The 60,948-nt window shown below is 42.1% G+C and overlaps 1 protein-coding gene across 1 annotated transcript; it reads left to right on the forward strand.

Moving 5' to 3' along the window:
• The first annotated feature begins 22,289 nt into the window (after positions 1 to 22,289).
• ccdc135 (coiled-coil domain containing 135) lies at positions 22,290 to 36,293 on the forward strand. Its single transcript, XM_084553693.1, has 17 exons — positions 22,290 to 22,472; positions 24,253 to 24,391; positions 24,478 to 24,603; positions 25,652 to 25,846; positions 25,948 to 26,091; positions 26,362 to 26,610; positions 26,829 to 26,969; positions 27,319 to 27,394; positions 29,374 to 29,502; positions 29,586 to 29,714; positions 30,425 to 30,648; positions 30,915 to 31,130; positions 32,427 to 32,537; positions 32,916 to 33,014; positions 33,513 to 33,710; positions 34,000 to 34,139; positions 35,295 to 36,293. Exons 1-17 carry the CDS (start codon positions 22,357 to 22,359, stop codon positions 35,386 to 35,388), a joined length of 2,526 nt encoding a protein of 841 aa, XP_084409819.1. The 5' UTR covers positions 22,290 to 22,356; the 3' UTR covers positions 35,389 to 36,293.
• The last annotated feature ends 24,655 nt before the right edge of the window (positions 36,294 to 60,948 follow it).

The raw sequence follows: 60,948 nt of genomic DNA on the forward strand, positions 1-60,948 counted from the left end.
ACGAAAAGGTTGAAAAGTACCAAGGGTTGAAAGAGCGTGGTCCCTGTGGTATTAGGAGCACTCGGGGCAGTGACCCCCAAACTGAAGGGAGTGGCTCCAACAGATCCCAGGAACAACATCAGAAGCCTCAGTCCAGAAGAGCGCAGTCCGAGGAACAGCTAAGATACTGCGCAGAACCCTCAAACTCCCAGGCCTCTGGTAGAGGACCCAAGCTTGAGGATGACACAGATACCACCCCAAGAGGGTGAGAGGGACGTTTATATATATATATATATGTATATATAACAAAAAGCAACTGGACTTGTTTGACCCTCGTTGAACATGTTTCACTATTCATAATAAAACCATCAAAAAAAAAAAAATCTTCTCTTGATCTGCTGTGATGATGGACCTGGTTGTCAAGGGTAACTCAACATTCATTTTTCTCGTTAATTCTATTTTTAAATTGATAGGCATCAATTTGTCACGCAAATAAACCACAGTTGTTTTTCTGTTTCATTCAAATCCATGAAAATTTGGTTTGCAAATGAAATTGAGCTAAAAAGAGAAGTACGATACAGGACTTCTTTCTTTAAACAACACAGCTGAACAGACTCAACATTAAGTGAGTATGAAAATCTTTCGTTTTAAAAAGTTCCATATACTGTGTGACACAGACAACCACTGTCCAACACCAGACAGTGTCAGAGGGAAGGTGCTTCTGAAACTATCTGAGCATCCAAGTTAGAGAAGTTATTTCAGCAACTGAATATCTACAGTCACAGACTAAAGGAGAAAAACAGGGAACAGACAGAGATGGAGACGTTTCTTCTCTACATCATAGCTGCATCAGGCAAGTGTTTTATAAAGAGAGTTGATTTATTTCTCATTCATTCTTTAAGTGTATTAATTGTGGTGTCCCATCAAGTACTTGTACAGTAGTAGTTATGATAATGATAGTAAAGTTATTTTACCTCCAAAACAAGACATTATAAAGCTGCTTTTTGTGATGAATAATATTTTTTATTCCAGGTCTAATCTGTATTCTTGTCTGTCGCTGCAGGTCTGTGTGCTGTCTCCTCTAAACCTGAACGTCGTTACCACTTTGTTTATGAACAGAAGAACTGGACTGAAGCTCTGAGTTACTGCAGAGATAAATACACTGACCTGGCCTCTATAGACGACATGGACGATGTGAACGTCTTGATGGATTTAAGCAAACACAAGAAACGCGGCCATGTAAGTTCAGTCTTCTTGTTTGAGAATTACAGTGTGTCAGCCACATGTGGCAGTAAATAATGGAAATTATTGAAATGAGATCAGTTAAAATACAAACAATACCCAACACAAGTTATGGTTATAAAACATGTTTCAAGATAACATGGTTGGTATGTGTACACCAAGAAGAAAATATGTGTCCAGACCTCTTCAGGAAATGCTTTGGTTATAGCCTACCAACAGTTCATCACATTATAACATTAAATAACAACTATTAAACCTTGAGTCTGATCCTGCATTGGGAAGAATCTGCTGCTGTTGAGTTGAGACTTGAGTAGGATGTTTGAGGATGAATCCATCAGTCATTTATCTGCAGATTAACACAAGTCTATTAACCAGCTAGAAGACAGGTTTAGTCCATGTAGGAGCTGCTTGGTGTTCGTGGTAATGAGGCGTATTTCTGGTTGTTATTTTCCAGCTAGTCTGGATCGGGTTGTACGATGATGTGAACAGCTGGAGGTGGTCGTTGTCGGACAGAGATTTCTACAGTGATGGCCAGGCTGAGTTCAGGAACTGGGCGTCTTCACAGCCAAGCAATTCAGATGGTGTTGAACATTGTGGAGAGATATATAGTAATGGAATATGGAACGATGATAATTGTATCACACCTGTAAAGGCAATCTGCTCTGAAGTCAAAGGTGAGGATCTAAAATTTAAAACAAACACTTTATGTTCTTGACCTGAGTTCTGTTTTTGTTTGATAATCATAAGTAAGACACAAAAGAACGTAGAAGCCAGGCTGAAGAGAATCTTAGGACATCATATATTGTATATTACACTGTACACATGGAGGCTTCTTAAGAAAAACATCTATCAAAATGACATTTTCTTTGGTCTTTCAAAAATCTTTCATGACACAATTTCTGGATGTCGAGGTGAATTATATGGTTCTTCACAGCGCTTCACTCTGGTCTGTTTCAGGGTCTGATGTCACTTTTATCTTAACCAACACATTAATGACATGGACTGAGGCCCAGACCTACTGCAGAACACATCACACAGACCTGGCCAGTGTGAGAAACATCACAGAAAACCAGAAGGTGATAGCAAAGTTACCTCCTGGAGGTATTGTCTGGATCGGTCTCTTCAGAGACACCTGGAAGTGGACAGATGGACGTGACTCCTCATTTAAGTACTGGTCCACAGGAGAGCCTAATAACGATAAAGGGAATGAGACCTGTGCACTAGCAAACTTTGGAAACTCTGGACAATGGGAGGACTGGCCCTGTGATTTTAAGACAGCATTTATTTGCTACAGTGGTAAGCTATGTTTCAGTTAGCCTTTAAGTTTAGCATTTAGCTTTGTTTTGGAGAAATAACCTATGCTAACAGCTCCATGAGACTTGTGCTTAAACACAGCATAAAGTAACTGTATCGTCCATAACATTGATGAGACTGTTGATGTGCAGTAGAGATCAGTGGGTTGGTCTTGGTAGACCGATGCTGCTCACGTCCATGCTAAGCTAAGCTAAGATTTTCTCTAACCATGTGATGTCCATTTTCTTTTCTATCTTTTATTTTAAAGCTCCAACTTCGAAGCAGGTGGTGAAAGTGAGGCTGGTGAAAAACCCTTCTCTGGATCTGAATGACCCTGCTGTGATGGAACACATGCTGCAGCAGGTAATTTATTCCAGCCATCAATCTACAGATTCAGCCTTCTGATCCCAGTTAGTTTGACAGTGGATACAGAGACTAGGTCCTACACTTCAGCTGCTGTTGTCATAAACCGTTTGCTTCTTTCTGATTAGCACTACCAGTGATTATTGGTGTCTACTTTAAATTATTGGGTCTAGTCTGAACCTTTAATGTACACCCCATCTCTTGGAGCAATTTTACATTCACACACAAATGAAACACATGACTCCTGCTAATGATTATGAATGCGTTCAATTACTATTAGTAACTAGATCAAGGTGATTTCATGGTCATGGCTTTCTAGCTGCAAGAATATAGCATGTTGATCTTATAACGTGATATTTGTGTGATGCAACATGCTCCTACAAACTATATGTTAAATGAAAATGATATAGCTGAAAGAGGCGTTTTTGTGTCTCAGATCAAACAGAAGCTGAAGGACCAGGGAGTGAATGGAGACGTCAAACTGAGCTGGAGGAAGCAGTCAGATGGAAAGGTCTTCCACAAGGATGAGGAGGAGACAAAGAAGAGCAACTCCAAAAATACTGAGCTGTAAATATTGTTAGGAAGTCTTATCCTATAAAAGATTTGCTTCTCCTTTATCTTTTTAAAATGAAAAACTGTTTTGCTGTTGTCTTCATATTCAGTCATTTGTGTGGTTGAGTTAAATAAGAAATTATGGTATGCACATTCACTGAAACCATACACCCTTAGTCTTTTAATCAGTAATAATTAATAGATGTATCTGATTATCATGTCTCATTTATTCACCTGTAATTAGCTTCATTTATCCAGTAGTTTGTGCTAATGTGTTCAGAAATAAAATAACTTCTTTATCTCTAGTGGTGACCTTGCATATTCATTAAAGGCAGAAGACTGAGAATTTACTATTTCTATTACTATTGAACTTTGTGATTTACGAGAAGTGGAGAATGAATCACATTTTCTTTTATACTGTCCCTTTTATGATGAAGTAAGAGTATCTGTTGTAAATGAACTGTTTCCTCAAAACCCTGAAATTGGATGTAATGTTTGTTTACTTTTAATGTTCTTAAGTTCTAAGCCTCTTTTGTTACTAAAGCCTGGATGAAACATCAGGATAGTTTATATCGTTAATGTTAGTATTGTTTAGCATCTACTTTTGGTTTTTGGTCTGTCTATGTTTTATAATGGTGTCTTGTAAGCCCTTTTGGGCTGGGCATGCTAATGCATGACACAATAATAAAATAATAAAAAAAATAAATAAAAAAAAAAAAATTATTTACTATTTAATTGAATGTATTCTTCTAATGGTGCTTCATTGACCCCACCGTGAAAAGGACAGTGAATCACAATGAACCATTTGGACCAGCGACGACTCTAGACATTTTGGTGCTGCCCCTCCCCCCCCCCCCCCCCCCAACTTAGCTAGTCTCTAGTTAGTACAAATGGAAAGTCAAAGAGCATTTTTAATGTTAGAAAAGACAACATATCTCTACACTGAGACTACTCTTACACTTCTTCTTTCTTCTGCTTTCTGAAAGCTGCATCTGAGGGCTAGGACGGCCTTTTCATGACGACAATATCTTCTCCTTTTCCTTGTTGACGTCTGTGTTATGACTGTGAGTCATGTATTTGTATAAATGCCCTCCCTGCCTGTAGGGGGTTCTGTTTTTCCATTTTTCCTCTTTTCAGCTTCCTGTGAGCCGGGCCGTGATTGGAGGAGGCTGGTTGAACCAACTTTTAAAAGGCCTTTGTTGGAGAAGCCAAGGCCCTCTCCTCTCTTCCTGCGACCTGAGCCAGAGCTGAACCACACGACACATAAAATGATCCAGTACTGTTCAGATTATTGTGTTTATTGCAGTTTGGCCGAGTAGGGGTGAGAAGCCTGTTTTTGTTTAAACTCTTTTTCTCATGTTTTGGAGTTAGGTAAGAACTCCTGTATTTTATTTCATTGATTGTGTTTGGTAGTTAGTTAGATTTTATGTTGGTTAGTTGTTTTGTTTGTTATTTTGGGCATTGCTCACCCTGAAGATAACAACGGCAAGAATAAATTCATTATGAACTGCAAACTTTCGTGGACCACTGGTTCTTCTGTGGGAGCAGGGAGAAGGGGAGAGTCATTGTTAGTGTTATGTACTGGTTTTCCCTAGGCCAGTCGTAACAGTCTGTCAGTAGGAACGCTACCCAACATGTGCTCTGATAGCTCACCCCATCCCCCTCTTCCACAATGCATGGTGCAGGACAGGTTCAGTGTCAGGTCATAGTTGTTTATATATATATATATATATATTTTTTTTTTTAATTTATTATCAAGACAGAGCGCGAGGAAAGGTCAGCATGCAAATTATTACTGTTTATTTATTTATTCATTTATTTTTTTGAGGGCTATATCACCTATGTTAGAATTGGCTCTAAGTTGGACTTCAACGCTGCCGACCACAACATTTGAATGAGCAGAGTTTTTGCATTCCATGTTTTGAATCCTGAACAACTGTATACTCAAAAAGCTTTAACATGAGTTTAAACAGGAATTATAAACCAGTTAGCCTCTAGAACAAGCCTCTGTGTAGCTGTTCTAGAGGCTATAAGAACTGAGTCTGGTTATTCAAGGCTATATCACCATAACACCAGCTACTGCAACACACAGCAAGCTAGTGGAGCTAGCTGTGAGCTAGTTAACGCTGAATGTAACTTTGACCCAAATGTGTTGTTTTTAATCAGCCTTCTCATAAATGTGGACACATGGATTAGACCCAGGCTACACCAGGCTGAAGTAGTCTAGGCTCCTCAAGTCAGCAGAAATTACCAACGCAGATGTTATATTTTCTTTGCCAACAACAAAAACCAAGGCTAAACCCATGACAGTGTGTATACACCAATCAGCCACAACATTATGACCACTGACAGGAGAACTAAATAACATTGACCATCTTGTGACAGTTCAGTGTTCTGCTGGGAAGCTTCTGGACCTGGCATTCATTGGTGTGGATGTTACTTAGACATGTAGCACCCACCTAGACCAGACCAGGCACCCCCACCCCATAGCAATGACACTCCTTGATGGCAGGAGCCATCCCCAGCAGGATGCAGCCTGACACAGACACACACACAAAAACACTTTAGGAACAACTAAAAAAAAAACAAACAAACAAAAAAAAAAACATGAAGAACAGCATAAGGTGTTGACCTGGCCTCCAGATTCACTAGATCCCAAACTGATCAAGTATCTGTGGGATGATCCACAGAGGACCCTCCCCTCAAAGGCCCTAGGACCCATTGTCCATTCTCTGATGAGTCACCAGTGATTTAGAGGCACAAGAGAGACCTCCACAATATTAGGCAGGTGGTCATAATGTTATGTCTGATCAGTGTGTGTATGTATGTGCACACCATACCTATGATAATGGTGAATTGTGTCCCTACATGACATATCCTGATTTTTATTGTGTTTTTATATTTGTATTTGATGTTTATTTTCATGCATCTTCTTTGGTAAAACACTTGCTGTGAAGCACACTGTGTTTCCATCTGGATCAACTATGCTTTAACAATAAAGTTTTGCTTTGCTCCTTAAAACACACGTGTAAATAAAATGAGCATATTTACACGCCTGCAACAGAGTCATTGAAAGCATCATGTGCATCAAGACTTGACTATATTAGGATCAACATCAGGGACATGAAGCCAAATAAAGAGCAGCTTTGAGTTAGATAAGGCTCTAATGTGACAGTATTACTTTGTCTGAATCTGCAGATTCAGCTGATAAATCTGACCAAGGGACAAACTGTTGCTCAGTATTAGCAACGCTACCTATCATTCAATCTGATTATTTGCCTACTAGGTAAATAATTCTTGCCTGTGACATATTTGTATCCATTCAAATGATACTATAGGTTCTGAGCAGTTTTTCCTTTATGTAAAACGTGAGCCCAAAAATATAACAAGAACGCCAAACAGTGATGGACATCATTCTTCTTCTCATTATGGCTGCATCAAGCCAGGACTGCATATGTTGTATTTCTAATTTATTTTCAGGCAAATTTATCAGTTAATTGTTGTGACTTTCAAAGACACACAAACTCTATATGACTTACCTCAGCATAATGATTGATGTACAAAAGAAAACAAGATTTATTTATATTTTCTTCATGACACTTGGCTGAGTTACGACCTTCATTTCAGGTCTCAATACCTCCTCCACCTGAACAACCAGTTGCACTGAAATGTTTTGTTCGCATTTAGTTTGATCACCTGACTATTAATGGTTAAATAATAACTTTAAAACAGAAAAAAAAAAGCTTAAATGAGACTTTTCCTGTTTTAAATTTTTATGAAATATTGGATAGTTTGAGCAGTTACTGAAATGCAGCCATGTGAGACTTTTAGTTGGGGAGACTTCTGCAGTAAATAAAAATGAAATAAATAAATATAAAATAAAATCATATTTTACAAATGACCTAGTGAATAAATGTGTTAAAAACACATTAAAAGTGTATTGCAATATAAAATGGAAATACATACATGTGCACTTTAGCACAGTACTGTTATTAATGTACTGTCAGTGCTCTAATTCTCCACTTTGTTCATGGCCGGAAGAACTGGACTGAATCACTGAGTTACTGTAGAGATAAATCCACTGACCTGGCCTCTACACACAACGTGTTTGTTAAACCAAAATGGTCTACTGAAGACAGCTATGTAAAATCATTTTTCCCACCACTTTGTTTTCATATTTAAACTACTATGATGTAACTGATATATTTGAGACTGAGACAACTCTGTAGATAATTGTTTGTTCTCAGTTTAAACATCTTTAGAGGGTTTTAAATTAAAGTCATCCTCTGATTTCAGCAGATTTACAGCAACATATCAGTTAAACCATAAAGCACTTATGCACATCTACATGTATGAATTTCCAAATAAGTACAGTGTTGCTTTTCTTGTAAATGCTATGTGAGTTTTTTGAAATGTCTTGCAGTGTGTTCAGCTGCTCAGCAAACATATTCCAACCTTCACTTAGTTGTAGATTTAATTCTAAACTGATATAAATGTCCAGTGTCATTTAAATGTCAAAATGTTTTTTCATTCTGGATTCAGACTGTTTGGTTTTGCACTAACTGTGTTCAGGTGCCTCCTGTTTGCTTGGATTATTCTTGAGTTGTGCTCAGACTTTGACTGGATTCCACCTGTGGAATGACTTGGACATATTAGGAAAGCTCACAGTTTGTGTTTTACCACCACCATCTGACCATGGAAGCACATCACACTCACAAGTTTAAAAAGGATGGAAAGTTTCAACGCCTGGTATAACTCATTGTGTCCATAGCAACATGACACTTCCTGTTTCTGGTTAAAGTTGACATCACTTCTAATTTTTTGGGGCTTTGAACAAGACATTTTCCAAAATACCTTGATATTGATATTCAAGCTCATATTCAAAGGTGTAGCCATTATTGATGAGCACTGTTCTGTAATAATAATAATAATCTTTCCTGATAATAATAGGAAATTATAATCACTGTCAGTCATGGAAATAAATAGATGGTTAGTTTATTGATCTTGAAGAAAATTCAGCATCCAGTAACTTCAGAACAGCAACAGTGAAAAACACAAATCAGCATTAATGTACCAGTATGAGATTTAAAGTACAACAAAGTATAAAAACATAGACTATACAAAAGGCTCTGGATTTTGTCAAGCCTCTTCAGACAATGTGGATTGTTACCGATGCTGAATAAATAAGACTGAGACTTAAATGAGCAGTGCAGTTGCACATGTCAGGGCAACCGAAATACAGTAAAATCTTAAGGACATGATTTGAAACAACAAAACCCATTTCAAAATTTCTTCAAGTCATCAGTCAATAACATGAATTAATTATCACAGGTAATGACCCCTCATGTGCTAATAGCCCCCCCCCCCCCCCCCCACCCCACATTGTTCATTCAAAATTAACATTAAGCGTTCCTCCAACGCAACCAGTCCTTAAATCAAACATCCCCGTCGAAAAATCAAATAAAATATTCCAAAACAAAATACCAACCCAAAGTTCAGTATTGCTGTGTAATGTTTGTATCAAATAAGGTAAGGGTATTTGAGAAAGATAATGTGAAGAATAAGGAGAAGAAGAGATGGTAATGGGAGAACTTGCAGCTTGGAGAGCTGTTGTCAGGAACAGGAGGTTAACAATGCTCAGACTGGAGGGTAGTCCTGGTATCAGAAGACTTCAGTACCCCGCATGCAGAAGATTTCACTGTAGCTGCTTTAGGATTTCAGTGTTCCATATATAGGTTACCGGTTCCGGGTCGGGAAGCGGGCCAGGAAAATCACCACAGACCCCTCACACCCTGGTCACAACCTGTTTAGACTCCTCCCCTCAGGCCGGCGTTACAGAGCACTGTACGCCAAAACCACCCGTGACAAGGACAGTTTCTTCCCCCGGGCTGTCGCTCTGATGAACTCTGAGCAGTCACAGAGTGTGAGTCCATCCACATGAACAATAATCAATAACTCTGCACTGTTGTATATACTCACTGTACAATAACCCTGGTTTGGTGTATATATTATCCTAAATTTTTATGTGTACAGATTGAGATTTATTTTATTTTTATCTTATTTTATTTTATTTTATTTCACTTATTTAAGTTGCTTCTGTACTAGAGAGAAAAGTTGCCGGAGTCAAATTCCTTGTATGTGTACATACTTGGCCATTAAAGCTGATTCTGATTCTGATTCTGATACATCTGTCATAGATACATACATCTGACTAAAGCATACATGTAGAAGCTGATGATTGTAAGGGCCCTCCTGTCCTAACAATCTCTCCTCCCTCTCTGGAAAGTAAATTTAAGAAGTTGCCCTGCGGAAGAACCTTCTTATCAGGCCAATCTTTACACCTTAGCAGTAAAGGTACCAGTCTCTGATGCTGAATGGACCCATGCTAAGGGGCCTCTCTGAACGCTGAGGACGTCAACTGAACGAAAAAGTCAGACTTATAATCCTGTGGAATTTCGCACTCTCTTTTTCTGATCTAATTAGTCCCGAATTGAAATAACATCAACAGGATCTCTGGAACTAAAAAGAACAGATGAGAGGAGTTACCTCTCCTACCCATATGGACAGAATCTAGAAACCTTAATGTTATACTCCATAATGTTTTAAATCCGTGATTCATTAATTCTTCCTTTTCAGGGATACACACATACAAACAAATTGAGTTGCAGACCACGCAGCGAATACCTGTCTACCGGTCCCAGTGGGACCTGCTCCAGCTGTGCCGTTTCGTTACCACCTCGTCACACCGGAGCACGCCGACCCTTCACTGTCATCGTCCTCTGTGGGAAGTCTCTACAAAAGTAGGCTGGATCTTTCTGCTGCTGTTACCCGCTTAAGATCAACAGTCGGTGTCATTAACTTTGAAACTCCCCATTAATATCTTTCAGAGAAGTATTCATCTCCATCCTCCTCCATCGCTCCGCAAACACTCCTAATCTGTTATTTCAGGTCTCATCATATCCATTCTTTTTGATTTTTGTCACAGTTTTGTTTTCTTTCTGTTGTCTTGTGACTTCCTGTTTTATTTTGAAAAGTAACTCCTCTCGTTTCAGGCCACTTGCCCTTCCTCATGTGTCACTGGTCTGATAGTCTTCCCTGATTCCTGATTGTTTCCACCTGTTTCCCATGACCCTGGTGTATATATGGTCTGCATCTTCCCTTGTCTTGTGCCAGAGTGTTTCGTCTTTTCGTGCATCCCAGCCGGATATCTTGACCAAGCCATAGTTCATTCATTCATTCATCTTCTGTAACCACTTGTTCCTGTGAAGGGTTGTGGGGTCTGCTGGAGCCTATCCCAGCTGTCATCAGGCAAGAGGCGGGGTCCACCCTGGACAGGTCGCCAGTCCATCGCAGGGCTAACACAGAGAGACAGACAACCATTCACACCTACAGCCCATTTAGAATCACCAATGATGCTAATGAGCATGTCTTTGGACAGTGGGAGGAAGCCGGTCAACCCGGAGGGGGGAAAGAAGTAGTGGGACATTTTACTATGTGTGAAAAACATGGAGTTCAGATTTAAGTTACAACTAAGGTGCTCTCAAAGTGTAAAAAGCTTAACAGAGTACTGCAGTAACCCGTAATCCGGTGATCTAAAGAAGGTTGCGATTATAGCCTTTGGTCAAGAGAAACTTAAACTGAGGCTGCCACCCAACTCATTAATGTTAACTTGGGTTAATACTCAGTAGGGTGGTGAGCCAAGTCTGTTGGTTATTGTAACTCCTTCAACCAATGAACCGTTGTGGTTGAACTATGTCAAATATCTTAAAAGCTACTTGTTAGAGAATAATTTTTTCTTCCCTATGGAAAGTTTGTGTGATTACTGCTGGCGTCAGTTATCTGCCCTATTTTCTCTTTGAGGAACATGCCAAGGCCATGGTCCCTTTGGTGTCTTCAGTCTCACTGTCTGGCTGTCTACAGGCACAGCTGTAGAGTTAGATGATAATGCCCTCCGTCACTGTCTGACAATTTGTATTTCCTAGCTGGTGTGAATCCTTATCTTCATGTTTATGTATAATGGCCAATAGGATATGTACACATCTCCCCTTTGCTGCCTCGGCCCACCTTTCTAGTATAAGAATCTGAGCTTACTGTTTGTCCCTTAGAACTGAGGTGGACTCATGCACTTATATTGTGATGACGAATCTTCTGTTCTCCTCGATTGAGCCTAAATAAACTCCTTCAGCCTAAGACATACAGGACTCTGGTACTTCTTCTTCTTCATCGGCATCACCACAAATTCCTCCCTAACACTACTGCCTCCATGAGCTCTGAAAGTCTGGTCTAAAGAGGATAAACAACATATCTAGTAAAGAAAACATGTGTGAGGAAACTCATTAGAAGAAAAGGAGGCCAGGAAAAATAGAAGTGAGGACACACAGAAGTAAATGTTGTTCTGTAAGAAACTCCACCAACCATAGTCAGCTGTACTCCAGCAGCCAGAGATAATCTGAAACTACTGGCTAAGGATGAACTTAAATAAGTTCAGGTGTCTAATTCATTGGAGGTAATGAGCACATTTATTTAGATCTGAGGCTTGGATTGTTAATATGGAATGGCTGTGTAACCTTGTCAAAACTATGTCACGTGCCAAAGAATAAGAACTAGCTTTAAGATGTGATTTAAAAACAGGAGGTGTGCTTGGGCCAGCCTAACATACAGACTACTGTTCCATCTCTCCTGTGGTTTAAACTTGATACTGGAACAAACATAAGCAAATAATCTGTCTGATCGCACGGTCAATAAAATTCTCAGTTATCCAGGTTATGTTATAAATATATATTATATATTATATTTATAACAAAAAGCAACTGGACTTGTTTGACCTTCCTTGAACACGTTTCCCCCGCGATGCTTAACAGGAATAAGCAGGTACAGACGATGAATGAATGAATGAATGACCACGTTTCACTATTCATGTGTAAAACCATCAAAATGGCTTCTTCAGAGCTGAAGAAGAAGCTGAAAAACATCTTCTCTTGATCTGCTGTGATGATGGACCTGGTTGTCAAGGGTAACTCAACATTAATGTTTCTCATTAATTCTATTTTTAAATTGTTAGGCATCAATCTTTCACGCAAATAAACCACAGTTGTTTTTCTGTTTCATTCAAATCCATGAAAATTTGATTTGCAAATGAAATTGAGCTAAAAAGAGAAGTACGATACAGGACTTCTTTATTTAAACAACACAGCTGAACAGACTCAACATTAAGTGAGTATGAAAATCTTTCATTTTAAAAAGTTCCAGATACTGTGTGACACAGACAACCACTGTCCAACACCAGACAGTGTTAGAGGGAAGGTGCTTCTGAAACTATCTGAGCATCTAAGTTAGAGAAGTTATTTCAGCAACTGAATATCTACAGTCACAGACTAAAGGAGAAAAACAGGGAACAGACAGAGATGGAGACGTTTCTTCTCTACATCATAGCTGCATCAGGCAAGTGTTTTATAAAGAGAGTTGATTTATTTCTCATTCATTCTTTAAGTGTATTAATTGTGGTGTCCCATCAAGTACTTGTACAGTAGTAGTTATGATCATGATAGTAAAGTTATTTTACCTCCAAAACAAGACATTATAAAGCTGCTTTTTGTGATGAATAATATTTTTTATTCCAGGTCTAATCTGTATTCTTGTCTGTCGCTGCAGGTCTGTGTGCTGTCTCCTCTAAACCTGAACGTCGTTACCACTTTGTTTATGAACAGAAGACCTGGACTGAAGCTCTGAGTTACTGCAGAGATAAATACACTGACCTGGCCTCTATAGACGACATGGACGATGTGAACGTCTTGACAGGCATGGCGGATTTAAGCAAAATGAGCTACTCTGGTTATAGCCATGTAAGTTCAGTCTTCTTGTTTGAGAATTACAGTGTGTCAGCCACATGTGGCAGTAAATAATGGAAATTATTGAAATGAGATCAGTTAAAATCCAAACAATACCCAACACAAGTTATCATTATAAAACATGTTTCAAGATAACATGGTTGGTATGTGTACACCAAGAAGAAAATATGTGTCCAGACCTCTTCAGGAAATGCTTTGGTTATAGCCTACCAACAGTTCATCACATTATAACATTAAATAACAACTATTAAACCTTGAGTCTGATCCTGCATTGGGAAGAATCTGCTGCTGTTCAGTTGAGACTTGAGTAGGATGTTTGAGGATGAATCCATCAGTCATTTATCTGCAGATTAACACAAGTCTATTAACCAGCTAGAAGACAGGTTTAGTCCATGTAGGAGCTGCTTGGTGTTCGTGGTAATGAGGTGTATTTCTGGTTGTTATTTTCCAGCTAGCCTGGATCGGGTTGTACGATGATTTGAACAGCTGGAGGTGGTCGTTGTCGGACAGAGATTTCTACAGTGATGGCCAGGCTGAGTTCAGGAACTGGGCGTCTTCACAGCCAAGCAATGAACATGTTGAACATTGTGGAGAGATATATAGTGATGGATTATGGCACGATGCAAATTGTATCACACCTCTAAAGGCAATCTGCTCTGAAGTCCAAGGTGAGGATCTAAAATTTAAAACAAACAGTTTATGTTCTTGACCTGAGTTCTGTTTCTGTTTGACATTTTTCTTCAAATCAAATTAAAATGGTAACATGTACTAATACTGAAACACGTGAAACATAACACCAGAATCTAACAGATTTTATATTTAAGCATAAACATTGGTAAGACACAAAAAAAACATAAAAGCCAGGCTGAAAAGAATCTACAATATACACTATATTACCAAAAGTATTCGCTCACCTGCCTTTACTCATTCTATGAACTGAAGTGCCATCCCATTCCTAACTCATAGAATCCAATATGATGTCGGTCCACCTTTTGCAGCTATTACAGCTTCAACTCTTCTGGGAAGACTGTCCACAAGGTTGAGGAGAGTGTTTATAGGAATTTTTGACCATTCTTCCAAAAGCGCATTGGTGAGGTCACACACTGATGTTGGTCGAGAAGGCCTGGCTCTCAGTCTCCGCTCTAATTCATCCCAAAGGTGTTCTATCGGGTTCAGGTCAGGACTCTGTGCAGGCCAGTCAAGTTCATCCACACCAGACTCTGTCATCCACGTCTTTATGGACCTTGCTTTGTGCACTGGTGCACAGTCATGTTGGAAGAGGAAGGGGCCCGCTCCAAACTGTTCCCACAAGGTTGGGAGCATGGAATTGTCCAAAATGTTTTGGTATCCTGAAGCATTCAATGTTCCTTTCACTGGAACTAAGGGGCCAAGCCCAGCTCCTGAAAAACAACCCCATACCATAATTCCTCCTCCACCAAATTTCACAGTTGGCACAATGCAATCTGAAATGTACCGTTCTCCTGGCAACCTCCAAACCCAGACTCGTCCATCAGATTGCCAGATGGAAAAGCGTGATTCATCACTCCAGAGAACGCGTCTCCACTGCTCTAGAGGCCAGTGGCGGCGTGCTTTACACCATTGCATCCGACGCCTTGCATTGCACTTGGTGATGTGTGGCTTGGCTGCAGCTGCTCGGCCATGGAAACCCATTCCATGAAGCTCTCTGCGTACTGTACTTGGGCTAATCTGAAGGTCACATGAAGTTTGTAGCTCTGTAGCAATTGACTGTGCAGAAAGTCGGCGACCTCTTTGCACTATGCGCTTCAGCATCCGCTGACCCCTCTCCGTCACTTTACGTGGCCTACCACTTCGTGGCTGAGTTGCTGTTTTTCCCAAACGCTTCCATTTTGTTATAATAGAGCTGACAGTTGACTGTGGAATATTTAGGAGCGAGGAAATTTCACGACTGGATTTGTTGCACAAGTGGCATCCTATGACAGTTCCACGCTGGAATTCACTGAGCTCCTGAGAGCGGCCCATTCTTTCACAAATGTCTTGTTTCACAGTCTGCATGCCTGAGTGCTTGAATTTATACACCTGGGGCCAGGCCAAGTGATTAGAACACCTGATTCTGATCATTTGAATGGGTGAGCGAATACTTTTGGTAATATAGTGTATATTGTATATTACACTGTACACGTGGAGGCTTCTTAAGAACAACATCTATCAAAATGACATTTTCTTTGGTCTTTCAAGAATCTTTCATGACACAATTTCTGGATGTTGAGGTGAATTATATGGTTCTTCACAGCGCTTCACTCTGGTCTGTTTCAGGGTCTAATGTCACTTTTATCTTAACCAACACATTAATGACATGGACTGAGGCCCAGACCTACTGCAGAACACATCACACAGACCTGGCCAGTGTGAGAAATATCACAGAACACCAGAAGGTGATTGCAAAGGTACCTCCTTATGGTATAATCTGGATCGGTCTCTTCAGAGACACCTGGAAGTGGACAGATGGACGTGACTCCTCATTTAAGTACTGGTCCACAGGAGAGCCTGATAACGTTGCTAGGAATGAGTACTGTGCAGTAGCAAACTTTGGGAACTCTGGACAATGGAAGGACTGGCCCTGTGATTATAAGACAGCATTTATTTGCTACAGTGGTAAGCTATGTTTCAGTTAGCCTTTAGGTTTAGCATTTAGCTTTGTTTTGGAGAAATAACCTATGCTAACAGCTCCATGAGACTTGTGCTTAAACACAGCATAAAGTAACTGTATCGTCCATAACACTGATGAGACTGTTGATGTGCAGTAGAGGTCAGTGGGTTGGTCTTGGTGGACCGATGCTGCTCATGTCCATGCTAAGCTAAGCTAAGACTTTCTCTAAACATGTGATGTCCATTTTTCTTTCCGTCTTTTATTTTAAAGATGTAACTTTGAAGCAGGTGGTGAAAGTGAGGCTGGTGAAAAACCCTTCTCTGGATCTGAATGACCCTGCTGTGATGGAACACATGCTGCAGCAGGTAATTTATTCCAGCCATCAATCTACAGATTCAACCTTCTGATCCCAGTTAGTTTGACAGTGGATACAGAGACTACGTCCTACACTTCAGCTGCTGTTGTCATAAACCGTTTTCTTCTTTCTGATTAGCACGACCAGTGATTATTGGCGTCTACTTTAAATTCTTGGGTCTAGTCTGAACCTTTAATGTACACCCCATCTCTCTGGGCAATTTTACATTCACACACAAATGAAACACATGACTCCTGCTAATGATTATGAATGCGTTAAATTACTATTAGTAACTAGATCAAGGTGATTTCATGATCATGGCTTTCTAGCTGCAAGAATATAGCATGTTGATCTTATAACGTGATATTTGTGTGATGCAACATGCTCCTATAAACTATATGTTAAATGAAAATGATATAGCTGATAGAGACATTTTTGTGTCTCAGATCAAACAGAAGCTGAAGGACCAGGGAGCGAATGGAGATATCAAACTGAGCTGGAGGAAGCAGTCAGATGGAAAGGTCTTCCACAAGGATGAGGAGGAGACAAAGAAGAGCAACTCCAAAAATACTGAGCTGTAAATATTGTTAGGAAGTCTTATCCTATAAAAGATTTGCTTCTCCTTTGTCTTTTTAAAATGAAAAACAGTTTTGCTGTTGTCTTCATATTCAGTCATTTGTGTGGTTGAGTTAAATAAGAAATTATGGTATGCACATTCACTGAAACCATACACCCTTAGTCTTTTAATCAGTAATAATTAATAGATGTATCTGATTATCATGTCTCATTTATTCACCTGTAATTAGCTTCATTTATCCAGTAGTTTGTGCTAATGTGTTCAGAAATAAAATAACTTCTTTATCTCTAGTGGTGACCTTGCATATTCGTTAAAGGCAGAAGACTGATAATTTACTATTTCTATTACTATTTACTATTTAATTGAATGTATTCCTCTAATGGTGCTTCATTGACCCCACCGTGAAAAGGACAGTGAATCACAATGAATCAGTTGGACCAGAGACGACTCCAGACATTTTGGTGCTGCCCCCCCCCCCCCACCTTAGCTAGCCTCTAGTTAGTACAAATTAAAAGTCAAAGAGCATTTTTAATGTTAGAAAAGATGACATATCTCTACACTGAGACATCTCTTCCACCTCTTTTTTCTTCCGCTTTTCTGAAAGCTGCATCTGAGGGCTAGGACGGCCTTTTCATGACGACAATATCTTCTCCTTTTCCTTGTTGACGTCTGTCAGTAGGAACGCTACCCAACATGTGCTCTGAGAGCTCACCCCATCCCCCTCTTCCACAATGCATGGTGCAGGACAGGTTCAGTGTCAGGTCATAGTTGTTTATATATATTTTTTTATTTTATTGTCAAGATGGAGTGCGAGGAAAGGGCGGCATGCAAATTATTACTGAACAACTGTATACTCAGAAAGCTTTAACATGAGTTTAAACAGGAATTATAAACCAGTTAGCCTCTAGAACAAGCCTCTGTGTAGCCGTTCTAGAGGCTATAAGAACTGAGTCTGGTTATTCAAGGCTATATCACCATAACACCAGCTACTGCAACACACAGCAAGCTAGTGGAGCTAGCTGTGAGCGAGTTAACGCTGAATGTAACTTTGACCCAAATGTGTTGTTTTTAATCAGCCTTCTCATAAATGTGGACACATGGATTAGACCCAGGCTACACCAGGCTGAAGTAGTCTAGGCTCCTCAAGTCAGCAGAAATTACCAACGCAGATGTTATATTTTCTTTGCCAACGACAAAAACCAAGGCTAAACCCTTAAGAGTGTGTATAGACTGATCAGCCACAACATTATGACCACTGACAGGAGAACTAAATAACATTGACCATCTTGTGACAGTTCAATGTTCTGCTGGGAAACTTCTGGACCTGGCATTCATTGGTGTGGATGTTACTTAGACATGTAGCACCCACCTAGACCAGACCAGGCACCCCCACCCCATAGCAATGACACTCCTTGATGGCAGCAGCCATCCCCAGCAGGATGCAGCCTGACACAGACACACACACAAAAACACTTTAGGAACAACTAAAAAAAAAAAAAAACATGAAGAACAGCACAAGGTGTTGACCTGGCCTCCAGATTCACTAGATCCCAAACTGATCAAGTATCTGTGGGATGATCCACAGAGGACCCTCCCCTCAAAGGCCCTAGGACCCATTGTCCATTCTCTGATGAGTCACCAGTGATTTGGAGGCACAAGAGAGACCTCCACAATATTAGGCAGGTGGTCATAATGTTATGTCTGATCAGTGTGTGTATGTATGTGCACACCATACCTATGATAATGGTGAATTGTGTCCCTACATGACATATCCTGATTTTTATTGTGTTTTTATATTTGTATTTGATGTTTATTTTCATGCATCTTCTTTGGTAAAACACTTTCTGTGAAGCACACTGTGTTTCCATCTGGATCAACTATGCTTTAACAATAAAGGTTTGCTCCAGTAAAACTTTATTCTTAAAGGTACAAACTGTTGCTCAGTATTAGCAACACTACCTATCATTCAATCTGATTATTTGCGTGCTAGGTAAATAATTCTTGCCTGTGACATATTTTAGGTCATCCTCCACCTGATCAACCAGTTGCACTGATGTGTTTTGTTCACATTTAGTTTGGTCACCTAACTATTAAAGGTTAAATAATAACGTTGGATTTCATTGGACAATAAGTAAATATGTGTGTAACTACAGGTGAGATAGTTTTTGCACCTGAAACAGACTTCCTGGTTGGAAGAGGTTGTGAGTCTAACAGCTTCTGGAAGGTATTGGTCAAATGTGGAGCCTAATAACTTCATTGAGAATGAGTCCTGTGCATTGGTAAACCCTGGAAACTCTGGACACTGGGAGGACTGGCCCTGTGATTTTAAGTCAGCATTTATTTGCTACAGTGGTAAGCTATGTTTCAGTTAGCCTTGAGGTTTAGCATTTAGCTTTGTTTTGCAGATACTGTGGAAATAACCTATGCTAACAGCTCCATGAGACTTGTGCTTAAACACAGCATAAAGCAGCTGTATCGTCCATAATATCGATGAGACTGTTTATTAAGTTGATGTACAGTAGAGATCAGTGGGTTTGTCTTGGTGGACTGATGCTGTTGATGCTGTGTAAATAAAATTGAATGGAAATTAATTAAATGTACTCAGATAAAACAATAAACCCGGTTAACAATCAATACTTTGATTGTGCATTGATATTTATATGTTTTATCATACACCAATCACCCACAATATTATGACCACTGGCAGGAGAAGTGAATAACATTTAAACCATCTTGTGACAGTTCAATGTTCTGCTGGGAAACTTCTGGACCTGGCATTCATTGGTGTGGATGTTACTTAGACATGTAGCACCCACCTAGACCAGACCAGACACCCCCACCCCATAGCAATGACACTCCTTGATGGCAGCTGTCATTGGTCTAGAGGCAGGATCCACCCTGGACATGTCTCCAGTCTGTCTCAGGGCTAACACAGAGAGACACTCACACCTACGGCCAATTTAGAATCACCAATGAACCTAACCAGCATGTCTTTGGACGGTGGGAGGAACTAAACATAGGAGTCTTTATGATGGTTGCTAATGATTTGGCTGTTTTTATCACAAGTAGGTGTTACTACATTCAATACTTTAATTTTACACCAGCTATTAAATCATGATACACTTCATTATGTACACTAGTGAATTCACCCTAATCAAAATAATGTTCAGCTGATGTAGAGACAGAGTCAGAAAAGTGGTGATTCACCTGGATGATCATTGTGGAGGATGGAGTTTGTGGTGCTGTTAAACTGGACTGAATTAAAAGTGTTTCTGTTATTTAGCCCTACCCACTGACAAAATATTAGGAACACGTGTCAGTTCCATAGTTTTACAAAATGAAAACACAGTTGAGTCAACATCTCTCTCAGTTACTAGAAATTACAGCTGAACATCAGAACCTTTATGGAGACTGGATTTAGAGCAGAACTGTTATATTAGAATGTTTTCAGTGGTGTACCTAATGAACTGGCCAGGGAGTGTATATTTATTTACTGTTTATTTACATTTAATTTAATTTAGTACTAAACAAGAACGAGAGTTTATTTCACACAGACCAAGCTGACTTCCGTTTATGTAAATCACCTTTTAGCTGAACAAGCAAATGTAGAGTTGTTGATGTGGACAAATAGAATAAAGAGGACACTCATAAATGTCAAGTGTAGTATTTGGCTGTTGAACCGCAGCAGGAAGCAGTTATCAGAGGGGCCGATCGTGGCGTGAATGGAAATCTGTAGACACGACAGACGCAGCACAGTTAACGCTGTTCATACAAATTCATTCTGAAACGCTCATATCCTCAAAACATTCACCGTTCAAGTTGAGAGCGACGACTGCACGGCGACAGCGTCCTCATTCATGGCTGACGCGTCAGCTGTGGTTCAGTTCCATCAACAAAAGACTCAGTACATGGAGGAAAAACACAGCAGCACCGCTAGTTCATATCTTTACTGGACAAACATGATGCTGCTTATGTTCAAGGCCAGTGAAGATTCAGCTCGTCTGGAGATTCTACATTTCTTCTGTAGAATCAGCCACAATGCCATAGCAATGGAACTCCTTGATGGCAGCAGCTATCACTCAAATAAAAACAAAACAAAACAAAACATGAAGAACAGCACAAGGTGTTGACCTGGCCTCCAAATTCACTAGATCCCAAACTGATCAAGTATCTGTGGGACGATCCACAGAGGACCCTCCCCTCAAAGACCCCCCACTAACAACAGGACACCCTCAGAAGGCCCATGTCCATTCACAATTAGGAAGGTGGTCATAAAAAGGAAGGAAGGGAGGAAAGAGGGAAGGAAAGAAATGAGGGAAAGTAAAAAGGGAAGGAAGGGGGAAAAGTAGGAAGGATACAGGATAGAAGGAGGGAAGGGAGGAAGGTAGGAAGGAAAGAAGGAAGGGGAATTTAAAAGAAGGAGGGAAGGAAAGAGGGAAGGAAGGTAGGAACAACATTGTCCCGCCAGACACCACAGGACACCCTCAGAAGGCCCATGTCCGTTCTCTGATGAGTCACCACAAGGGAGACCTGCACAGTATTAGGAAGGTGGTCATAATGTTATGCCTGATCGCTGTATTGTTTTAAAGTGATTGAATTAAAAAAAAAAAAAACAAGCATCAACTCTTATTTTGGGTTGTTTATTGTTCTGTTTCAAAATAAAGGCGTAGAGTTGTGCAGTTTAGTGATGTGCCTCTGTGGCCTACAGCACCTGAATGCCACATTTTAGCCGTCTGCATACTGCCAGGGATTCTCAGCACTCTGTCCTCAAAGCGGCGTTCCTGTTGAAGTGTCGCCATCTCCGAGGGTACGTGAAGGCATCCGGCGTGGCGTTACCACGGAAACGGAGCCGACACAACTCTCCGGGTCTGAGCTAAATTTAAACGTTAGCTTAGCCGAGCACCCCGGACCAGATTCTGTCAAATACACACGCCAATATTCAGTCAGACTGAGTGAGTCGGACTTTGTTTTCTTCAAAAGATTATTTAAAAGAAGATTTACGATATATATATATATATATTTTATTTATTTTTTTAAGGTTTGTACCGACCCATTCACGGCTATTTAACCGTTAACCGTTTGTCTGTGTGATGTTAGCTACCGACCGTTAGCTTAAACTTTACAAAGTTTAACGGTTGTTAGCTGCGAGATAGGAGGCAGCTTTGTGTGTTTCCAGACTAAAGACTAAAGTTAGCAATAGTTTTATTTTTTCAATTTTATTTTTGCTTATTTATTTAATTTAACCGCCGCTAGGGGTCGTTAAAAATAAGTCTTACCATGTAGCACACTGTAGTTTATCTTCAGTAAACTTTAGTAGAATAAATAAAAAAATAATAATAAAACATTTCTTTAATATTTCAAAGTCTAGATTCCTATTCATCTATTCCATATTCTTGTCTCTTCTTTTGTGCTTAAAACAGCATTTACATTGCTTTTTGGGAACAGTATACACTGAAAGGCCTTGTGTCAGTTTGAATGAAGAGATGGTACATTTGTAAATCCCTTTTTTTTGTCATAGATGGAGACTTTACAGGAGTCAGACGATGAGGATCAGGTCGTCAGTGGAGACGAGATCCAGGAGGAGGACAACATGACGGGGCTGGACTCCCATGTTTCACCTCGTCTGGAGCTTCTGTGAGCATCAACACAAACTGAGGAATCATGTAAAATGTGAATCTGATTGATTTCTGACACACTGACTCGGCACAGCGGTGTGGTGGTCATCACTGATGCCTCACAGCAAGAAGGTTCCCGTTAGGTTCATCTGTGTTAGCCCTGTGGTAGACTGGAGACCTGTCCAGGGTGGACCAATAGAGAGGCGAAGCCCCGCCCCCTCTACTTCCGGGTTATGGGACCTATCTTTCGAAAAAATATGAACGGCAGTCTATGGCGAAAGATAAATTATTTTCTGGTCCCGATCGACTTGTGCCTTGGATTATACATATGTTGTTTTTCAGAATAAAATGATTTTACATGTCAAGAATGTCACAGTTTGTCTCAAGATAGTTCAGTAAAACGCTATGGAAAATACGTAATTAAACGAAGTCCCGCATGCTGGCGCGTACAGAACCGACCAAAACTCCCTTCGTGTAACTACAGCTCTCGACATGACCCGATTTATAATGATTTTCACCTCGTTTGATGCTTCTGCCTTCGTCCTGGAAGAAGACGGTAAAGCTCAACAAGGAGACAGCCGTAGTTCTCTAGTTACGTACATTGTTCGAGACGAGAGATGCAGTTCACTAAGCGATCTCACACAAAACCTAATGTTGTTCAGCTTATTTACGTCAAATAATTTATCTCTTGATGTGAAAAATTATCTTTTAAATTCACACACATCATATGTGAAATTCATGCCACAATTCGAACGGGACCAGAAAATAATTATGATCTCTCCATAGACTGCCGTTCATATTTTTTCAAAAGATAGGTCCCATAACCCGGAAGTAGAGGGGGCGGGACTTCGGCTCTCTATGACAGCTGGGATAGGCTCCAGCCCCCCCCCAACCCTTCACAGGACAAGCGGTTACAGAAGATGAATGAGTGAATGAATGCTGACATGCTGTCTTGGTGTTTGGTGTTAAGTTAAACAAAATATGGTTTTAAATGCGAAGAAAACAGCAGAGATGTGCAATTAAAGAGTCACATATATATTATTATATTAAATACAGGAGAATTGACAGGCTTTAACAATCCTATTGTCCTCCGGGTCAAATTTGACCTGTCTCAAATGTTTATGTATCGTGTGTTTTGATATAAATGTATAAATAAGTCTCCAATAAATAGTAATTTGTTGAGAATAAGTTTATTTTAGGTTTTATAGGAAGACAATACAGTTATTGCAGAAAAACTTGGGACGATGTGTTAATGTAAAGTATAATGATTAAAGTGGGGGGGGGGGGCTGCTGAGATGACGTGTATGACTCTTCTGTCCATCACCACATTAAGCCCCGCCCCCAAACTGTCTGATTGGCCCAGCAGATCTTTGCTGCAGCAGAATCAGTTCCTAACAGAGAGACTCCAGAACAACTTTTCACTGAGAAAAAAAAAACAAGTGTGGAAGGAGAAGTGGTTCTGTCTTCTAGATGAACATAGATTAACATAGATTAACATAGATTAACATAGATTAACATAGGTTGATATAGATTAACATAGATTAACATAGATTAACATAGATTAACATAGATTAACATAGGTTGATATAGATTAACATAGATTAACATAGATTAACATAGATTAACATAGATTAACATAGGTTGATATAGATTAACATAGATTAACATAGATTAACATAGATTGACATTGATCTTTTCACGACAATAAAAATCTGCAAGTTTTAAAGGGATTTGAAGTCACAGTCCATCAAGGTGTGGGACGATGGGATTCATTGTCTTCGCCTGCTGTCCTTCACCAGCCCTCAGTCCTACAAGACCAACTCTCCTGACGAGGTTCGACTGCTGGCCATCGCTGACAATTTTCAGCGTCAGTACTCGCACTTGTGTCCCGACCGCAAACCACTGCTGCTCTGCCCCGCCAACGAATGCGGTGTCAAGGTAACAATCACCTCACCTGTTCTTATTTTTCTCTCCACCGTGCTTTCTACATCTTCTAATAAAGTTTCCTTTATCCTAACATTTAGAAGTTTGTATCTACATCTCTTCGGCCCACACCGACCACCCACTGTGAACTCTACACCTGGCAGGGCTGTGCCTCTTTCGTGGCTGACTTCCTGTCCCTGGACCCCTTGGAGACACCCGTGGAGCTGGTCAGAACAAAACAAACCCTCTATAAAACACTAGACTGTCCTGTGAGACACAGGAAGGCAGCCGAGCCCATAATGGGAATGGCTAGGCGCTACGTCATCATGCCCAAAAAAGCCACTTCCGTGTCCATTCGCTAATATTCTAACGGTTACGGTGCTCTGTCAAACTGGACTACAACGGTATTAAAATGGTGCAGATCTCTTATGACCGATTTCCCCTCGACGAAAAAGAGAAGAAGAGATGGCTGAGGTTACGGTAAGTTGGATCTCAAATGATGAACATTAACAAAAATAATAATAACAACCGGCTAGCGATTACTAGCGAGCTAACGTTACCAGCTTACTGTTATTTTGATTAGACTATACCCAATTATTTCACATTTAAACACAATATCTAAATAAATAATAATACATTTAAATACCACCAGCCATCTCATCTTCAGCAGAATTTACATGCACAAAACTATCCTGTTTTATTCTTATCTAATGTATGTTGGGAAAGTTAGCGAGCTAACGTTAGTTACTAGTAGTATCTAGCTAGTAACGTTAGCTCGCTAGTAATCGCTAGCCGGTTATTATTATTATTTTTGTTATTAATGTTCATCATTTGAGATCCAACTTACCGTATCAACTTCTTCTCTTTTTCGTCGAGGGGAAATCGGTAATAAGAGATCGTTTTGTTCACGTTGTTTCTGTTATAGCAACACGGGACACAGCACTGCACCATTTTAATGCCGTTTATTTTAACTATTTCGTGTATTGAATTGCGTTTTATTTTAAACAATTTGTACGGTGACCTTGAGTGTCGTGAAAGGCGCCTATAAATAAAATGTATTATTATTATTATTATTATATTATATATTATTATAGTTCAGTTTGACGTATATACAGTCAATGAGTTTGACAGAGCACCGTAAGCGTTAGAATATTAGCGAATGGACACGGAAGTGGCTTTTTTGGACATGATGACGTCACACTAGCCATTCCCATAGTCAAACACATGTCCATGAACACACTTAACCCATCATCGTGTTTGTGTCCCCTGTCCCAGCCCAGACGCCTGTTCTCTTCCACCTTGGTGCTGCAGAAGCAGAGAGGTTCGTGTTTTGAATATGCCGCCCTGCTGTGCAGCCTGCTGCTCGGCGCCAACTACGACGCCTACTGCGTCAGCGGCTACGCCGTCAAAGAGATGTGTGAGTGTGACCAGAGCCTGCAGGAGTGTCCCCTGCTGGACAGTGAGGCCAAGGTTAGTTACTGCTCTGGATGTCTGTGTGTCTTCTCTGTGTGCTGTAAAGTTAATGCTGGTTCAGAGTTAGACACACTGACTGCTTGGTCGTGTGTGTGCAGAGTGAGACTTCACAGCAGAAGGAACGGGAGAATGAATTCAGAGTGAAGCCTCAGACGGAGCTGAAGAGTCGTTTCTTGAGCCGACAGGAGGAGAAGAAACAGGAAGCTGAAGCTGCTTTGCTTCAGAAACAGAAACTGCAGCAGGTGACAATGATGATTTCACTGTGAGACTCTGTGTGCTGTGAACACACACATTTAAGAGTTGATCACTCAGACCTCACATCTCATATAACACATTAACATGTGTCCCCAGCCAGATGTGTATTTGAGATCTAATCTCAGTTACACACTCTGTGTCCAAATAAACACCAACATCATAACTTAACTCCACATGGCTTCTTATGCATCAACATGATCACATCAGTAACTAACTACCACAACTTAGAATGAGACACAAATCTTCTTCCCCTTCAGGAGAGCGAGCAGCGACCTGCCGACGCCCTGCGAGGCCTCCGGGTCCACTGCTGGGTGTTGGTGCTGTCTGGGAGTCGCAGCGTCCAGGAGAACTTCTTCATCGACCCGTTAACCGGGAACAGCTACGCCACCGGCTGCGACTACTTCCTGGGCATCGAGAGCGTGTGGAACAATTTCAACTACTACGTTAACATGCAGGACTGCAGGAACGGCTGCGTGGTGAGTCCACAACAACTCCAGAAAACTCCAGTAAACAACAGTCATAATGAATGATTATATGAATTATTATGCTTCACTGCATTTACAGGGCAGCTTGAAAGGTTTTTTGGGTTCTTTTTGTCAACTTTCAGGACTTGTATGAAAATCTGTTGATGTTTTTGTGCAGAAATGTAGAATATTCTGAAAGATACCAAAACCTTTAATCATCACTATGTGTCTGGTTTCTGAAGTTCTTCTTGTGTGTGTAGGACATGTTGTTTGACCTGGAAGATTTAAAGACGTGGGAGCCAGTCTTGTACGGAGCAACCAGCAGGAAGCAGCTGACTCTTTCCCTCCTGAAGAGAAAAGAGAACAGGATGATGGCCAGACTCACTGATGAGGAGGAGGAGGTACTTAACGTGTATTTATGTGTTTGTACATCTGCTGTACACACACAGGCAGCGGCGTTCAGGCAAACGCTGCCGGTAATATTTTTGCTACTGTCAACAAATCCCATGAAAATGTGGAGGCAAGGAAACACGTAGAAACAAACAAGACAGAGGTACAGGAAGTAAACAAAACAAGAAACAGAGAAGAACACAAACAACAACAACAAAACCCAGACTTACAATAAATGTCTGAAACTGAAACAAAGAAAATAAGATAAGAACAAACACCAACAACCAATGTACCTGAGTTACAGCTAGAACACTTTTCTTCACCGTGATGAAGTTTATTGTAAACTCGTTTGTTTTGCAGGAGGAAGACGAGGAGAAGCTCCGAGTGTTTGAGATGCCGAGATCCTGGGTCAGTTACATCACCATCTCAGAAACAGGTGAAAGCTGCAGCAGTGTTGTGTTGTGTTGTGTTGTGTTGTGTTGTGTTGTGTTGTGTTGTGTTGTGCATCTCCTGCCACCTTTAGGATCACCTTTTACAGTAATCTTCTAGCTGGGTCACACCGACCTTCCTCCCACCCAAGTTTTCCTGAATGTCCCTGGAAATGAGTTTTATCTGCCCAATTAACACCCACACACAAGCTCTCCTCAGGACATCAGACCGTCTGGTTAACCTGTGGTCACAGAGCAACCACACCTCTGTAAGAAAAACAGAATCAACAAGTCGGGCTTTGTCTCACGGTTCAAAGAGGACATCAGCGTCAACTTTGAACTAGAGCTGAACCACAGCGTCAGTCATGAGTGAGGACGTTTTATCACTCACAAAAATCTCTCTGCCACAACTTTAGCAATCAACAAGCGTTTGTTCATCTAAAAGGTGATTTGCATGAAAGGAAGGATACTGAGGCGGCGTTTACATGTCGGTCTGTGGACAGATTGTTCTCTACAGGTGTGTGGTGGAGTTGTTTTCTTTTTCTTTTTCCGTCAGTCCAACAGGTTGCTGAGGCAGACTGGTCCATCTGACATGAACTTCTGTTCTTGTTCAGCGTTTAATTAAGTTAAAAGTTCGATAATGTTGTTGCCAGCAGACGCTTCATTCAGACAGCAGAGTTTTAAAAAGAGCTTCATGTCCAAACGTTCTTCTGATCAGTGAAATATGTTTAAGACATAAGAGACATGAGACAATGTTTATTTATCCCACTTATGGGAAATTTACTTGTCACTGTAGCGTGGAACAATATCAATATATAGACATATACAGACACTTTACGAATAAATAACTGCTAAAAACTGTAAGGTGGTGAGGTAGTGGTTTGTGCAACATAAGGCAACGCAAAAAGAAAATTTTTCTAAGTCTAAGTCTGACGTGTGAGTTGTTGTTGTTGACTCAGGCTGAAGCAGTTAGGATGAAGGTCCTGTGGTAGCGTTCCTTCTTGGATGCAGCAGTCTGCTGCTGAAGGAGCATAAACTCTGATTTATAAAGAATTGATAAATGTCACCACCTGCTTGTGGCAGAGCAGAGCGATACACAGTTATTGTAAATAAATAAATACACACTTCTTTGCCACTTCATTAGGTACACTAGTGAAAACATTCCAACAGTCCTGCTCTAAGTCTAGTCTTCATGAAGGTTCTTAGTATTCAGCATTAGTTTCTAATAACTGAGAGATGTTGGTTCATCAACTCCAGCTTCCTCCCACCGTCCAAAGACATGCTCATTAGGTTAATTGGTGATTCTAAATTGGCCGTAGGTGTGAGTGTGAGTGTGAATGGTTGTCTGTCTCTCTGTGTTAGCCCTGCGATGGACTGGTGACCTGTCCAGGGTGGACCCCTGCCTCTCGCCGGATGACAGCTGGGATAGACTCCAGCAGACCCCTGTGACCCTTAACAGGAATAACCGGGTACAGAAGATGAATGAATGAATGAATGTTGGTTCATCAGTGTTTATTAATGTTTAATTCAGTCCAGTTCACCACAAACTCCATCCTCCACAATGATAATCCAGGTGAATCACCACCTTTCTGTTTCTAGTGTATATGTAAATGTAAGTGTATTGGCCAGGTACGTATATACAGTATACAAGGGCAGAGTTAATCCACAGCTGAGGACCCATCATTGTCTTTATCCTCTGACTCTGGTTACAAGTCACGATCACAGTTTGTACATTTCACAAGGTTACAGTCGGTCAGCTAATGACTGATCTTAAATGTCTCTCTGGGACATTGTCTTGAGATGATGTCCTCCACTGTCAGACATCCTTCTCAATCCTCACTTATTTTCTTCTGTGGTTTAATTTGTTAGTGGGCTAGGCTACATAACAGCACCTCAAACTACTGAACTGACAGCCTGGATGCATCCACTGGTGTACCTAATGAACTGGCCAGTGAGCGTACATACTAGTATATACTTTGTTGTTCAGACCTGCAGAGGCACTGGCCTGGAGGACAGAAGGTGACCCGCTACAGAAAAGCCCGGCTGGAGAAGTTTGCCCTGCGCGTGCGGCCTGATGGTCTGATCACACGCCTGACGACGTACAAAGACCTGGACTGTGAGTGAGTTTTATTAACATATCAACATGGATGTGTGGAGAGGAAGGAGAGGAAGAAGGAGGTCATGTCGTTTGAATTTAAGGCACCGAGGTCGCCGTGGTGAAGGAGTGGTTTCAGCACAGAAGTGACAGCCTGGAGACGAGAGAGGTCAACAAGATGGACAACTTCACCGCAGAGCGCTTCACACCTGGACGACGCTTCCACCTTCTATGTAAGACTGATTACAGCCGCTGTCAAAAGGCTGCTGATAATAAATATAAAACAAAAAGGGTTGAGGAGGAATTTAAATAATTTACTAAAGACCACATTTCTGATGAAATTTAGAAGATACCAAACACACATTTAACGTTCAGCCTCATTCAGGAAGTAAAAACTTGATCTATCACCTTAAAAAACACCAGGTATTTAGAATAATACAAGTTTACTGAATAACAGCATGAAACTTGAAATAAAGATAAAATGATGCTTGTGGACGAAACAGCTCCTGAAGGAACCTGGAGCAACAAACGTAATCGTTCCAAACGTACGATTAGTTCAAACTGGTCAAATATTACACTGAGACAGTTGGAATCATTTAGTTTTCAGACACATTTCTCTTTTTATTTCTAGTTATACACATTAGTTATATATGAGAAGATGTACACTTTATCAAGAATAAATCATTTCATGAGAAGACTTAGAAGATCTCACAGTCCCATGTTGAAGCTAGAAATGTTTCATGAAGACGTCAATGACAAAAAGACATTTTTCAAGTCTCCACCACAAATACAAAAATCTGGAGTTCAATTTTCTGGTGTAGAATTAAATTGAAGAAATTCAACGTTCAGTATCACCACGACCTGTCGGCTCAATCCAAACGTCATCAGTGAGGTTTGCTCTTGGTGTTTGTCGGCTAGCTGCACGTCTGTTGCTTTTGTTCAGCTCACAGGTGCAGGTCACTGACCGCGGGCACCGAGCAGGAGGTGGAGTTCAGCAGGGCTCGCGTGGACGATCTGGTGAGGAGGACGCTGTCACCGGGTGAAATGACGGAGACATTCGCCAGCCGCAGAGACTTCCTCTACTACAGACACGTCTACTTCAATCAACAGGTTCAGTCTTCAGAGACGAGTAACGACCACAGTGCAGAGGCGGACCACCATGTGCTGGTAAACACAGTTAATCAGTTTAGTGTACGTTCACTGGCCACATTATTAGGTACGCATTGCTTTTGTCTTCAGAGCTGCCTTAATTCTTGGTGGCATAGATTCATAGATGGTGGTGATATTCCTCAGAGAGTCGTAGCATCATGCATAGCAGCATTCACGTCCATGATGAGAATCTCACATCTCAAGAAGTCACACCCAAGGGAGTTGAATGACTACAGACTGAAGCAGTAGGATGATGACTTCATTTAATCGTCATGTGTTTTCAGAAAGTGGTGGAGCGTTTTCACAGGGATGAATCCAAACCAGCAAACCAAGACGTGGCTGAGCGAGTTTTCCTGGTGCACCAAGGACGGATCGAGCTGACCTATCACTTGATGGATTTCAGATTCATCCCCTCAAAGAGGAGCTTCATCAGACCTGAAGAGTCCACTGACATGTTGAAGGCCCAACAGTTCATGTCTGACATGGTCTCCACCTTCCAGGTATGTTGAAATCCTTCAGACCCCATCCAGACCTTGGATTAACATCTGTTCACAGCTATCAGATTCTCTAGAGTCCAGGTGTGAACACTGATCTGGTCTCTAGAGTCCAGGTGTGAACACTGATCTGGTCTCTAGAGTCCAGGTTAATCAGCTACAGGTGTGAACGGGGCTTTATTCATCCCCTTGGGGAAATTAGGGTGTTGCTGTTATAGTTCAAATGAACATCCAGGTGTTTGGTGTCCAGTCTGTGAGGCCGTACCACACGAGTCAATCCATGTCCTGTCGGGAATCTGGTCTCTAGAGTCCAGGTTAAACAGGTCCAGGTGTGAACACTGATCTGGTCTCTAGAGTCCAGGTTAAACAGGTCCGGGTGTGAACACTGATCTGGTCTCTAGAGTCCAGGTTAAACAGGTCCGGGTGTGAACACTGATCTGGTCTCTAGAGTCCAGGTTAAACAGGTCCGGGTGTGAACACTGATCTGGTCTCTAGAGTCCAGGTTAAACAGGTCCAGGTGTGAACACTGATCTGGTCTCTAGAGTCCAGGTTAAACAGGTCCGGGTGTGAACACTGATCTGGTCTCTAGAGTCCAGGTTAAACAGGTCCGGGTGTGAACACTGATCTGGTCTCTAGTGTCCAGGTTAAACAGGTCCAGGTGTGAACACTGATCTGGTCTCTAGAGTCCAGGTTAAACAGGTCCAGGTGTGAACACTGATCTGGTGTCAGTCCACATGTGGAGGTGGTCTGGGACACACGTGACCTCCTTCCTTTGGTAGTGTGAACACACAATGAGTCCTGGGTCACATTAAAGACCACCTACTCAACAGGGCTGATCTGAGGAAGAGGAGTTTAACTGATTCATTCAACCACTAGTAGAAATGATCACATGAATCAGTGATGTCTGTTCATTAGTAATGAGAGCCTTTTAAAAGATTCTGGTCTTGGAGCTGAGAACCAAACTAAACTAGAAACTAATCTGAACTAGAATCAACTCAGGAAATAAATCAGATCTTAACATGTGAGAGTCTTTCCATCTTGTTCCAACATCTGGATCATGTCTCCAAGTCAACAAGCAGCTGTTGATGGTTCTGATCCAGCGGTAGGTAGAGATCCATTAGAGACAGCAGCTGCTACAATATTCTACTGACCACATGATGGCGCTGCTGATTTACAGACACACAAACTGAGATCAGATCTCAAGTGCTGGCTGGGGACACATGTGGAGACACATTTAGATTAAGACCAGGTGCCTCTGGGATCTTATGTTCTGGTGATAATAGTATTTGTTTGTGTGTCCAGGTGGATCCATCAGAGAAGCCTCTCGGGCCTCTGGCTCTTTATAACTTGCTGGAGAACCTGATGAAGGATGAGATGAAGGTGATTCTTCAAATCACAGAGTCAGAGAAGGAGGTAAGCGTGCCGTCACCTGGTATAAGACGGTGTTTGTATCTAAACTCAAAAGATTTATCATTTATCACTGGTGCCATGATAAGGAGCAACTGGGGGTTGAGTGTTTTGATCAAGGACACTTTGGTGAGTGGTACAGTCCAATACCTGGACGTGTTCTTGTCCTGCTCATCTAATCGAGGACTCATCAGGAGCTAACTTGTGTGGACTTGGACCAGCCAGATATCCCATAATGCATTTTATGTACGCTGCTGTTCCAATAACAGAAACACCGTCCTGCATCCTCCTGGGTCCAAATCTTCAAGTCAGAACTTTTGTTCCTCAGTTTTTTTCCTCAGTTCAGTCTGTGAATAATCTCCTCTTTGTCTCTCTGATGTGCAGATGAGAGACATTGTGTTGTGCAGAGAGCAGGAGGAGAAGGAGGTGCAGGTGTTGATACCAGAAGATGTTTCCCTGGCCCGCAGAGAAAGAGTGGAGAAGGTGATGCATACTGAAACATGGAGCATCGTTTGCATGAAATTAATGAAAAACCAGTTCTATTTCCAAACCCGACAAACTCCCTTAAATCACATAAATCACAGTCTGACCTGATGGTGTCAGCGTTGTCTCTCAGCTTGATACGGGAGGTTAATGATGACAGTAGCTCTGTAGATGGAGTTAGATTCTGTGCCATTTATAAACCATATCATTTCAAAGTTGGACCAGAGCATCAATATGACAAAAGTTTACATGAAAATAAGAAGATATGAAGAAAACATTTATCAGCAAGAAAAGGAAAGAGGCTGATGGAGGCTCTAAACGTCTGAACTCCTCCTCTGTCCATCTACAACAACCACAGAACAGCAGAGGTGGAGCTTTGTGTAATGACCAGGATGTAAAAAACACTGACTGACTGACTGACTTTATTTTTAATATATATAGATTAGTGATTGTTGTTTACTGAATGACGTCGTGTCAAACATGTCTGCGCTGCTGCAGGAGCGTCTGGCCGCGGAGGAGAAGTCGCAGCAGGACAGGTTGAAGGCGATGGACGGCCTGGCTCCATACCTGGTCCAGTACGGTGACATAACGACTCTGAGTCCCGAGGAAACCCGGCAGCTGTACCACACGTGTCTGACCGACTTTAAAGGCCGAGTGCTGGAGCAGCTGGAACTCCTCCAGGATCGATATGAAAAGGTACAGCAGAGGTTTCCACCTTCAGGTTCAGGTTCAGGTTCAGGATGGGGAGGCTTTAACGGCCTCCAGGTCAACACAGCTGCTGTTTTTAGAGAGTCGTTGAGTGCACTCGTGTTTTAAAATGTCAAAAAATAACCTGAAAGAAAGATTTACAAGTTCCTTAAAAGACTTATTGTGTACTTTATAGATGGACTAGACTATGGTTTATTATGTCGGCTCAGTTCATACAGGACATAAGGGATTACAGATGATTCAGAGACAATAAAACCGGTGACATGTGTTTGTTCAGGAGACACAGGAGCTTGAGACGAAGCAGCAGTGGTACCAGGAGAACCAGCTTCTTCTGAGTGAAGAGCAGGACGAAGAATACAACAGCTACTGCTCAGAGAAAACGCTCCAGATATCTGCAACACACACACGTCTCCGCATGTACTGACCCCCACACACACAGAAACATGCAATACGACTCAAAACACCACACGTCCTGAAAGTAGACAAAGAGAAATATGATACTGGTGTATTTGTTTGTTCAGACATTTTTTAAGGCAGGGATGGGCAAACTAAATGATGGAGGGGGCCACAATTTTTTCACAATTTTAAATATGTTTGTGTGTGTATAATTAGAATATATTTATATATATATTTATAATTATATATATGTGTGTGTGTGTGTGTGTGAAGCAAACAAAAAATAACCACTTACTGTGATTTATTTTATTTTTTTTAATTTGTGCATTTTTACACCAAGAATCAGTTGAACATTGTCCCTGTATACCCACTCTACCTCACCACTACCAGCAGTGGGCTCTGGTAAAAAGTCGCCTTTGTTTGCGTACTTTTGATTTGAGGTCCGCTTCGATAGCAGCCCTTGCAGCTTCAGTATACTTCTCGTATTTATCTTTGTGCAACGTGTCGTAGCGGCGACTTAAATTGAAATCTTTCAAGGCAGATAACGTCTCAGACTAAGCACATAGGTTTCCCTTTACATTCTGTGAACAGATAACCTTCTTTCACCTGAAAGACACGATTTTCTCGATCAAGTTTTCTCTTTCCTCCGCTCCACTGGTAGAGAAGACCCGGTGGAAGCGTGTGCAAGGCGCCATCTAGTGGCCAACTGTGTCATTACAACTGATTCAGTGCCGCAGAGGATACAGATTCATAATTTTCAAAAATTTATCTAAGGGCCACGTAGAGTGAGGTAGCGGTCCGCATACGGCCCGCGGGCTGCCAGTTGTCCATCCCTGCATTAAGGTCAGGACTTTATACGTCACATATCTGAGGTTAAAAAAGTCAAAGTCCTGACCTTAATCCAGTAGAAATGTTGTGGAAGGACCTGAAGCAAGCAGTTGATGTGAGGAAACCCACCAACATCTCAGAACTGAAGTGGTTCTGTTCTGAGGAATGGGCTAAAATTCCTCCAAGCTGCTGTAGACCACTGATCAGCAGGTACCTGTGTCTGGTTGAGTTCTCTTTGTCTACTTTCAGGTCTTGTGCTGATGTTTTGTGTCATTTTTATGCAGAAATGTAGAACATTCTTGTTTTTATGTGGCTCCATACTGACTGAAGTGTTTGTGTTTGTTTCAGGCTTCAGCTTTCAGGCCCAGAGAAATATGCTGCTTTTGAACAGATGCTGAGGAATCACCCTCTCATCTCCCCTCACCTGCCCAGCTCAACATAACCTGTTACCTTCTGTACAAGTACATACTGACTGAGCCTTTCAGCCTCACTGTGCGTCTTTATTATATTATAAATAAGATAACTGTTGTTCTTCCTGGACCATGAGAGCACACAGAGCTACTAGAGTCAGAACTCAAACACAAACCAAACATTCAGTCTTTGTGTCCCTTAACTTTCCAGAGTTCTCCTCTTAACCAGTTTGTGTCGGTCCTGATTGTGATTTCTCCTAAATTTAAATTTCTAACTGCACAATCAAGTTGATACACAAAAATAAATGTACGCGTGATGATTCAAGACAGTCAAGCCTGTGGTGGATGGGTTATGTGATGAGTTGATCTCAATGCTTCGTCTCCTTTGGTTGCAAATGATACCACCAGTGGAAGATGGCAGCGAACACTCCCAAGATATTTTGGCTTCTCTTTTTGTACGGTTGGAGGAAGTTTACGGTTCAAACTGGGAACAGGCTTGTAGTAACAGCAGCCTCACTGAGATAAAATTAGATTTATGTTGCCTTCCACAGCGTTCAGTCTGAATAAAGAGTCTTTAGTTTAACATCTGTCTCCTGAGTCGTGTTTGTGGAGACAAACTCGAGCAGCAGATTTTCAAATTATGAACAAATTATCAAAGTTTTATGGATTCTATAATGTGCACAATAGTTTTTAATTTGATGAAGCTCAGGCTAAATAAAAAGGTCTGAGGTTGGATTCTGTGCACATTGTCTCCTGTAGTGGGATCAGTAGTGTTGCTGCCATATGCAGGAGTTCTTGGATTATTCATCCATCGTCAGACGTGTGTTTGATGAGACTCCAACGCTGGAAGCTTCCATACGCACCGGACACCGGACACCGAACTCCTCGTGGCTCCTTATACATCAACATGGTCACATCAATAATTAACAACACACTGAATCACACTCAGCCTCCTGATAGTCAGTCATCTGCTGAGTTGATTCTAGTTCAGATTAGTTTCTAGTTTAGTTTGGTTCTCAGCTCCAAGGCCAGAATCTTTTAAAAGGCTCTCATTACTAATGAACAGACATCACTGAGTCATGTGATCATTTCTACTAGTGGTTGAATGAATGAGTTAAACTCCTCTTCCTCAGATCAGCCCTGTTGAGTAGGTGGTCTTTAATGTGACCCAGGACTCATTGTGTGTTCACACTACCAAAGGAAGGAGGTCACATGGGTCCCAGACCACCTCCACATGTGGACTGACACCAGATCAGTGTTCACACCTGGACCTGTTTAACCTGGACGCTAGAGACCAGATCAGTGTTCACACCTGGACCTGTTTAACCTGGACACTAGAGACCAGATCAGTGTTCACACCTGGACCTGTTTAACCTGGACACTAGAGACCAGATCAGTGTTCACACCTGGACCTGTTTAACCTGGACTCTAGAGACCAGATTCCCGGCAGGACATGGACTGACTCGTGTGTTAAGGCCTCACAGACTGGACACCAAACACCTGGATGTTCATTTGAACAATAACAGTAACACCCTAATTAACACGGGGATGAATAAAGTCCTATCTCTTATAAACTGGACTGGTTGGACAACATTAGTATCAAGAAGAGAGAGAGAGTTGTCTCCATCTGCTGAGGTCCTTTAGTCTTTAGTACATATATATATATATGTATGTATGTATATATATATATATATATATATATATATCAGGTATTTTTCTTACTTCAGTCACTTCTGTGCAATATTTGTTTTATTAAGAGCAATAATCCCGTTGGAGTCGTCATTATTCATTATTCTCATTCCTCTTAATCCCTGTTGGTTTTTTCACCAGCTGGTGTTTAGTTAGTTTCTTATATTTATTGCACTTTTACTCTTGCATAGTTTTCCTCTGACCTTTTTTATCTAACCTTTATTCCTGCTCTGTCTTGTCCTGCAGCTTTAACACCTACAGCGTCTCCTGGTGTTGTACGGAGCTGGGGCCACTAGGGGGCGCTGAGTGAACATGTGTTAGAGTGTATTACACTTTCTATTGGCTCTGTTATTGATTAAATAAGAAATAATGAAATTAAATAGGATTTAATAATTAATCAGTGTGTATGTTTCAGATTCACTCTGTTTGAGACCGAGAAATTTTACATTAAAGATTTTTTTTCTCTAAAGATTTCTGACTCTTTTCAAGATTTTGTCTTTTCTATTTAAGTCTAATCTCAGAAATCTATTTTTTTTCCTCAAAACTTTTACTTGTATCTGAGAATTCAGATTTATTTCTCAGATTATTATTATTTTTCTCTGTGTTGGGACATTTTACCTCAAGAATTTCACTTCAAGCTGAGAAATATTTTTCTAAATTCAGACGAGACTCTTTTTTTTTTTTTTTCTTTTAATCAGAATTTTGTTTTTGGTGAAAAGTTCCGACTTTAATCTCACATTACTGATTTATTTTCTCAGACTTGTTTTCTTTAGATTCAGACGTTTTGCCTAAAAATATGAAAATTATATTTTTTAAATTCAGATTTATTTATTTTTTCAGAATTCTGACTTTAAACTCAATATTCAGATTTTTTTCCTCAGAATTAAAGTCAGAATAATAATAATAATAAAACCTCTGTATTAGTTTAGACCGGCCCTAATTCTCTCTTTAGTTATTAAACTCTTCTCTGTGTTAATATCATAAAATAAAAATAAAGTAGTTAAATTGTAAGTGACATAATGAGGGGACTCTGCGTGCATCAGATGTTTCTACTTTTCCTCTGTTGTGGTTCACTTCCGGAACTTTCGTGGTGTCTTTCTGTGTGTGCAGAGCAGCCAGGGACCAACAGGGACCGACCCTCCTCCTCCCTGAGCCCGGACCCGGTCAGTCAGCCTCGGCCGCTCCTCGTCGCCGCCTCCCGGCTCCTGGACAGCTCGTTTCTTGGACGGACTCGGCGCAGAGACCCGGAGACCGAAGGTGAGACTCGGAACCCGCTGGTTGTTGGTTGTCCGTTGAATGAAGCTGCAGACAATAGAGGAGCACGCTGCTTCCTCCTGCCTGCACCGCCGCTGCCTGCAGCCTCCTTCCGTGTTATGAAACGAGCACGCTGCTGCTGCTGGAGGAGGAGGAGGTGTCTCTGTCTCTGTCTCTGTCTCATTTTATTTAGTCTCATCTGCAGACAGGGACGCAGCTGGAATATGTGACACATCTGGGGTCGGTGGGTTAAAGGGTAGAGAGGGATGGGTGTCTGGTTTGTAGCTGTGTTACCCTGCAGACCAGACTGGAGCAGGCTGACTGGGTCAACCAGAGGAAGAGGAGGATGTCAGGATCTGGTCGGTCCCAGGTTAATGGAGTGAACCCTGAGTCTGGGGTTAAAGAGCAGCAACTGATGGACAAAGACACAAGACAGGGAAGAACACAACAACAACAAATACAGCAGCAACAAACACAGAAACACAAGAAGCACAAATGATGACAAAAACTGAAACGCGTTGCACTTTAAAGGGGAACTACAGTTTTTTACAACCTGGACCTTATTTCTGGAATAAAATACAATCATTTACTCACTCATATAACTTTGGTGTCATTTGGAGTCGTTTAGACGATATTTAGATCCGCGTATATCCGTATAATGGGAGTGAATGGGGCACCGAGACGCAGCCTCTAAGTAACGCATTATCTTCCACGAAACTCGTTCATTTCACCAATATTTTGTTATGATACTCTAGTGCTATTCCCCATTGAGTCCAGAGTTACCTGTTATCATCATCCGGGGTCTGTAGATTGACCTACTAACCTCTGACCTGGATGATGTCATCTCTGAGCGCAACGCGCACCCGCGATGGTCGGCTTGTTTACCTGTAATTTTGCTACTGCTAGTTTTTTGCAACATGGCTGAATATTTTTCCGATTCTGAGGTTGTGGACGATGACTTTGTTTATGATGGATGTCCTTACTGTTTTGAGTCAGAGTATACGGATGAGGAGCTCGTTGAAAGGAGGATGTGGAGGTAGAGAGAGGAACGGCTGGACAAAGAACAACAAACTGCTGCACGTCCGTGAATAGACAACAGGTAACTCTGGACTCAACGGAGAATAGCACTAGCACTAGTATCATAACAAAATATTGGTGAAATGAAGGAGTTTCACGGCAGATAACACGTTATTTAGAGGCTGCGTTTCGGTGCCCCATTCACTCCCACTATATGGATATACGCTGGTATATCTTCTGAATGACTCCAAATGACACCAAAGTTATATGGGTGAGTAAACGATTGTATTTTATGCTAGAATTAAGGTCCAGGTTGTAAAAAACAGTAGTTCCCCTTTAACTTTAAACCTTTAAAGACTTCTACAGCTGTTGATGTTTGCTGCTCGTTGTCTGAATGAGCTGAAACATCCCGATCACTCATCAGCTCGTTGATTCAAATAATCCGACGACATTCTGACTCGTTTGTTTGTTGGTTTCCTGTGTGGATGTATTTCACGTTGCCCCAGTTCCAGGTTAAAGTATCTGCCGTGCTCGTCTTAAAAGAGCCAGAGTTGTTGTCTCTCTGTAATCACCCACTGTGTTTGATTTCTGTCCATCACTTATTTACGAGCCGTAACAAACGCACTAAATCTGTCGTTGTTTGGTGAATCTTCTCCGTCCTCCGCTGCAGTCAGGTTGAAATGCTGAGCAGGCCTTGTGGTTGCTGGTCACATCCAGGATCAGTGGCAGGAGGATTTTGTTCTAGTAGTTTGGTTTTGCTGAGACTTTGTTCTTTTAATCTGACCTTGGATCAGATATCTAGAGGAGAACCACTTCAGCCAGACGCAACCTGAGCTCATGAAACCCTCTGGCTTTTCTGTTTTTACCTTCATTCATAACTTCTCTCTATACCTGCAGCTGTAAAACCCTCAGACCTGTGGTGAGTTCTGCTTCAGACCGAGGTCACTGTTCACTGTTCAGTCACGTTTATGCAAAAATGTAGAAAGCTCTGAAGCTTAACAGGGACTCTATAGACTTACTGTGTTCTTACTTCCCTGACTCCGAACACTGGTCGACGTTAGTTAGTTTGATTTAACTTCACATTCCCGGTTTAATTCTGTCGCTCACTGTTACATCCCCTCGTTTATTCTTACATTCAGTCTGTTCCTGCTAACGAGCTCAGTGGGAAGCCGAGTACAGGAGCGGCGGTGGAGGAGGGTGGAGGAGGGTGGACGCCGCCGCCGCCCTGCTTGACATTTACACTCACTGATGAGATTTCATCTGCTCGTCTGTTCGACGTCGAGGACTCCATGTGCACAGCATGATAGTATAGGCGGCAATCACTTCAGTAGAACGTAAACGACTACTTCTCTACCTACTCCATCTATTTTTAGCTCATAAGTGTTCTCACACTGACTGAGGCGAACCACAGGTAAAAACCTAAACTTGAAGACTTGAAGAAAACCAAACAGCTCCTGTCGTCTGTGGTTCAGGGTTTCAGGCTCTGGAGTCTGCAAAGCGTCTTTACACCATTTAGATTGTTATTGGTGCTAAACGTTTAGTGTTAAACATTGAACTCTTCTCAGTGTTGGTGATTATTGTGGGCTGCCTTCTTGGCTATGTGGTAGAGCTGGAGAGTTATTAATGAAACATCTCAGTCGTCCAGGTCATGGTTTATCCAGAAATAAAAGCTGAAACAAGAGAAACTCAACTTGTAGAGTTTCTTAAAGATGTTTCATCCAAGTCTTAATTTCTACAAGACTGGTGGTGAGTTGGGTTTAAATAGGAAACTCACATGACGACCAGATACTCTACCTGATCTGATCCTGATGGTTTTAGAGCAAACTATTAATGGTCAGAAACCATAGGCTCAGGAAACCAGATTCAAATAGAATATTAGAGATAAAAAATAAAGATAATACATCTGATGAAAGCCCTACACGTCCAGTTACCCTTTAACCTTGTGAAGCTGACAGTGGAGGACCGTTAGGTTGTTCTGGAGTCTCTCTGTTGGGAACTGATTCTGCTCCAGCAAAGATCTGCCGGGCCAATCAGATCGCCTGGGGTGGGCGGGGCTTAATGTGGTGATGGACAGGAGAGTAACAGTAGTCAGAGACGTCATCTGAGAGACGTGGAGTCATTTGTGAATAACTAAATGGGCGAAGTTTAGAGTCAACTAGATCAAGATATTGGCAGGAAATATCCATCCGTCCAGTTGATGCTGAGGTAGTTTAGTCTCTCCGTGATGAAGGTTTGATGGCGTATTACCAGACTCTGATTCTGACAGGACACCAGGTTAAGTGGAGGACAATGATAGAAACCATCCGTCTGGGTTCATTTATGAGTCTGTAATGATTCTCTGTCACAGTTAGCTCTGTGGTCACAGTCACAGCACAGTGTCCTACAAATAAATGATCTACAATCAAACATCCCAAAGAACAAGAGTTAGTTAAAATATGAAATAAATATGTACAGAAGAGTCATGATGTTTAGCTGTATATTTAGAACGGCACCAAGTTTGGCAGAAACCACAGAGTAAGTAAATTAGTACTGTCTCTCTGTAGAAGAGGACAAGAAGGGAAGTTGGACCAGTGTGGGACTCCTGGACATCGCTGAATGAATAAAGCTCTGATCTCTGCCGCTCAGCCACGGGGCAGGGAGTCCAGATTTAAATAGAGCTGTAGTTTTTTTTTTACCCTCTCTTCTTGTGGCCGGAGAATTTAAAACACTCGATCAGAAATAGAAGGAGTGGACGAGAAACCTCCTCCACCGTCCACCGACGTTGGGGAGGGGGGGTGAACCGCTGTGCACATGACAAGTTAGCTCACTATAAACTGAACAGTTTATGAATGTTTAAATTAGATGAGAAACAAACACACAGAGATTCTTCTGCAAGAAACTCTACAAGTCAAATTGTCCTTTCAGGAGACACCATGACCTGGAGGACTGAGAACCTTCACAGACGTCGTTCCTGGAGCAGAGACCAGAGTTTGTGTTTTGACCTAATGACTGAATTTAATCTCAGAGGTTCTGGTGGAGATGCTTCTGACCTAAACTCATCTCTGTCTGAGTGTTTGTTGCTTCGTTGTGTAGATGCACCTGCTACTGTTGACGTGAGTCATGTGTCCACCAGTATCCATAGCTACGCTACTGCTCACGCTCGTCTGTCGTCCTGTTTACCTCCTAAATCACAGCCCTGTGTGTGTGTTGGTGTTTGGATATCTGCTGTTGTTGTTGTTGTTGTTCTGTTTTCAACACATTTGCTGCTCGGTAAAGTTTGTTCCTGAAGAAACTAAGCTGAATCAAGAGAAACGGGACTCGTCTGAGGTTTCTGGAAGACGTTTCATCCAAGACTTCAGGTCTAAACTCAGGTCAACCTGGTGGTCTTCTGTTTTTAGATGATGACCCTGTGGGGTTTTTCCAGTTTGACATACATGGCTTCTTTTACTCTTCTTTCAAAGCATCTGTCTTCTCTAGGGCTGCAGCAACTTGAGCAATGAAGTAAATACGTCAACGTGTGATAATATTTACTAAAAAAACTCTTAGCCAAACATCAGGTCAAGTCAGGCGAAGAAGAAGAAGAAGAAGTTGGTGAACACCTCCTAAAGTTCACACTTCTCCCATCTGTAGCTGAGCAGCTGAATCTCTGGACTATTCCAGAGGGTTTAGTCTGATGGTTGGTTGGTGGTCATCGTTGTGGTTTCATCAGTTGTTGAAACACTAGTGGTGATGCTAATGATGTTGCTAATACCAACACTAATGGTGATGCTAACAGCTAGCACGTCAACGCTGCTCTCCATCAGTGTGTTTCGTCCTCTAAAACTAAACCAGGTAGATTTCCAGTAACGTTCTGCTCTAAGTGGGTGTTAGCATCCTTTAGCAGTGGTTAGCATCACAGCCTGAAGGTTGTTGGTTCTAAGCTGCAGAGTTTCTATGTTCTCTGTGTGTCTGCTGTGTTTCCTGATAGGTTCATCTGAACTAATTAAACTGAATGAATCTGAACCTCAGTTGAATAGAATCATTTGGTAAAACTTCAAGTGTGTAATGGGTTTTTAATTCATATATGTCCTGTTTAAGTATGTCATCATTATGTTTTAATGACATTAAAGTCAAGGATCTTTGTTTTTCACATTTTAAAACGTTTAACTCGACTCGTTGGCTTCGGTCCAGTTTTCTTCTTCTACTGGAGTGGTCTTTAATTAGAGGCCAAAGAACGAGTCGCCTCCTTGGTAGCTTTACCAGAGAGGACCTCTCCCCTCCAGTATCCCCACGTCAACCCTAAACGAACTCTGTGAACCCCCTAACACCTCCACGATTGGCTGGAGAGAAGCCAGTAGCGTCCAATTGGGAGATGATCTTGGCCCCCGCTGATTTCTGATCCCTCCCCCGCTGCTTCTCGACACTTCCCCCCATCACCAACATGGAGCCGTTGACTGCACAGAGGTATTGATTCGTCTGTCAAGCTTCTGCATTCTTTACTGATTCTTTACAGACGAGTAAACGCAGTGCTTTCAGTGACCAGCTCAGGTGGGCGGAGCTTAGATATGACGGACAGCTGGGATTGGCCCGTAGGTTTATATGTTTAAAAATATCCCCAGTATTGTTCACTGACCCAGGTCACTAATTTGTGTGTGTGACCTGCAGAGGAGGCTAATCCTGAATAGACTGGGACGTGTCGTGGCTATTTACTGGTTAAAGACAGAAGTAGAAGCAGCTGTTGTGTGTGTGAGAAGGTTTCAGTTCAAATCTGGAGTTAAAGGTCAGATATTTGTGGCTCAGCTGTGACCAAAGGTTGTTGAACTCTGAGACGTGGTTATTTGAAACAGGAATATCCTACATTGGCATTTTTTATTCAATACAATTAATCATTTCTTCATATCAGTGAGGTGTAAAAGTAAATGTTCCCAGTAACTGCTGATCAGTGGTCTACAGCAAATTGGAGGAATTTTAGCCCATTCCTGTTCTGAGATGTTGGTGGGTTTCCTCACATCAACTGCTTGCTTCAGGTCCTTCCACAACATTTCTATTGGATTAAGGTCAGGACTTTGACTTGGCCGTTCCTAAACATTCATCTTGTTCTTCTTTAACCGTTCTTCTGTAGAACCACTTGTGTTCTTGGTTCTCGTTGTCTTGCTGCATGACCCAGTTTCTCTTCACATTCAGCTCATGGACAGATGTCCTGACATTTTCTTTTAGAGTTCACTGGTAGAATTCAGAATTCATTGGTCCATCAATGATGACAAGCCGTCCTGTTCCAGATGGAAACACACTGTTATCTGTATTCTTTACTTTCAGGATGTTTTTGAATAATTTTTATGCAAGAACTTTTAAGCAGCTCTGTGTGTGGTGTCCCCCGCAACATTTCTATGTTTTGCTTCTTTCATTTGTCTTCTCTTGGAGCTCATTAAATTCTGTCTTAGCCATTTAAAAGCCACAATAGCTTTGTAATATTTATCCTTCTTTAACTTGCTCTGCTGCTCATGAAAGATGAGGAACTAGAGGGAGAAGATTGATGAGATACCACAAACCTCTGGAACCAATGATGACATTAGTTTAGTTTATAGTAGAAGTGTTTTCAAACAGAAATAAACTGATAATCGAATCAGGAAGTCAGTTGTGATGCCCTGATCCTCAGCAGGTCTAAGCATCTTACAGCCAATCTCGCTTCTCTGACGGCGGCTGTTTTGTTCTATCGCCACATAAAGCCCCGCCCAAGCAATTTGATTGGCCCGCCAGATGTTTGCATTCGCATAATTAATTTTCTGCAGAGATACTCCAAAACAGGTTGACTATACAAATAAATCTCGAGCTGTTGTTTTAGAGTGCATCCGTTAGTGTACCTAATGAACTGGCCAGAGAGTGCATGCTAACGGCGATGCTATTGGTGATGCAGGTGTTGATGCTAGTGATGATGCTAAAAGCAATGTTTATGACGATGCTAATGGTGATGCTAATGGTGATGCTAATGGTCTAGCATATGAGCGCTTCTTTCCATCAGTTAGTTTCCTCTGAAACTAAACCAGGTAGATTTCCAGTAACGTTCTGCTCTAAGTGTTAGCATCCTTTAGCATCACAGCCTGAAGGTTGTTGGTTCTAAGCTGCAGAGTTTCCATGTTCTCTGTGTGTCTGCTGTGTTTCCTGTTAGGTTCCTGTTAGTGTGAATGGTGATGATAATTAAAGAAACATCTGAACTAATTAAACTGAATGAATCTGAACCTCAGCTGAATAGAATCATTTGGTAAAACTTCAGGCGTGTAATGGCTTTTTAATTCATATATATCCTGTTTAAATATGTCATCATTGTGTTTTAATAACATTCATCAGGTGTTACTATAATGTCTTAGCAGAACGGGATGAATCAGTAAATAAATCTTTAACCAGAAACCAGAGCTGATAATAAAAACCAGCGTTAATTACGTCTCCTGTTGATCTCCCTCTGTGGACACTTGGCTGAATAATGATCACTGCACAGAGACTCTTGAATATGTAGTTGTGTGTGTTTGTGCGTTGTCTTTGGATGAAAGCAACCTGACTTGATTAGTTAACCCCCTCCCTGCCTGCCTCCCCCCCTCCCCCCTGCCTCCCCAGCCTCCACCAGGCTTCAGCATTGTGTAATTCTGTTACACAAGCGGGTGTGTGATGCAGATCTACTGTCTGAGTCTGAAAGCCAGTTTAATATTAAAAGGAAGGTGTTATACAATATCCACTTTCAGAGCCGTAAACACAAGCGTTGGTTTTTAATTTTCTCCCTTATGACCTGCATTTGGAAACCGCTTGACGTCGGCGGCGGTGCGTCATCTGTTCACCGCTCACATTCGACAACGCAGAAGATTTAGGGTCGGCCCCCTTTCACTCAAATTAGACGACGAGTTTTTATCTTTTCTGTTGTTTGTTGGTTTTAGGAACAAATTGTGTCCAGTCCGGATTTGTTTTAGGAAAGTTTGACTTAGTTTGTGTTAACACTCCTTCCTCCTCCTCCTCCTCCTCCTCCTCCTCCTCCTCCTCCTCCTCGTCCTCCCTCATTTAAATCTGCCTTGAGCTCCTGCGGTTTATAATGAGGTCCTGGTACACTCTGTTCAACGCTGCTGCTGCTGCTGACGTTTGAATCCGAGGTGCGAGACCATTGTGTTTGTGCTGAGAGGCTCTCGTACTCTCGCTGTCTTTGTTGAGTTCAGAATTAGGGTTAAAGAAAATGTACAGCTCAGTGTGTGTGTGCATGATGTCCTTGCATCTTGGCGTCTTGTGTAACTTCTTTTCTAGTAAGCTGTACAGTGGCATTATTAGCCAGATCTTATGTAAGCCAGCTTATGCAAGCAGCTGTCTTCTCACTGCCCCCCCCCACCCCTCCCTCTATCACCACCACCACCACCACCACCACTCCTTTATCATTAACTTTTATTTCTTTTTCTTTTTTTTTTGCCTCTCTCGCTCTCAGGGGCTTTGAAGAGGCGATTACATGCTGTCTTTGGGAACATACGTAAAGTGGGTATTTCGTCGGTAGGTAGCATAGCTGTGCATGAATGCACCTGTTCTGTTCTTTTCACCGACATATATCCTCAGACTGTTATGTAAAATAACCCCTGTATGTTCCTCACTGCCGTTCAAAGTGAAAACAGATTATTATTTGTAGGGATGCACTGATAAATTCCAGTTGCTGCGGTTGTTGCTTGCACGTGTTGTTTCGGCGATTAAAGGCCGAAATTGTTCGGCCCAAAACCGAAAATTACGGAGCCCCCCAGTGGACACGGGGGGAAAAAAATGATGGGTGAAAAAAAAAAGAAAAAGAAAAGGACGGACTTTTGTGAGATCTCGCAAAACTTCGAGATCCCAAGAAACAAAGTATTCTGGACCAGAACGGTGTTTCGTTGACGAAAGAAGAGGAGCAATGGAGGACGACTTGGAGAGCTTCTTGAATTCAAGAGAGGTCCCAAAAGAGGACATAAGTTGAATGTAGAGAGACAAGGTGGGCATAGTAATAGGCTAATATAATAATTCATTCATATTCATTAAAAATTAATTAATTAATGTAGCAACGCAGACCCTGAGTCAGTGACAGGGTATAAGCTCGGGCTAATGTTTAAGAGAAGTCCTCTCTCGCTCAGGAATCTTTTGAGGTGTCTCTCGCTGATTTCAAAGCTGTGTCTACTGCTGAGCACAGTTTCTATCTCGCTGTATTGTAGGCCCATTTCAAAATAAAATTCAATAAATTTCTCCCACTCCATGTTTGTGTCCGTGTTTGTTTTCGTTAGCTGATCCGGATGAATATTATAATCTAAATACAACCTCACAACACTTAGGGGACCGGAGTCAATCTCAAGGGCCATGTTGATAGTAGGAAATATAGAATTCCCACCTTCCGAGTGGGATAGCGGGTTTAGAAGGTGGGCTGACAAAGGTCTCTATACAATTAATCAACTTTTTAAAGAAACAGAATTTAAATCGTTTTCTCAACTTCAAGCACAGTTTGACCTCCCATCAAAGGATTTGTATAGGTACCTCCAGATAAGACACTATATTACAAGTCATAAGGAAAGGGAGCTGGTCAGCAAAAACCCAAATCAAATAGAAGAATACTTTATTAGTGTTCTGGAGAGGCATTTCCCTACGAAAAAACACATATCTAATATATATAAAAGGTTAACGACTGGCACTTCACAAAACACAGACTACGTTAAGGAAAAATGGGAATTAGAACTGAATGTTATAATTGAAGATTCCACATGGTTGGACATTTGGACAAGTTGTCATAAGGGAATTAGCAGCCAACTGTGGAAAGAATTTGACTGGAAGGTAAAGATCAGATTTTTTAATACACCCATTATCATATCTTCATACGTGAAAAACCCCAATGTGGCATTATGTTGGCGAGAATGTGGAAATATTGGGGACACCACACACATTTTCTGGGATTGTCCGGTAATACAAGGATTTTGGGATAATGTTAAAAAGGAAATTGATATTATTTTAGAAGTAGCTGTCACTCCGGAACCAATGTTATTTTTGCTGGGAGTCATACCCAAAGACCTATATAATGCAGATCAACGATATATACTGAGGATTCTATTATTAGTAGCAAAGAAAATGATTACAGTGAACTGGAGGGATGTAAAACCACCCACAATAGGTCAATGGGTCCAGAGATTGAGAAATGTATACATGATGGAGCGAATGACGGCAAGTTTGCAGCTGACTATGGACACTTTTGTGCAAAGATGGACTTGTATTTCAAGGTACCTGGGGGTTTGATGGATGGGATGATGTGATAGAGTAATGTTTGGAAGGGATACCTATCTAAATTCCTCTTTAAAAATGTTTTTAGCTTAGCTAATATTTGCAGATATTTACTCCTATGCCTGTTGCTATGGTTGTAGTAACTATTATTAATATTGTAACTGTTTTATTTTATTTATCTTTGTATGTTTTTACTGTAACCTAAAATACCTGTCAATTGTTTATTACTTTTATATATCTGTCAGGAACTGTTCTGCAAAATGATTCAAATGTCTAAATAAAAAGTTCCAAAAAAAACTAAATAAATAAATAAATAAATACAACCTCACGAGATCTCATATGATCTCGCAAAACTTTGCGAGAAAGAAGTTTTGCGAGTTCTCGCAAAAGTTCGTCCTTTTTTTTTTTTTCCACCCATCATTTTTCTTCCCCCGTGTCCCCTGGGGGGCTCCGTAGAAAATGAACTTTCGGGCCATTTTCGGACATTTATCGCTGAAACATATGTCAACATACACTATATTACCAAAAGTATTCGCTCACCCATTCAAATGATCAGAATCAGGTGTTCTAATCACTTGGCCTGGCCCCAGGTGTATAAATTCAAGCACTCAGGCATGCAGACTGTGAAACAAGACATTTGTGAAAGAATGGGCCGCTCTCAGGAGCTCAGTGAATTCCAGCGTGGAACTGTCATAGGATGCCACTTGTGCAACAAATCCAGTCGTGAAATTTCCTCGCTCCTAAATATTCCACAGTCAACTGTCAGCTCTATTATAACAAAATGGAAGCGTTTGGGAAAAACAGCAACTCAGCCACGAAGTGGTAGGCCACGTAAAGTGACGGAGAGGGGTCAGCGGATGCTGAAGCGCATAGTGCAAAGAGGTCGCCGACTTTCTGCACAGTCAATTGCTACAGAGCTACAAACTTCATGTGACCTTCAGATTAGCCCAAGTACAGTACGCAGAGAGCTTCATGGAATGGGTTTCCATGGCCGAGCAGCTGCAGCCAAGCCACACATCACCAAGTGCAATGCAAGGCGTCGGATGCAATGGTGTAAAGCACGCCGCCACTGGCCTCTAGAGCACATCTGGCAATCTGATGGACGAGTCTGGGTTTGGAGGTTGCCAGGAGAACGGTACATTTCAGATTGCATTGTGCCAACTGTGAAACTTGGTGGAGGAGGAATTATGGTATGGGGTTGTTTTTCAGGAGCTGGGCTTGGCCCCTTAGTTCCAGTGAAAGGAACATTGAATGCTTCAGGATACCAAAACATTTTGGACAATTCCATGCTCCCAACCTTGTGGGAACAGTTTGGAGCGGGCCCCTTCCTCTTCCAACATGACTGTGCACCAGTGCACAAAGCAAGGTCCATAAAGACGTGGATGACAGATTCTGGTGTGGATGAACTTGACTGGCCTGCACAGAGTCCTGACCTGAACACGATAGAACACCTTTGGGATGAATTAGAGCGGAGACTGAGAGCCAGGCCTTCTCGACCAACATCAGTGTGTGACCTCACCAATGCGCTTTTGGAAGAATGGTCAAAAATTCCTATAAACACTCTCCTCAACCTTGTGGACAGTCTTCCCAGAAGAGTTGAAGCTGTAATAGCTGCAAAAGGTGGACCGACATCATATTGAATTCTATGAGTTAGGAATGGGATGGCACTTCAGTTCATAGAATGAGTAAAGGCAGGTGAGCGAATACTTTTGGTAATATAGTGTATGTTGCAAAGCAACAACCGCAGCAATTTTCGGCCGAAAATGGGCCAAAAGTTCATTTTCGTTTTTCGGCCGAAAAAATTTCAGTGCATCCCTATTTATTTGTTCTATATTTTCTTCAGACATAATCACAATGTAGTTTAACGGGATATCTACAAACACAGAAGTTGTTGACCAGGAAACACGTTGTCTGGAATATCACGTCATTCATTAGCGTACGTTGTGTTGTCGTTGTGCTGATTGACCTACGACCAGTTTTAGGATCATCAATGACCAAATCAACCTAGCATGCTTGTGTGTAAGGCCTCCATCAATGACATCGTCTCCATAAATACGTCGACTCAAATGTCAGTATGTTAGGGACATTAATTTAACACAGGCCCAGACACTTGAGAAACGCTTGGTGTTGTAAATAATTAGATCATTCCAGTAGCTAAAAACTGACAGAATCAAAAAGAAGGAGAAGAAGAAGAAGAAGGAGAAGAACACCTCTTAACATTGAAACCACTCTCTTCTGTAGCTGAGCAGCTGAATCTCTGGACTAGTCCATTGAGTTCAGTCTGATGGTTGGTTGGTGGTCAGAGCCGGTGAGTCGTCATTAGTCATCTTGATTTGATGATGATTTGATTCCGATTCACAAGGTCCTGACTGATTCAGAGAGATATTTCAGATTGAGAGATTTGTGGAGTTTCCAAAATATGTCTTTACTTTTTAAATCCAATCAGCTTTCAGGCCTTCGCTCATGTAACCTGAACCATGTGCAGCAGAGCAAGTTAAACAAAGACAAATATTACAAAGCTACGGTGGATTCTAAACGACTAAGAGACGAGTCCCCAGGTGAAGAGACTGTTTCCTTTGTCTTGGTCTAAGGTTCATCAGTCCATCTTTTCACTGCTGCTGAAGTGATTCCATCACCAAACAGTGGATTACTCATGGGGGTTGGGGGGGGCACCACATGTTGTCCTGTTTAGAAATTTAGGTTATCTTGCCCCGTCCCCCCCGTGGTCACGGGGGCGTTTTTAGGACATCAGACAGGCTGCCCTTCTCTTCCCTTCCCCCTCCGTCTTTGCCCATCACCCTCCATCCCTTTTATTTCTATCCACCACCCCCTCCTCTGTGCTCTTTAGGTTTTGCCCTCATCAGCATACGGTTTCCATATTCGCTGAATTTAAATTTCTTCTCGCTCTGCGTTTCCCCGGCTAAAAAGTCTAAGTGCTGTTCTCTACAAAGCGGCGTCGGCTGAATCAGACGTCCTTGGAGCCCCTCCTTGGCCCTGCTGTGTGAGGGTTATGTAAGGTAGGATTGTGTAGGGGGGGTAGAGCGCAAATGGTTTTTCTTCTTCTCCAGCGTTCAACCCTCCTCATCCTTTCAAGAGAGTTTGAACAGTTTTGGTGTTTCATAAGTTCACGGTAGTTTTGCTTTTTCTTTGCACGATTACTGAAAATAAGAAGATATTCTAAGAGGATAGTAAAGCAGAACTGTGTTATGTCTTTATGGATTCATTTCAGTCTTGTTGTTTTATAGCTGTATTGTTTTGGGAAGGTTTGTTGTAGTGATTTTGGGGCCGGTGTGGTTTATGCAGTACCAATAGTGGCCACTGGAGGCATCAAATAATAATTGACTACTATTAATTGACTAAGGATTAATCGACTCCTCAGACAATAATTAACACATTAATTTGTTGTAGCCCTAATATCATTGAATAGATCTGCCGGGCCAATCAAATCTTGTGGGCGGGGCTTTATGTGGCGATGTCTTGAGTGCTCCGGAGTCGGATTTATTGACAACAAAATAGCTCTGATTGGTTGGAGGCCGATCAAAGCTGGGCAGCCAGGTTTTTCTGGAGTCTCTGCATTGAGAGCTGATGTTCTGCCGGGCCGATCAGATCATTTATGGGTGGGGCTTAACTTGGTGATGGGCAGAAGCGTAACAGCAGTCATACACGTCACCTGAGAGACGTGGAGTTGGATTAATTTACAACTAAATGGGCGTCGTCAGAGAAGTGAGATGTTCGGAAGGATGAACAGCGTTTAGAGGATGTGTTATAAATGACTTAACTGTTCAATGCTCTGATTGGTTGGAGGACCGTCCAGAAGATACAGAGGTATTTTAGAGCAGTATAACGCAAGCAATTACAACACAGCCTCCACTGAAAACGCCTCACCTTGATTTGACACGTCTAGAGTTGTACGGCACTGAGGGGAAAAGGCTGAACACGAGCTTCACTTTGTCCTTGCAGAGCTCATTGCGTTATATTTGTGCAGATGTTGACGTGTCCAGGTGGTTAAAAAGGTCATGTGAGGTAAGAAGTAGAAGAGGAATGTGTGTCACCCACAGTAACCCACCAGCATGAAGCTGCTCTGAGCGGCAGACGTATACTGTACGTTACGTAACGGCTATTTTACAGCCTGACATGAACAGAACAGTTTGGCCTGTTTTCCTCTGGGAATATAAAGTTACATAAAGCTCGATGGCAGCGAATCAAGTGGTTTTTCTGGCTGGATTTGATTTCGAAGTTATCTAGGCTAATCACCAGCTGTACTGTATGTCTGCTGCAGTTTCACGTGGCCTACTTTTAAATAGATCCCGTCCTAGAAGACCTGCTTGTTGAGCAACTGCAAACTCTGTTGTATTTTTCACCTCCTTTGGTATCTCCATGTGTCCCGGCGTACACACACCCCGCTTGGATTCCTGATGGGACGATGGAGTGGAATCAAATGCACGGTCCTGCAACCAGTCAGAGCGTTCTCAACGTTCTTTAAAGTTATTTCCTGTCATTATCTTTTACAACTGATCTCATATCAGACTCAGACACTTAGCTGTAAACTAATTTAACTCCACGTTGCTCAGATGACGTGTATGATTACTGTTACCCGTTAAGCCCCACCCCCAGAATGATCTGATTGGCCACCGGGCAGATCATTGCAGGAGCAGAATCAGTTCCCAGCGGAGAGACTCCAGAACAACTTGAAAAAACTAAACTCTCTCCAAGATGAAATATCTTAAATCAAGACTTGTTCTTTGTCTTCCAAGATAATTCTTCTTACTCTGTAGTTTTTATTTTGGAGCATTTGATTGATTTGAGTGTTTTGTTCTAAAATCATCTAAATGAGATATTATAACTTGTTATTGAGTGCAGCACTATACTGTCAAAGTTAGAATTTCTTATTTAAAGCACCTGATCCTTTTCATATTAAAAACAGATAATGATCAAATGTCATTCATTCATTTATTGTCAACTATTGATGTTGACTAAACTGTTCTATTCATATATTTTCTTGGATCAACACAAATCTACTTTGAGTCTCGATGGATTCACACGTTTTAAAACATCTTGGAAAGTCAAATGTTCTTATTCTATTGGCAGATCATAAAACAAAAGAAATAAAAACTCTCATTGAAACGATTGCTCTTGTAGTTTAGAGTTTTCCATGTCAACTAAACTCTGCAGCCACCAATCAGGATCCAGTGAATATCATGATGGATCTAATGGGAACCTGTTTTTATTTTTATTTTTTAAATTAGATTCCAAGATTTCAACCAGTTGTGGATTACGTCATGATGTTAATCCGGGTCGCTTCCTCCTGTCCTGTCATTGCAGCTACATTACCTGAATTCTTTTTAGTTCTGTGTTTTAGGAACACCAGAGAATAAAGCTTCACTGGGTCCTTGGTTACTGGTTTTCAGCCGAGCGACCAGTCCATGAAGTTGGAGCTGGGGTTTGATTTATGAGGCTTTTAAACGGGGCTCTCGGACCAATGGGTCGGCTTGGCTGCTGCTACCTGTTTATGTAACGCGCTGTGCAGCATTATGCAAGGTGAGCTGGCAGCAGATGAAGACTGAACGTCTCTGATACTCACTGGTGTCTGGACTCATCTCACTGAGTGGCTCTGTTAGTTAAAGACAACAGAGGTTATTTTATTTATGCTAATGAACCTTGGTGAGTTATTTGTTTCAGAGGAGAAAGTCCTGTGAGTGATGTGAGTTTAGCTTTTTGTCTCAGAGACTGAGGTGAACGTCAACTAGAAAACAAACAACAGACTTTAATTCATTTCCTTCATTCAGCAGAAAATATCTAAAGATTCAGACGTTTAGATTAATATTGTGTTCTACTGCACAGTAGAAGTCTGAATACGATGAGATGAGATTAATATGAGTCCAACCAATGATCAATGACTGTGATCAGAGATGAACCGTTACCATGGAGACTGAATAAATACATGTGTTTACATCACGACATCAGTCAGTGTAGACGTTTACTGATGAAGAGGAGCATCACATCTACTGGAATTAGAAGAGAAGAAGAAGGAGGACGAGGAAGAGGGGGATGGAGGAGAACAAGGTGGAGGGGAAAAGGAAACATAATGAAGAAGAGGAGAGGAACAAGAAGTATAACAGAATGAGGATAAGAAGGAGGAGATAGAAGAAAGAAGAAGAAGGAGAGGGATGGTAGGAGGAGAAGAAGGGAGAAAAAAGAAGAGAAGTAAAAGTAGAGGGAGGATAATAACAAGGAGTAGTAGTATGTCCTCCTCCATGTCCTCCTCCGTGTTCTCCTCCATGTCCTCCTCCTCCTCCATGTCCTCCTCTATGTCCTCCTCCATCTCCTCCTCCATGTCCTCCTCCATGTCCTCCTCCTCCATGTCCTCCTCCTCCTCCTCCATGTCCTCCTCCAGTCCTGAATGTCTAGAGTCTCAGAAGACGACCAAGATGTCTCCACGTCTCCATCATCTCTGTCCCCATTGATTCCATCTTGGTTCATCTTGTCTTTCTACCTCCATGTTTCTGTCCCTCCTGGTAACTCCTCACCTGATGATGATTAGTGAAGGTTACCATGGTTACCACGACCACCACTTGAAGTAACCTGGTGAATGCGGCTGGTAACCAACCTGTGTGGGTCGTACATTCAGACTGGTTCTTCCTGAATATGTTTTCACCAGAAACACACACTAATTTATTTTACATGTGTGTTTTCAGGTGTGTGTGGTTGGACCATGCTCAGGTAGCAGCAGCCTCCTGGTCAGGATGTCTGATGGTAGAGAGGAACAGCTGAACGTCAAGGAGGAAGAGATCTGGTACATAAGTGAGGAAGACAACGATGGAGACGATGAAGATGAATGCATGCCTGGTGAGTCGACTCTTATTGGTCTCAATGCAGAAGAAGAAGAAGAAGAAGAAGTCTTCTACCTTCTTCTTCTTCTTCTTCTTCTTCTGTCAGCTTTGACGTTACCCAGCCGCCACTAAAACAGAAGAAGAAGAAGAAGCAGCAGTCTTCTTCACATCCATGGTGTGAAAGCACCTTAAAACACAGATGTTTTAGGGACATCGATCCAGATGTTGTCGTTCGACTCGACACGCAGCACGAATGAAAGTCTTTTTTAACAAACTGAACCAGCGACCAGACACGACTCTCCTCAGCCGCCTCCGGCATTCAGTCCTCCCTCAGGAAACAAACTAAACTCTCATCTCCTCCTCTCGTCTTACTTCTTCTGTTGCCAGCGTGTGTTACATAACCTGATGAATCATCTATTAGTTCTATTAAATGCTGAACTGTGTGTGTGTGTGTGTGTGTGTGTGTGTGTGTGTGCAGGAGATTTAAACGTTGGTTGGACGGGTGATCTGGGGTCGGTCCTTAAATGACCTAATGGAGCAAGAGAAGCTGCTGATTTGTAGTTTTTAATAAATATTCTGGGAACGTTTTCTACTCGCTTCTAGTGGAATAAACAAACTGTCTGCTCACATCAACACCTGATCTCACCTGTCCATCTGTTGACACCTGGTCTTAATATAAATGTGTCTCCACCTGGTCTTAATATAAATGTGTCTCCACATGCGTCCCCAGCCAGCACTTGAGATCTGATCTCAGTTTGTGTGTCTGTAAATCAGCAGCGCCATCATGTGGTCAGTAGAATATTGTAGCAGCTGCTGTCTCTAATGGATCTCTACCTACCGCTGGATCAGAACCATCAACAGCTGCTTGTTGACTTGGAGACATGATCCAGATGTTGGAACAAGATGGAAAGACTCTCACATGTTAAGATCTGATTTATTTTAGAGACAAAGACTCAGATTAGACCTGAACCCTGGAAGCTTCATCCTCAGAGGAACCAGGTCACCGATGAGAAACAAACAACTCTGATGAGAAAGGAAATAAACACGCTGGGAGTTATTGAGGAAATGACCTTTCTTCCTTTCTCTCCTTCCGTCCATGTTTAGACAGTATCCTCAGTAAAGCCGACATACCATGACCCCCTCACAGACATGAACCCAGCTACAGTCGACCTGTGTCTGAGCATCGTGTCTCTCCACAGCCCCAGACCCACTTCTGCCGCTAACACTAGGTCAGTTATACAAAATGTTGCACAACCGTCGTGGTGAAATTGTTTTATAAGCCTGGGGCAAGGACCTGAAGCCCTTTTTGGTGGATGATTAATGGTTCATCGTCATCTCACACACTGTTACAGCTACACGGCATCTAACAGGAGCTCTGCTGCTGCAACCAGGACAGCATGTACAGGAGAGGAGGCAGAAAGGAACTGCGTGTGTTATGAGCTCTTCACGGGTTCACGGGTTTCTGCTGCCTCGGCCCAAACATAACAACCAATCTGTCGCATTGAAGGGTTATCCAACGCTGACTCACGGAGAGAGAAGCCCAGAGGTCTCCAACTTATTTCTAGATGTTACTGGAGGGACTTGACCAAGACGTGGAAGAGCTTTACTTTTAAAAGTAAAGCTGAGACAAGTTTCATGAAGATGTTTCAGTTCTAAAAGACTAGTGGGGGTGGTGGGGGGTTCTTTGTTTTCTTTTTTCCAACATCTGGATCATGTCTCCAAGTCAACAAGCAGCTGTTGATGGTTCTGATCCAGCGGTAGGTAGAGATCCATTAGAGACAGCAGCTGCTACAATATTCTACTGACCACATGATGGCGCTGCTGATTTACAGACACACAAACTGAGATCAGATCTCAAGTGCTGGCTGAGGACGCATGTGGAGACACATTTATATTAAGACCAGGTGGAGACACAGGGACTCAGAGATGGACAGGTGAGACCAGGTTTGATCAGGATGGACGTTAACGTCTCATCAAGGTCTCGTTGTGTAAACTCTTCTGACTTAGCTTCAGATCTGTTGTTATCTTTCAGTACATTATCAGCTCTGTGCCTTAAAGTGGCATCTTTCATCTTTTTAAGGTCTAATGGACGTTTTATTTTTGAGCCGTTGGTCCAGATGATCTCTCAGGAGAGAAAGATTAAACAGAAAAACATATTTTCATGTTTATCTTCCTTTTCGAATCTATTTTGCTCTCATGACGTCGCCGCCACCTCCAACCCCCCGCTGTCTCCTGCGTCTGTCCCACTGTTACCGTGGTGACCATCACCAGGACGCCAGCCCCCTCTGGGCTGTGACAGTCTCCTCCTCCTCCAGGTTCGACGTCCCCGTCTCTTCCTCTTCCTCTCAGTTTAATCATTTCTTCTCTTCACACGGTTTGACGAATCAACTTCAACCAACTGCTCGAAAGTTTCTCTCTGTTCGTTTGTTTTCTTCTTCTTTAAATACACTCACTTGCCAAAACATTAGGTACACCAGTGAATCCTCTTTGTTATATTTTTGCATAAACTCATTTTCAAAGATCGTACGTGTCTCTACAGATGAAGTTTAGAACATGTTGCTGCTGAATGAAAACTTCTGTGACGCGCAGGAAGTGATGCTTTTTTCACTTTCTAAATTGAATGATGAGTTTTCTCTCTTTGGGGTTGTCATGGTGATCACGTGTACATACATAACACACACACAGAGACATGTGAGAAATCACACTTTCTGTAGCAGTTTGCAGGTATTTTTAACTTGCATGTAGAAAACAGTCGGTCCAAACATGTGCACAATGTTGTTCTGATTCAGTTTGTTTGTCAAAGCAAAGAGAAACGTGTGTTTATTTTAACAGAGCTGGAACGGAACATGCACAGATAAAAATAAATGGAAATGGACTGCTAGAGCGAAATGGAAGATGAAAATCTGAACTCTTTACATACAGTGAAGAATCTATGTTTTTAAGATGTTTGGAAATTTTAGATTCAAATTAGTTTTCTCAGGTTTAGGCCGTTATACCAAAAGAGGCAAAAGGTTCAAAATAAATATGACTGAAGCCCGATGAAGTACAGGATTAGTACCTCCCAGTATCTGGAGGACACCATGTGATTCAGACCATACCCCATAACCTCAAAGATGCTAGCAGGAGGTGATTCAGTTCATGTCGGCACTGAAGGCCCGTCTGTGAAGGTTCTCAGTCATCCAGGTCATGGTATATCCAACAAAGGTTCAAAAAAGGCAAATGGACTTGTAGAGTTTTTTAAGAAGACGTTTCAGGAGCTTCTTCAGTTCTAGGGGACTGGTGGGAAGTCTGAGGTTTAAATAGGAACTCCTCCTGAAAAAACTTGCTTGTTATGCTAATAACCACAAACTGGTGCAGCTAATTTCCATTAACGACTGGGTTATTACCTGTTGTTGAGGGTGGACTGTTTTTGTCCTCCTCGTCTTCCCTATGAACGGTGCTGAAGGCGGGTGGCTTTGTTCCTGAGCTTGCCGTCCAGAGACACCTTTTCTATGTCCATTTCTGGGAGGTTTGTTTCTGCTTCTTAATTCCACAAACTGCAGGTTGGACCGAGGGTCAAGGCCCTGATTTACATTTATACTGTATGTAAACAGTCTAGTTGACTTTTTATCAGCTCGTTTGTTTGGAGGGTGTTCATCAAGTAGCATCCTCTGTTCTAAGTGACTGGTGGGGCTTTAGGTTTGTTTATGAAGGACATCTGTGGGTGGTGTCCTCCTGAAAAACTAAACCAGTCTTATAGAACTGAAGACTTCAGGATGACGTCATGGAGTTGGACTAGTTTACAACTAAATGTCCGTGATTGGTTGGAGGCTGTGTCGGCCAGTCGCTCATGATCAACGTGAAGGGATGGACCTTCAACAAACAGAAAACGTTACTAGGGCTGGGCATTGCTACTGACCTCCTGGAGTGATTCAACACAAACTATTCTAAACTATTCTACATAAATAAATAAATGAGATTTTCACCAAACTAGTGTTGTCTCTGGCTCCAGAGGTTTGTTGTATTAATGAATCACAGTGACATCCACAGAAAGGCCAGGACTTCACTGGTTGGTGGTTTTAATGTTGTGGCTGATCGGTGTGAATGAGGCTGAGTCTCAGTAGAGTTGTACTTATGATTTATGAACCTCCCGATGCTCTGAGTTAGTTTTCTTTGTTGAATTTGTCGTGGTTTGAGAGACACGTTGGCGGTGGAGGATCTCGTGTCGTCCTCCAGGTGTGTGTTAACGTTGGTGGGAGGAAACATGTTGACTTTCTCTGCTCACCGACTCCTCCACACAGGCAGCGGAGCAACAGGCTAATTAACAGACTATTACTCTGCTGCTCTCTGGAGTCTTATGAAAGATGTGACTAACACAACTCAGTCTGTTCACACAGCTCCACACTGGAGCTACTAACAAGAGGAGTTAGAGACGCCTGACCCAGAACAGGGTCTTATTTTAGAACCCAGGTCCCACATCCCCAAGTCCATTTCTCAATGTCATTGTCACACTTTTGATGAATGGCCTCACTTCTCCCCACCAGCTGAACCAGGAAGTAGTCTCCATGGTGACCACTGGTCCAGGTCTCTCTCTGGTCCAGGAAGTAGTCTCCATGGTGACCACTGGTCCAGGAAGTAATCTCCATGGTGACCACTGGGCCAGGTCTCTCTCTGGTCCAGGAAGTAGTCTCCATGGTGACCACTGGTCCAGGTCTCTCTGGTCCAGGAAGTAGTCTCCGTGGTGACCACTGGTCCAGGAGGTAGTCTCCATGGTGACCACTGGGCCAGGAAGTAATCTCCATGGTGACCACTGGGCCAGGTCTCTCTCTGGTCCAGGAAGTAGTCTCCATGGTGACCACTGGTCCAGGTCTCTCTGGTCCAGGAAGTAGTCTCCATGGTGACCACTGGTCCAGGTCTCTCTGGTCCAGGAAGTAGTCTCCATGGTGACCACTGGTCCAGGTCTCTCTGGTCCAGGAAGTAGTCTCCATGGTGACCACTGGTCCAGGTCTCTCTGGTCCAGGAAGTAGTCTCCATGGTGACCACTGGTCCAGGTCTCTCTGGTCCAGGAAGTAGTCTCCGTGGTGACCACTGGTCCAGGAGGTAGTCTCCATGGTGACCACTGGGCCAGGTCTCTCTCTGGTCCAGGAAGTAGTCTCCATGGTGACCACTGGGCCAGGTCTCTCTCTGGTCCAGGAAGTAGTCTCCATGGTGACCACTGGTCCAGGTCTCTCTCTGGTCCAGGAAGTAATCTCCATGGTGACCACTGGGCCAGGTCTCTCTCTGGTCCAGGAAGTAGTCTCCATGGTGACCACTGGGCCAGGTCTCTCTCTGGTCCAGGAAGTAATCTCCATGGTGACCACTGGGCCAGGTCTCTCTCTGGTCCAGGAAGTAGTCTCCATGGTGACCACTGGTCCAGGTCTCTCTGGTCCAGGAAGTAGTCTCCGTGGTGACCACTGGTCCAGGAGGTAGTCTCCATGGTGACCACTGGGCCAGGAAGTAATCTCCATGGTGACCACTGGGCCAGGTCTCTCTCTGGTCCAGGAAGTAGTCTCCATGGTGACCACTGGTCCAGGTCTCTCTGGTCCAGGAAGTAGTCTCCATGGTGACCACTGG

Source organism: Chelon labrosus, assembly GCF_963514085.1.
Source record: "Chelon labrosus genome assembly, chromosome: 10".
In the NCBI taxonomy this organism is placed as follows: domain Eukaryota; kingdom Metazoa; phylum Chordata; class Actinopteri; order Mugiliformes; family Mugilidae; genus Chelon; species Chelon labrosus.

Coding starts and splice junctions, on each gene's coding strand:
- ccdc135 (XM_084553693.1), top strand. CDS start 22,357: ATGGAGACTTTACAGGAGTCAGACGATGAGGATCAGGTCGTCAGTGGA. Junction 29,715..30,424: donor ACGACGCTTCCACCTTCTAT/GTAAGACTGATT, acceptor GCTTTTGTTCAG/CTCACAGGTGCAGGTCACTG. Junction 31,131..32,426: donor ACATGGTCTCCACCTTCCAG/GTATGTTGAAAT, acceptor TTGTGTGTCCAG/GTGGATCCATCAGAGAAGCC.